This window comes from Empidonax traillii, unplaced genomic scaffold (assembly GCF_003031625.1).
Source record: "Empidonax traillii isolate 1590-97213 ecotype Southwest subspecies unplaced genomic scaffold, ASM303162v1 scaffold403:size524366, whole genome shotgun sequence".
Taxonomy (NCBI): domain Eukaryota; kingdom Metazoa; phylum Chordata; class Aves; order Passeriformes; family Tyrannidae; genus Empidonax; species Empidonax traillii.
The window spans coordinates 196230-268106 of NW_020955596.1; the positions used below are offsets into that span (position 1 = coordinate 196230).

General features: G+C 42.4%; 1 protein-coding gene across 1 annotated transcript; it reads left to right on the forward strand.

Annotated features, from left to right (window-relative positions):
• The first annotated feature begins 14722 nt into the window (after positions 1–14722).
• Positions 14723–37281, forward strand: PXDC1 (PX domain containing 1). Its single transcript, XM_027893708.1, has 5 exons — positions 14723–15099; positions 27994–28085; positions 28369–28486; positions 32215–32326; positions 36237–37281. Exons 1-5 carry the CDS (start codon positions 14844–14846, stop codon positions 36352–36354), a joined length of 696 nt encoding a protein of 231 aa, XP_027749509.1. The 5' UTR covers positions 14723–14843; the 3' UTR covers positions 36355–37281.
• The last annotated feature ends 34596 nt before the right edge of the window (positions 37282–71877 follow it).

Genomic DNA, 71877 nt, shown 5'->3' on the forward strand with positions numbered 1-71877 from the left:
TGCCTTCTTCCCCATTTTAAACACTAAATCTGTTTCTGGCACATCTTTCCCTGTCTAAAGGGATATGCTGGATACACACAGCACTCACCTGAAAAGCATGCAGTTCATACATATAATTAATTCTTCATTAGCCCCATTTGTAACTTTGGTTATACTGAATGACATTATATTTTCTATGAAGCAAAAAGTTAAATTATCCTTCTGTTTTGTAAACCTTTTGTAATTACAGGCTGCTAAATATTACCTAGCATTGAAATTTTTTATTCTTAGACATTAAAAAAATTGTTTTGTGTATATTGAAAATTCCTGAATTGTTTACTTAACTAAAGACTTGAATGTTTCTTTGAGTGAAGCACAGGAAAAGAAGAAATTTGCATACAGAGATTTTCCCTGTGAAATGTGGAAGTTGTGTATAATTGCACACCAAATTAGAAGTACAAGGCCAGGTTCAAGCCCATGGAGTAAAATTCTACGTGTGCAACCTTATGGTAGAGCCCTTGTCAACTCCAGCAAAGCTGGAATTTTATCCTGAGTTTACCATCTCCTTCATGGTCGTGACTATTTCAGCTCGAAGTTTTATGGAAACACATGCTTTTTATTCCCCCTTATTTTAAATGATTGAGTATAATTACAGTCCCTGTGCTCCACATTCAATTTTTCCTATTTTGCAAATGTGTTAGGATTTCAAAGCAGAGCAGATTCATGGGCAAGAGTTTCTACCATGGAACTGCTGAAGCAAAATGCCAGTTTTTGAAAGGCTGGTTTCTGAAAAGGCATTATAATACTTTAATATTTTATTCTGCATTTTGTAGTTAAAGCTCTAATACTCCTACAAATTCCCCAAAGCATTTTTCTTGCAGGGTGGAGGGGGTTCATTCTGGAATGCTTTTTAAAATACAGAAATGTCTATGAAGGAATATTTAAACTTACATTACCCAAGCAGGAATGGGAGTTAATTTGAAAACAGACTGTAGCATTTCAAAGCAGGGAATGAGGTAAATTTTCAGCATAGAGCTTACTCTTCACCCTGCAAATTGCCATATAGATGGTCTTTCCAGATCAAAAACCTTATAATACACTGAGGATCTAGTTAAAAACTCTTCTTCATGTGGAAGCTGGTCCTGCACGTCTTTCTCAAGTTGGTCTTCAATGGTCTAGGCTGTTATGAAAAAAAAAAAGCCAGACCCATGTTTTTTGATGTTAAAAGAGCTAATACAGCACTATGAACTGCAAGTTGTTTCTGACTCCTTTCATTTGGGTGAGAAGGCAGTACCATGTCTGGCTCTTTGAAGGGACATGCAATAAGCCCTCTGGATATTTAATGCCTTCCCCCTACACCTGAGAGGACTTTAAAAGTCCTTGTGCAGATGGTGGAGGGCAGCCTTCCCTGCTCAGGCTTCAAGGGCCCCTTTGGCCAGCTTATGGGGCAAATCAGTTTAGGAGCTGAGAGCGTTATGCAGCTTCCTACCTGTGCCAGCAGAGTGATATGCACTAGCTACTTCATTTTGATGGCTTTTCATTCTTTTAAGCAATACCTGACTTGATCGGGTTTTACCTTGTACAGTTGTTTATGCTGAGATTCAGCAGGGCATGCATTTCTCAATCTCTGTGGTGTAGATTGAGAGGAATGTCTGTTTTGGGGAGTTGTTCAGACTTGAGCCAGTGTAAACAGGATAAGAATCTCCCTGGATGACACTAGTGGATTTAGTCTGGTTTATGTTTGTAGAGCAGGGGAGCAGGGATTTTCTTGGAAGAAACAGGCAAAAGTCCTATTTCAAAAACTTCAACAGCAGTTAAGCTTTGATAATACACTCCCTTCTTTGCTTTGCTATGAATATCTGCCAGAAGAAAAGATTTCTTTCTTCTGAATCCCAAGTACATTAATCTCTTAAGCAAGTGGTCAGGACAAAGTTTAAGTGTCAGATAATGATATGTGGAGTAGATTTTAGTGTAATGGCTCAATATTACACGTTGTTGAAGAAGATGGGGAGGGTTGGTTTTGTTTTTATACATTGCATCTGAAAAATCCCACTTCCTAAAAATTTGGAGTTCTTCTGTGACAAGGGGTGGATCTTTTTTTTTTAACTTTTTTGGGTAGATATTTTGCAAATCTTATTGCTTTTTAATTTTTTACAAAAGAGCTTAGGTTAGAAAGGACCTCAGGAGGTCTCTACTTCACCCTCTTTTCCAAAGCAGGATTAGCAATGAGATCAGACCAGGTTGTTTAGGTCTTTATCCAGTCAGGTCCTGAAATCCTCCAAGGACTGAGGTTGCACAACCTCTCTCGGCAATCTAAGCCACTGCCTGACTGTCCCAATGGGGAGTTTTTCACCCTTCTATCCCTGTTCCTATTTGTGACCATTATCTATCTCTGCCAAGCACCTCCATCCTTATCTCTTCTCAAAGGTGTGGAATGTCTGTGTCAGGTCCCCAGAGTCATCCCTTTCTGAGGCTGAACAAGGTCCTTACAGACCCCTGGCCCTCCTCTCTGGACTTGTCCTAGTTACTCAGACTATTCCTCTCCTGTGCAGAAGCAAACCCTTGAGCTTTCTGAAGACCATCTCTTTAAGGAGTTAAAAGCTCGGGCATCTTTTGTGAGCACAAGCAACCTGTGAGCTAATAACTGTGATGAATTCCTTCAAGTGGTCTTCCCTCTCCTTGGGAACAGAAAGTTGGTGATTATGCCTCTGTTAAACATGTGCACCCTGGTAATGATCTCCGTGGGAGACTGATATGCACAACAGGGATTTCTACTACACCCTGTGTTTCTTGAATCCGATTAGGGAACGCGAAGCAAAAGCATTACTTCTATTTCTAAAATGATGATTAGTTGTTAAAGCCACTGTTTCTTTTCAGAAATACCATGGTGCTATTAATATGGCAAAAAGTACACCGAAAAATGTAGTTTAATTAGTTATGCAGAGATGAACTCTTAATTCTGTAACTGTTGTCTGTGGTTTATTTTGAAGGAGTGGGAAGGCTGCCTAAAAAGGAATAAAAAAGAATCAAAGTCTGAATTCTGACCTCAGTTATGCCAGCTAGTGCGTGCTGCAGCTTGGATCCAAATCTGTTTTAGGAAGGACTTTAAGATTTAGCTTGTTAAATCTGTACAAAATGAATTACTGTGACAAAGGAAGAATGCAAGCCTTGTGGTGATGGGACAATAAGGGTTTTATTCTTGTTTCTTCACAGAATTTCCTTGGTGATCTTGACATTTTTAGGCTGTGTGACTTGGTCAAGCTTGAGCGCCTGTGGGAAGGCACCAGACATGCATATGCAGGGATGCTTCTCGTAAGCAGACTGAGTTTGAGAGAGTTTGATCATCAAACCTCCCAGCTCTCAACAGGATAGAGGACATGCTCCGCTTGACCTCTTAGTTTATCTGGCGTGCTGCTATCTGACCGGATGTCCCCAAGTGAGCAGCTGACACTTACACAACCACATCTATGCTTCATACTTCCTTGCAGAAAAAAAGGACTAATTCAATATATGGTTCTGCCTTAAAGCCAGACAATCAGAATTTGGGCCTCCAGTTCGCTGCCTCCTGAAGTGGTTTTTCAAGTTTTTTAATCAGTGGGAACAGCTGATATCTTGGATGATCCCAGTATTGAGTGGGGGACTCAATCAAGTGTCAGCAATGTGAGAGAAAAATAAAAGATGACACTTCATTTTCTCAAAGAGGTCAGACTCAAATTGACTGATTTTTTTTATGTCCTCTGCTATCAGATGAAATCTGAGCATGATTTGAAGAGGAAGACCTTTATAGGGAAGATCTTATCACATGTATTGAAGCAATCTGGAAAGTATTATGTATTTTTGATAATTTTATACTGACAATGGTGGGAAGTAAGCTGGAGACAATAGCAACCTTACATGTTTTATGTATTCTGGTATTTGTTTCCCTCAGTCATGTGCTAGGGTCTCTTGTCTGGTAGTGGCAGAGGGAGCTACTCAGGCTCTGTCTCCCAACTCGTCTGAGTACCAAAGATGGCTTTGTAAAACTGCTACAGGACAAATAGGGTTTGGGCCTACACTGGAAGAAAGTTCTTATCAATTTTGAAGGTTGTGACATGGTATTGAGAAGGATGTGAAGAATAATGACTCTAGGGCCAGCCTGTTTTGACATCTCTGATGTTATGGCATCACCAATCCTTGGAACCAAAACAAGTATGAAAAAATACAGCATTGGAGAGAAGTGAGCTCTTCTGTTTTAAAACACACTGTACCATGTTTTTCGGTTGTACTGTGGTAAATCTCTTTATAGAACTTCCATCCATCTGGTTTCATTTTTAATGGGAGATAAATCCTGCTAGCAATTGTCAGAGAAGCTAAAAGATAAATTAGTGGGTGATTTTCAGCACTTAGCATTACTAATACTTTTCTGCTCTAACTGTTATGGGTGGCTGTTACATAGTGGCACTTCTCAGTAGAAGATGGCAATGCAAACGTATTTTAACAAGTCTCTGCTGCAACACCATTGATTGTAGCCAGCTATTGTTCTCCTGAGTCCTGCCTCAGAGAGGGAGCGAGAAGTTTCCTGGGATTTAGGTCCAGAACTTTTTGACAGGAAGCTGAGGAACAATTAGGAGGCAGCTGAATCTCTTCCCGCATACATATACACTTCTTAAAAATGAAAACTGTGCAGAAGAGGAAGTCAAAAGAGTTTTACTTGTTTTACCAGGCTGCTGTGCAAGGGGCTGGCTATATATAACATTGTTTTGTCCTTAACTACTTTGGAGGCAGGGTTTTTTCTGGCACGTGGTGGAATCAAGCCACTCTAAAGAGACAAGCTTCGCAGCTTCTCACTCAAAAGAAGGTGGCATTTGTGAGTTGAAACAAAGCAGGAACAAAAGCTTGCTGCTGTTCCACCTGCCAGAAGGGTGGGCTTGCATCCATCCATCACCTATTGGAAACCACATGACTGGCAGCCCCCCCCCAAGCAGATGGCTGATACGTAATGCTATTTTGCCTTTGTATTCCTTGCTTCCTTTCAGGATAGGAGGATACAAGGCCCTAGTACTGATTTTTCTGTGCAGCTAAAAAGACATGAAAGCTGCTGCACTTTTGAAGGTTTAGACTGTCAGTTTTCTTATTCCCTGTAGGTCTTCCCAAGGTCTCTAGTATCTTTTTTCATCTGTGCGGATGTCTCTGTCTCTTCTAGATCCTTCCTGGTGACTCCTTTTAGGAAGGAATAGAAAGTCCCACTGAAGCATTTTGATATAAAGCTCCAATTCTGTGCTTAATTCTGCATGGGCTTAATTGGCATGGGTGTTTAATTGTGCTGCCACATAGTTGTACACGGGAATGATCAGAGCTCCCTAGTGATTTGCAACACTGAAGCCATGTTTGTATAATTACATCACTCCAAAACCTTCAGAAAAACTTTCAAGTTTATGGGAAATACCTTTGAGGCTGAATGAGAAGGTGCTCCCCATTGTTAGTCCTCACAGAGACTCTTCCTCCTCTATTCCCATCCAGTCCTGCAAGATGAATTATTAGAAATGTCTTGTAGCAACTAATAAAATACTTCACATTTGGGACCCTGTCAACAGTCAGTATCCTTATAATATTCATAGTGCCTTTAATTCCAGATCTTTTTGTTCAGAAGGTTCACTGCACAAGCAGCATTGTGGGGGTTTGGTCACAAATGTTAAGAGAAAGCAATTGAAAAGTGAAAAAAACAGATACTGACAAAACCATTATGTTTTATTTTTTATAAATAGAACATGCACTGGGTATATAAACTGTCAATTGGGTTTTTAAAAGTAAACACAATTCAAAGAAAATTACACAAAATAGCGTTATGTACATCTCTTGAATAAGAAACATTTAGCTAACTATAAATACCTTTCATTTAATCTTAACTTTTTTTTAGTAGATCTAAGTGCAGTAGTTACCATGAAATAAGATAGAACTGGGATTAAGGTCCAGACCCTTTTGATAGGAAGCATAGGATCCCCATAACATAGGATGCTCAGTAAAGATTGGAGGAGAAAAAAATATGAATACGAGTTTAGCAGCTTCAGGTAACTATTCTGGGCAGAATGTCACCTCAGCTTGAGTTAGAGTAATGGGAAATGAAACAACTGAGAAAAACTTAAGTGGTAAGAGTGGAGAAACAAGCTTTCCTGTTTGGCAGGCAACAACTGCAGAGAAGTGGTTGATCAACAAATTAGCCAATAGGTGCACTTTTTACCATATATTTAAGATAAGATTATATCATCCTATCTCTTTGCCTTAAATCTTTTGATGTTAGCGATGACACAGTTAAATCTGGAAAAAAAGAAGAGTCTGGCACTAAGATGGTGTTCCTGCCACAGAGAACCTCCTGTTCATGCAGAGGTTCCCATCCACAGAGTTTCTGAAAATCTGTTAGACAGTTCAGCTCTGAATTGAAGTTAAGTAAGGTTTTCAACCCTCATTCGTAAATTCCCTATGAGAGTTCTTCAGAAGCCTTTTTCTTTTATATTTAGATACTTTGGATTTCTTCTTTTGTTAGCTTTTGGTTCCAGTTAGACAATATGCATTTTCCATAAGAAGACTGTATTAGATCATTCTTTGATTACTCATTATATTGCATCTTTAATTTATTTCAGTCGATTTGTTTTTAACTATTCCCAATAAAACCTAGTTCTTCTAGGGGAGGGTGCCTTGAACTCTCTAAATTTCCAGTTGTTTTCTGGGTTCACTGATTGTATGCACAACTGCCCACTTCTAATACACCTTATTTCTATTTGTATTAGTTTCTCAAATGCAGGAGAAGAGATGGTCTTGGACTAAGGGTATTTGTGACAACTAAGGGTAAATCTTTGCTAGGGAGGCCTAAAGAAAACATGCATTGCATTTCATGTAATCATGCAGTAGGATATTGCAGCAATTCCTGCTACACAGCCTCCACTTGCACCAGAAATTGAGGATTTGTAGTTTTAACATTGACTATAAAGACACTCCCACAAGAAGAGTTGGGTTGTTGCACCACATTGCAGTGTTTGTTGGCTCTGACCCATGGAACATGACAGCATTGTGTGCTGAAACCAGGAGGCTTCTGTAGATTTTTTTTTAGCTGATCTAATTTGGGCCTCACTGCACTTGAAAATTAAGCTGGTGTCCAGTGGAATTTGCAGTGGGATACAATGTGCTTTTACCTGCATGGTACAGAAACAAGAACCAGACACTGACTTTGCATCCCATCTTCTCCCAGATAAAACAATATATATCATTATATCTCATTGATTATATATATAATATATATTAATCATTGATTAATGTGTATCATTAATGCTGAACCTGACAGGGTTTTGCACTTGGTGCATCTATACAATCAACCCCAGAGGCTTTTTAACATGGGTAGAGGTGACTTCTCCAGCAATTTGTACTACAACCACTTTATGTCTTTTGCTTCATTCTTCATGTTCATCTGAGGCTTCGCAGTATGTTCAGCTGAGAGGTGACCCTTGGTTGATGTAACTGACTTATTTGCTTCAGGGAAAAGCTGTCACTGTCCTACGCAAACACAAAAATTTTGTAGGTTTATTATTAACCTCATTATATTGAAAGTGGCAAGAGCTGTCCATCAGATCTTCTCTTTATTTATGAGAAGAAGGTGCTATGTTACCTTTCGTGACCTTTTTTAGTGTGTAAGTGTACATGAACCAAACCGTATATATGTTAAGGTACTCTCGTCTCTATAATGTGACAAATAATAAAACGAATTTTAGGGAAAATTCTTATTATATGTCTGGTTGGAAGGGAAATAAGTAAAGGAGGCCAACATAGTAATTGAGTTAGAATGCTATAAAGGAAAATATCTTTTCTCATAGAGAAAAGAGGCTCGATTCACACATGAACTGCGCCGAGTAGAACTGATGAATATAGCACAATAGTCCTAACAGATTCACTACAAGGCCCGTCCTGAATAACAAGAAAAAGAAACAAAGAGGAAGGGGGCAGGGAACTGGTTACCTTCTTGCTGTCGAGAAGAGTTAAAAAAAATAGAGTGCTAAGCAATATAGGGGAAAAAGGAAAAATAGTCACACATTATTCATGCTTCACTTGTGTTTGGTACATTCACACAGGCATATTAGACATGAAAAGAACTCTGAAATGTAAATAGAGACATTCATTGTGTGGTTTTACTTTATTTTTTAAGGAGGAAGGGAATAGAACGAATGGACTCCCCACTCTGCTGTTTCTCAGGAGGAATCTCTTCTGAAGCCATTCTGATGAAAGCATAATTAACCTTGTTTTCATTAATGGGTCTTTCCTTTGTGGTTCAGATGACAAAAAATGGAGAGCATGGGCCACCCTTGGCGATCAAGGAAACATCATAAAAATTGAGGATGAGGTTATTGTGCACAAACTGAACTATCAAAGGTATGATGGGTCTGAATTCAATTCCCGTAATTATACTAATGATGCAGAACATAGCCAGGCCGAAATAACTCAGGTAATTACTTAGCATATTGCTCCAGTTTCTGCAATGGCAGTCATTGTTTACATCTCTAATTATGCCGTGTAGACACATCAAATCACTCACGCTTGTTTTGACTTGAAGTATTTGAAGCAGCAAACACCGATGAGCTGTATCTTACGGATGCTGGTGTGTGAATGAATGCAATTTGGTAATACTTGTTCATCAGGCTCAGGGTCCAATCCTGCATGTCTCTCATACTCAGCATTCCTATTGCTGTGACTCCCTTATGTATTTCTTTCATTGAGAACCTCTCCTTGCCTTAAGCAGATGTTGAAGAGCTCCATATTCACTTATTTAAGCACTTTGTGTGCTCTTAATTTTAAGAGCATGAATAGTCTACTATAGGTCAGCTGGACTGCTCATATGTTTTAAGGGAGAGTTACAACAGTTAGGATACAGCCAGAGTTTTCAGCATCTAAAACAAGGACTACTGCTTCTCCTGGGGTATTGTAGCAAGAGCAGAGAAAGAACCTGTCTGAATTACTAAAAACAGCAGCAAAAATATTCCCAGTTAAAAGTTGTTATGACGCCTACAATTTTTTTTAACTGAGTGATTTTTCTTCATAGTAATGAGGAAAAATAATGGAAGAACATTCAAGCAGCTTCATCCTCACTAAAAAAAAAAAAAAAAAAATTTCTTAGCAGTGCAAATGGCTCTGTTGAGCATTTACACCTCTACTGGCCATGTGCAATGTGATTGATTTTTCCCCCCTGCAAAACAGTATGTTCTCTAAGGGTTGTATACAAGTCCATGTGCCAAGTGCTACAAATATTTCAACCTTTAGAACAACCCGTTTCTGCAGTCCTAAGCAAGCTACTTTCTCTGCTTTGTGTCTCAGTCTCCCCTTCTGCAGACACAGAATAATAATGCTTATTTTTATGAACGCTTTACGCCTTTCTGTTTCAACGTGCACTACAAATGTGCAGTGTTAGGCCATTCAAGGGTCATTACAAACCATACTGAAGGCCAGTACTGTGGACCTTCTATTGCCCGACTGACTGATTGCACTAGGCTAAGAGTCTGAAAATGCAGATAAATTTTGTCTTGCGTATTTTTATGCCAATGTTTTTTTTTAGTCACCTGCAGGTATATTTCATTTATTTTGCTCTGCTGAAAACATAGCAAAGATATACTTTGTACAGTGTCTCCGGGAGAAAGGCTCATAAAGGGTAAATTGTTCCCCTAGAAATATTCTCCTATTAAATGAAGCTAGTTTACCCTTTGGCAGGAATATACCTTGCTTTCAACTGCAGTTACAGCTCCTTGAGCATTTATAATACACTTTTTAATGGAAAGAATTTCAGGCTCTTCTATTAAATCGAATTCAATGTCAAGTCTGAGGGAGAAGAAGGGGTCTTTCAAGCAGTTTTTTACCCAGAAAGCATGTTACAGATTCTAAAAATAGGCTGTGCATACATTAATGGCTATATTATGAGGTAGCCAAAACTCGAAGACTGTTGAGCACTTTTTTAAACTCCCATTGGCTCCAGGAGGGCTCAGTACTTCACAGAATCAGCCTGAGGGAGAGAGGAGGAGAACAAAGTGAGAATACACAGTCCCAGCAGTGCTCTGGCTGTGCATGCAAACCTTTTGCAGTCAAAATGCCCCACAGGAGCATGAAAGGATGTTTCAGTCTGTAGCTCATTTCATCAAGGTCTCCCTCTCTCCAGAGATGTTCAGAGGGAATGGTCTTGTTGTATGAACTAAGGACTAAAACAGGAGAGCCTGCTTTAACTTCAGACTGTACATTGAAAAAACCCTTTTAACAGAATAGGGCACATCGTGGGAGAATGGAAAAAAGCCCATGTTGTTTGCATGTATTACAGAGGAGAGGGCTGCTTTCTAAAGATCGCTATTTCTTTCCACTGCTTGAGTAAGTGTATAAAGTTTCAATCCCTCTTGTTTTAGAAATTACTTTGTTGTGCAATAGGTGAACATTTTAGTTATTCCAACACCACACTGGCAGTAGAGCTGAATGAGCTGATTGAGCTTCTTTGCAAAGACTCTGGTATACAAATCTGCTAGCTAAGGCTATAAATGTGACCCTGTTCTTCACTGTAACATTCAGGTCATCCCTGTTCTTAATGCAGGAATGATTTTAAAAAGTCATCAGGCAAGAGCTGACTGATGACTCCAGATTTGAGAGCTGTGATGGTCTTTTGACTTAAGTGACTTTGGGTATTGAGTTGTAAGGAGCAATGAAGTTGTAAGGAGCAATTATTAATGAAGCCAGGCACCTCGGATGCAGTTTTTGTTTATTTACAAGAATGTAGAAAGTCAGCTTCCTTCAGGAAAGGAAACCTTGAACAACCAGAGAACCTCTTAGTCCGTGGCAGGCATTGTCCCCCTTCTGCCCCTCTTGGGCTCCAGGGTGATGCACCAAAGCTATTCAGACTGGTTTCTAAGATCAGTGTTTTCCAACACCTGAGTTTTGCTGGCAGTACCAGCTAAGGGAAATACCTCCCCTTTCTGCCCCTCTCTGGTTATTCCTGCTCTGTACCCCAGTGCTGTGGTTTTAACCCAGATCTTCTGGCAGGGCTAATCACTGTGGTGCAGAAAACAGCTATGACAGTGCTGCCAAAGCCAGGCTGCCTTCAGATCACAGCCTGCCTCTGTCCTTGAGTTCTAACTTGGCTCCTCCATGACAGTCATCACCTTTAGGTGTTCCTGCCCAAGAGACTCACCGCTGTTTCAGCTGGAGATGTATTTTGGCTGATTGGTGGCTGCTGCTGTCTCAATAATCCATTTCCCTTAAAGAGGTTAATGATCTAAACTGAAGTAGTTAAACCTGCCAGCTTCGCTGGACATGCTCACAAAACATACAGTTCATTTTTTCCTTATGATGAAAACTCCTTGTTACTCAACATAAAGCCTATTGTGAAAAATTACAACTTTAATTCTGAATATAGTACAAAAGTAAAAAAGCCTCTTCCTCCCCTGCAAAGTACATAGTTCATGAATGTGGGAGTATCTGTCCTTCCTGCACATCCATTTTACATTCCATGAAGCAGATAATTTGTGAATTCCACCATTCTCCTCAGCACACCACTAGTCTAATGCAAACATTTCTTTTCTGTGTGTGAGCATTTTCCGGCATCTGGAGCCACACAGTAACCCAGCTTCCATGAATAACAGTTGTGCTCAGATTTAATGTCTGGTTGGCATTACACTGCTGTAATAGGGACACTCATGACCCAGGAGGAGGCAGGACATACATATGCATGTCCTGCAGCCTGAGCTGAGAATGAGATTAAATTGTGGTGGGCTACCAACTTGTCCACAGGCAATGGGTGCCAGAAGTGCTCATTGGCAGGATTTAAAGCTGTGCACAGTTATACTCTTCACTCCAAAAAGGGGATGTTGTACTTCCGGACTTACTGGATTAAGATTTTTCTGAAACAGGATCGTACTTACGGGGGAACAACAAACTGATCCTGTATATGCAGCATAAGGCATACTCTTCATACTTGTAAAATTCAGCAGGATATGGCATCAGGATGTCAGCTTCAAGCCCCTTAGGTAATGAATTTTCAGCATAGGCTCATTTTCCATAAGCAGGCAGTGACAGGCACACAGGGTTTTGTGTTATTTGACTATTTTAATTAAGCTGGAAGCATAGCACCACTTAGGATAAAAAACAGAACCAAACATTCAGTGCTTGAACCTACAGGATGGTACATGCCAACCTTAGCCCAGCAGAAGCTGACAACCCCCATCCAAGACCTTGCAGAATCCACTGAAGTCAGAACTCCTACAAGGTGCTGAGAGCCTCAGAGGTCTGTTGAGTGACACACAGGGTGTGGGCAGGCCAACAATGGCAAAAATCATTCTATTGCAAAGGCAGAAAATACCAGTCAGACTGAGCAGAACTCAAGTGCTTTCCCTGCTTAAACAGAAGCAATGCAAGGCTGACATCTTTAAAAAAAAGGGGTGTTTACTCTCGTGGTTCTCTTCCTAGAAGTTTCGCTTCCCTAGGATATGTGGATGTTTTGGGTTAGCACAGCAACTGCCCCAAGAGAAGGCATTTTATTTTCTTGTTTTGTTTTTATGCTGAAGAACAAGGAAGGCCACCATGTCCTGGAACAAGAGGAGGGATTACAAAAGCCTGCCCTAAACAAAAGGAGCTGCGTGGAGATCTTCCTACAGTACAAGGGTTCACAATAATTCCTTTACTGTGAGGCCACACTGAACATTCTGAACAACGAATATGGGATACTCGGGAGATGTCTAGTCCAGCAGTGATGTGAAAACCCTTTTTGTGGTGCTCCAAGGTGAAGTGAGTGGGCCTCTGCCACATACTTTGGTCTGGTCAGGGCTATGCAGCTCTCTGTGGGAAGTGCTTGCTTTCAGGTTGTTTTCTTTGTTTGGTTTTCTATCACAGTTATGGCACAGCACTGTTCTCAAGGAAGTCGGTTTGGTGGGCATAGGATCTGCTATGACATCTTGAGCATTGCCTGCCTGTTTCCAAAAATACAGATTTCTCTAAAGAAATGGCTGCAGGTGCTGTATAGTCAAGGCTGCAGCAAACAGGCATGCACCTTTCTATTGGGAGAGATGGGGCTCAGTTGTTTGCATTCTTTATGTATGACTGTGCTTCAGAGCAAACCAAAACCAGTTTTGTTCTATAGAAGCTAAATAGGTAAAATGTACAATTGTGACATCATTGCATTTGTTGGAGTTGGTTTAATATAGGGGCATGTGGCACCTGAATGATGCAGGCAGCTATTTACAACATTATCTATTGAAAAGAGTATGACTTAGTTATTTAATTATATATTTTACAGAAAGCTATTAAGTAACTTTCACCTCTGTGCCATTCAGTCATGCTTATTTGTGCTATCCCAAGCTGATACAGCTTCAATGCTCTCCAAGCACTGCTTTTTGGCTGATACCTGTAACAGTAGTCTTGTCTGTGGGCTCTGATGATTTTTCTGAGCAGTTAAACTGCACCTGAATTGTTACCATGTGAATTCCTGGCTTCCTGAACCACAGATGTCACTCTAGCAAAGAATGCCTTAAATTTTATAATACATAGTGTGAGTGTAATGACCTCTGACCTCCCTAGATTATACAAACAGGAAAGGTCTCTCCTGCCCCAGGCCATGGCATGACCCAGGGAAGTCAACCACCGCCTCCCTTGGCTCTGCCGAGCCCCTCTGCCACAAAAAGCCTGGTGCCGCAGGCCACTGCCTTCAAGTAGAATCCCATCCTGTATGATGCATCTCACATCACTGCGCTGTCATTTGCTTCACCTTCAGTATGTATATCTTAACCCCGCAGCTTCAAGGCATTTGCAGGCATCCAGGCATCTCCCACACACTTTCTTGCTCTACAAGTGCATCTCCGGTTTTGCCAGATGCCTACTGCTGGCTGCTGCAGCCCCTGCCAGCATTCCCAGTGCCCCGCTCTCTGGGCGTTAAGGCAGGGCATGGCATGGGGTCCCCGTGGGAATGAGGGACTGTATTTGTAGGCGCATCCCCATCTCCTCCCTGAATGCGATGCTGCTGGAGGCTCCCTCAGAGGTGGCGTCCCGCCAGGCTATTAAAAGGACAAAGCAGTCCCAGGCACCAGCCCCATACTCCCTTTCTCCTGCTTTCCCCCTCTATACTGGCTCCCCTCTTCCCGGTGGTGCAGTCACGGCTGCCGGGTTCTCCGTTGAGGTTTCCCAATGTATAGAAGAACGCTGGTCAATCCTGAGCGCCGCTGGCGGCTGACAGCCTGACAATCCCCCTCTTCCTCCTTCAGCTGGCCGGGATGGAGGTTTAAAAACAAAAAACAAAACAAAACAAAACTAAGAAACAGAAAACAAAACTTCTGGGGTCACTGGGAGGGGAAAAAAAAATTCCTCGTCATGTCTGTTACGTGCGCGAAACCGTCCCGAGAAGGAAGAGGAGGATCCCGCCCCGCGGGGACCGCAGCGTTTGGCGGAGGGGGTGAGCGCTGGCTGCGAAGCCGGGATTGGGGGGTCCCCCCCCCCGCCGTGAACGGGAGGGGCTCTGCCTTCCTGCGGCGCCGAGGAAGAAGGGGCCGAGCCATCCTGCTCCCCGCCCCGGGAGGGACTGAGAGCCGCCGGGGGCTCAGCGGGGCAGAAGCTGAGGTGCCCGGGCCGTCCCCTCGCCGCCGGCCGCCGTCTGTGAGGCACTAGCGAGCCCTCCCTCCAGCGCCGGGAGGCGGCACAGCCCCGGCGGGCAGAGCCGAGCCGGGCCGGGCCGGGCCGGGAAGGGGGGCCGTGCGGCGGGTGGCACCCCCCTTCTCTCTTCCTCCTCCTCCTCCTCTTCCTCCTCCTCCTCCTCTTAACTTGGCCACGGCGGCGCGGGGCGGTGCGCTTCGCCCTGCGCCGGCGACGGGGGATGTGCGGGCGGCGGCGGGATGGCTTCGGCCGTGTTTGAGGGCACTTCGCTGGTGAACATGTACGTGCGGGGCTGCTGGGTGAACGGGATCCGGCGGCTCATCATCAGCCGGCGGGGCGACGAGGAGGAGTTCTACGAGATCCGCACCGAGTGGTCGGACCGCAACATCCTCTACCTGCACCGCAGCTACTCTGACCTCGGCCGCCTCTTCAAGCGGCTCCTCGACTCCTTCCCCGAGGACCGGCCCGAGCTGTCCCGCTCCCCTTTGCTCCAAGGTTTGAGCAGCCTTCGCGGCCCTGGCTCTCACTTCTCGGCGGGCGGGCGGGCGGGTTCCCCGGGGGTGGCGGTGGCGGAGGAGGACGGGCTGGCGAGCGGGTCCCGCTGGACGGAGGGAAGCGGGGGTGAGGAGCTGGAGCCGCTGCGGGCCCGGACGGGGTGGAGGGCAGAAAACCTACGGAGGCGTTTTGCGGTCGGAAACTCCGCCCGGGATGTTGAGATGTTGATTTGTGTTTCCTTTTTTTTTTTTTATTATTTTATGAATATACGGTTGGGGGTCAAGGGCTGCCCCGCAGCCGGGGGATCCCGCAGGAGGAAGACCCCAGTCTCTGTCTCCCGCTGCGCGGCTCCGGGCTGGGCTGGGCTGTGGGAGCAGAAGGGTCCCAGTTCGCGCTGCCCCTCTCCGGTGCCTCCGTTCTCCCCGAGGAAGGGCTGGGGGTGGCTGGCGAGAGAAAGGGTGTAGCTGAAAAAAATCTCTGTGTCTTGGTATGTTGTTTGCCACAAGGAGAGGGGAAAAAAAAAAAAAAAAAAAAGAGGCTACGACGCTTACCAGTGGACAGAGCGAGTCTGGGAGCTGGCATAATTCCTCGCATAACTTCTGCAAAATGGGAATTGCACCAGTGGTCAGAGACTGTTCCCTTCCAGTTTCTGAAGTCGATTAACTCAACTCGGGGGATGTTGCCCATGCTCGGGTCTCTCTGTGCAGAAGGAGGATGTACCCGTTAAGCTGTCTTGGGGCTTGGTTTTAATTTGTTTAACGACTGAGGTATTTTTTAGATAGATCTACGCGTTTTGCTTCAACACATTGCAAGTGTGTAGAGTGGTGCAGAGCATCCGGTCATCTAAAAATGGATGTATGCGTAGCACTTCCAGTCTCTCCAGTTGTTGAACTACCACGTAGATGATTTGACTGAACAGTAACAGGGAGGAGCCGATATTCCATGCATGTTTTCCTCTGTGAGAGGATGGGGAAATTTTCCCCAGCTCTCACTTCTCCTCTCGCCTTGCTAATGTGACCCCCTTGCAGAGGGTCTGCGTTTTGCCATTCTCGGGGCTGGGTCTCCACCGCTCATACCGATGTTAACCACCGGACTTAGTTTCTGGGCCCTCCCTGTGTGACAGCGGGCTCTGTTCCCTGCGAGTGGGGATTGTCTCTCCCGGACTGACTCCCCGAGGATGTTTTCTGACGGGTGTTTAAAGTGAAACAGGTCTTTTTCCATCGTCCTGCCAGATCTCTAACCTCTGGTGGTGGAGTAAGTGTGGGGTTTTTTATGTGCCTCACATAAAGATGCTTGTACCTTTCCCTCTCCTTAGCTTCTTTCGATCTCGGGAGCCGCAGCCCACTTCGCGGCGTGTGTCCCCCGGCGCTGGGCTTTCCCGTTCCCGCTGCCAGGAGATGGCAGCTCGGCCCCGGGAGCTCCGCCGCCTCTCGCAGGCCCCGAGTGCCCTCTGCAGTCGGCGGGAATGGGCGCAAGGCAGCCAGGGCGCTGCCAGCCCCGCATCCGCCTTGCTGCCCGCTCCGGCGTGCGGTGCGGGATGGGAGATGCTTGCGGGGGCTGGGTGCCAGAGGGGGGCTGTCTCCCCCAGATTGGGTGCAGGCTGGGAATGGGGGGTCCTGCGGATCCCAGACCCCCATCTCTCAGCTCTGGTGTGTGCCTGGCACATACAGTGTCTTACGCAATTAGGTTGCTGACCACGGATCTAAAGTATTGTGAAAACTTACTACCCTTTGTGTGTGCCCTGCATAAAGTATTCAGAATGCGATTTTTTGTGGCACTGAACAGCAAATTCTAAGTAACAAGGCCTTCAAATGTATATGGCACCTGGGCCCTGGCTTTTGAGGATGCTGGACAGATCTGGAGCAAGCTTGTCTGTGGCCTGCAGGGTACAGCACCTGCTAGGCTCACTGTGACTAAAATTTGGCCTCCCAGGGTGCTGGCAGTCCTTCTTGTTGGCTTTATAGGGACTCTGAAGAGTAGCTTGGCAGCTGGGCTAGAGTGTGTGCTGGGTCTGGCTGCAAATGAACTCAACCCTTGCTGGCCCTGGCCTCTTGCCCCTCCCAGTGTGCTCCCTCCCCATCCATTATGCACAGGAGCCACTTCTTGTCCTAAAGCCATTCTCATTCCTCACCAGCTCTCTCAACCGAGCGTGGTTTCTCTCATGTCTCAAGGCCTGCCACAGCTTTTGCAAAATATTAAACTCTTTTCACATCTCTCTGAGGCATTATTTGTGCAGTTTGAGCCAGATGGGATTACAGTCCCTTGCACTGGCTTTATTTGACAGTCCCAGGTAGCATAAACCATTAGTGCGTGAACAGCTGGGAAAAATTAACCATCCCCTAACTGCATTGCTCAGTGCCTTCCGAAGACCTAGAGCCAGCAACCCTGACTTCCATTCTCTCAGGAAGAGACATACTGACTTCAGTAGAATTGGGAATGAGCGAAGCATCAGCTCAGGATTTGAAAAATCAAAACCCAGCATAAACACATGATCTATTCAGCTTGTTGAGGGGGTGGGGGTTAATTGCAACAGAGATAGAATAAAAATCGGGAGTAGTTTTTAAGCAGTCACAGCATGCATCACAATATCAGTAATACTCTGTTTAAAACTATGCTGCTCCTGCTCTAACGAAAATTACTTTGCAGAGTGTGCTTCTCTGCCTAGAGAAAATTTTGTCATACCAACATTTTAAATTGATTGGCCACAGCCTTGTGTAACTTGACGAAGTTGAAACATAAAAATCTCATTTAATTAAGTGACACTGATGCAAAGCTTCAGAGGTAAGAAGAGGTTGCATGGAGCATGTCCGATCTTTACAAAATTCATGGGGTAAGGATGGTTTCTTAATGTCCTGTTTAAAAGCCGACGTCCTTCTGCCTACAGTGAAGCTCAGTACACTTAATGCAACAAAAACACCTGACAAAAGCCCACTCTTGTGTGTATTAGCATTTAGTCATATACATTTGTGTGTGAGTATTTTTACATAGATAAAAATATATATGTATATGTATGTGAGTTTGTATATGTGTGTGTGTATTTATCTTGGGCTTTCTGAAAGAAGGTGAATATCAGCTGCGCCTTTTATCTGGGGGAAGGAAGTGGTGAAGTGTTGCAAACCAAATTTGCATTGCATTGAAGGACTCCAAAGTCCCTACAGATTTGCCTAAGGAGCGTTAAAAGGACTAGCATTATCCTACAGCTCAGTGAAGCTGCAGTATGTTACATTTAAGGGATATGGTTGTGGAGTGAAAGCTTGAGGTATTTGATGTTATTAGCTCTTTGAAAGACGGTGTTGTTTTTTTTTTTTTTTAAAAAGTCAGCAATATTAGAAAGAGTTGGTTGTTACCTTTATTGTTAGCTTCAGCAAACAGCTCATACTGAGCAGGAGTGTGCTTCTTTTCTTGCTCAGCAACAGCAAACCATCCTCTCCATTCCTTTCTTCACCCCTCATCCTTTTGGACTGACTTCCAAAATGCTCTCCCCTTCTGTACTTGTTGAAGCTGCTGAGTGCTTTGAGATTGCAGAGGAGAAGGTGGGAGGTATAGTTTTCTGCAGTGGCAGTTCATCTTACCCTTTCTTTGATATGAGAAGAGAGGAGGTCCTAGAGGGGAGTCTGGCATTCACACAATCTGGTCTTGTGTTTGATAGCTAATAAGAGCGCGTGGCAAAGTGCACTCTCTGCATCAGGAGCGTACTATGATGCTAAAGGCCAAGGACATTCAATAACACAAGGCATCTCACTAGTAAACAAGGTTATTTATGTGCATACCTGCAGGGTGACTAAATATGATTCACTGTGATGTTACCTATAACTTGCTTGTATTTTATTTGTCTTTGAAATGTGCCTGTCCCTTGCTCTAGGCAAACGTAGAAGAGAGGATCACAGAGAAACACAGGCTAGTTCACTCTTGCAGTGAACACAACCTAATGTTACTAAACTGTAAGTTTCTGTATGCAAAGTAAACAACTTTTGTATTTAAATCAGTTTGTATGAGAAAGGCAGAGCTATGGACTTAGAAGCTGACTTAAAATTGATGATTTAGAAATAGTTACAACAGACCCAATAAAAACAAAAAGTGAGGTATAAACCTGGAAAAGTACTCCTTTCCCCCCCCCCTCCTATTTTCTTTAAATATTTCTTATGAGGGGTTCTCATCTAAAATGATGGAGATTCAGTGCAGGTGGGCACCACTCTCGCCTTGACTTCAGTGTGAGCCAGAATCAACCTCTTAAATGCGGAACCAGAAGGCAAAAGAGCACCTCACCAGCCTGTCAAAGTTTGGAATTTTTTTGCCCATAAAGTTGCAGAGTGGTTTGTTACAATCCTCCTCTCTACTTGTTTGTTGCCCTTGTCATCAGAACAGAGGCTCAGATGCTCTTTCAGGGTCACTGTTTGTATTGCGCCTGGTCTTGCTCTGATACTCAGAGCTGCCAAATCAAAAATTCTCGGGCAGGTTTATTTTAATACTAGATGGGCCTCTCTTCCCAAAGTGCTCATTTTCTTCCTTTCCATGCCTCTTCTGACTCATTCTCCTCTGTTGTGGCCTTTTTTCCCCCTTGCTCTCCTTTCTGTTATTTCCTCTCTGCTCCTCCAAGTTGCTTTCCCTGAGCTGCTTTCTGTTCCTTTTCTTTGCCTCCTCACTGGCGTGCTGCCATCCATAGTTATCCGTGGCTCTCCAGAACTTTTCTGTTGCCTTCTGCCTTGCTGGTGCTGAACTTCTGTCCATCCATTGAAGCTTTCTGGTAGTGGTAGAGATTTCCTACAGAAATTTTGCACCTTTAATTTGCCTCATAGCATAGAGGTTGTCACTTAACCTGCAGTAGACCCGGAGCAGTTCCTCACAGATGACTCGTGCTGAGCTCTGAGCCTTGTGCCTGCCTCTGGTATGGCTGCCTCCTGTGGGAAGCAGATGATCAGCTGTTTTCTGTGTCCTGTCCAAGTGGCTGTGCACCAGGAAGCACATGGTGTGCTCCTGCAGGGCTGCTGCTGGATGTGCGCAAAGCAGAAGGCAGCTCCTAAGAAAACTTAGTTTTCTATATGCTGCATTATAGTGTTGTTGTTGTTGTTGTTGTTGTTTACAAGACCATCTGGGAGTGTGATTTATGAGAAGAGGGAGTTCTACAGAAGGAGCATAGTGGTTTCCACAGACAGCAGCTGTTCCTGTGCTGTGACAATAGATAAATACACTGCATCTATTGTGCTCTTTTCATTGTTGACATTGTCAACAGTTCATTAGTGGAGCTTGTTCAGAGCTTCTGTCTGGCAGACAAAGGATGCAGCTCTTGGTTTATCAGGCTCTAGCAGAAATGTGTAACCAAAATTGAGTTCGTGGCTTCTGGGTTTGTTTTTTTATTAGCTGAATTTCATGGTTCATTGGTAATGATGGAGATAAATGAAGCTGGCTGTGTTGTTATAAAGCTAGACAAAAGTTGCTTTTTTGTGGTGAACCAAGGCAATGTGTGGGGGAAGATTTTGGTGGAAAGGAATGGAAATGAGTTGTGTTTTTCATGACAGTTCTCACCTGATAATAAATCAGCAGTAAAAATTGTTGTAGGAGCTTGCATTGTTCATCAGGCTTTGACTGCTTTATTCATTTTATCTCATTCTTCCTTTACATCTTCTTTTTTGTGGCTCATCAGGCACCAAGACAGGGAGCTCTGTGGGAAAAGCCTGTCAGCTGAGTTCTGCCACCAAGAGGTGCCATCTCCCCTCCAGAGATCCTGGGACATCCCATAAGTAATAATACAATGTGCAGAAAACCCATCATCTTCAGAGCCTGGATTTCTCAGCATTTAATTTGCCTCCTTGCTTTATACAAGTATTCAAGTGTGCCAGGGTCCTCAGGCGGTCATGGTGACAACTTCTGTTCTGGGGGATTTCAGTCAGACAGTTATTTGGATAGGACTCCTCCCTATTCTACATCTGCTTCGTATGAACTGCAAAAGAAGAAATGGCCTGTGTTAGAGCTAGGTGTGGGCGGTGTTTTGAAACCTCTCTCTCTCTTTCTGCATCAAACAGATTTATCTCCTTATCTTCAATATGCTTGTTGCTACCTACTGGAACTTCTAAAAGTATGGAGTGACTTACATGCACTTTGTGCATTGATACCTCTTTAAAAAATTTTGTTCCTCAACATCAGGTTTAAGAAGGGCAGCACAACATGTGATAAATGTCAAAAGTCCATCTCCATACACCCCTCTTCTCAACTCCACCGTTTCCTTTTAGCTGCTCCCTCAGTAATGCCACGAAGATGGATCTTGTCAGTAATATTGCATAAATAGCAAACCCTTTGTAAAGACTGTAGCGATTTCAAGAGGCATCAAAGAGGAGTTGCTAGAGCTGCCAGACTTAGGTCAGACCAGTGCTGTAACTAGCTCCTGCCCCCAGTGATGAGAACCAGATGCTGCAGAAGGCAGCATAAATAACAGGCAGAGAACAGAAAATTGACAGTCCTGGTCTCTAGTAATTGAAGATCTGTTATCCCTGATTGCCTGTAATTATCTGCCCTTCTCTGGGTCTTATCAAATCTTTGGACGTCAGGGATTCCTGTGGTGTTATTTCTGCAGAGTTACTGAAGAATAGTGTGAAACAAGCTTTCCCATATGCTGCCTTTTTTTTTTTTTTTAATTTCCTGCCTTTACATACCCCTGAGTATTCTTTTGCCCTTCTAACAACCTTTTATCCTTTCCTCCTTCACCAGAGAGGAGTCAGCTGTTAGTGGAAGTTTTGACCTTTTCAGAATCCAGACTGAGGTGGCTAATGCCATAGTTCCCAGGTGGCAAGGTTGAGGGAACATGTGTTTTCAGGGAGGAGGGATGCTACTCGGGCAGCTGCTAAGAAGAGCGATGTATCATGGCCATGAAGCTGGGAAAAGTGACAGCTGAAGTGGTATTGAGAAGATCCCAGTTTAGCAGAAGAAGGAAATAAGAAGCAGTACAAAGGAGCACAGTAGCAGAAAACATTGGGCTGAGTTGCCACCTTTCAGCCCTGATCCATGTGTCAGCTGAGTAGCTTCAGTTTGTGTGGAATGTCTGTCTGTGGGTCTGTTCAGAAGTCAATGTGGTCCCTAGCAGCCTGATCTGACTTTGGACTCGGCCCTTCTTTGGATGAATCAAATCAGACTCTTTTACTGAACATTATTGAATATTATTTGGTGATTTTGTATATCTCCTCTTGTGTCTGGAACTTTAATCCTATTGCTCCATCCTGGATTGTGTGGGTACACACGGGTTACTACATATCTGAGGGAAAGAAGGAATGAGGGAAAAGAATAAAAAATACTGAACACTGCAATGTTAATGAATACTGTATCTGGGGAAAAGGGGCATATCTCCTGTTGAAGCAATAGTCTGGTCAGGAGAAAGAGCAGAGTAGCAATCTCCTGTGCAAGACAACTTATATGTGTTCCCTAAAGATTTGAAGTTCCTAACTGCTGCTTGCAGGTTTATGCAAAGAGAGGATAGACTCAAGGTCTAAATCTATAGGCCTTAAATCTTTTTTGCAGGGTAGATTAGCAGAACACACAGTAAGATCTCTCTCCAGATTTATTTGTTACTTCTTTTTTCCCTTTGATACCTAGTCTGGAGTCTTCCTATGGGAGATGGAAAGAGGATTAGATGAGAGGGGCTCAGTGTAGTACTTGCCTTCATGTACTTACTAAAATATAGAGCATTTAGGAGTATCAGCATTCCACCTTGCACACATGAGAAAATACACCTTGGCTTCTGCTCTTGCTCAGCCTCCCATACATATCGAATCAATTTTGAGAAAGCAGGGTATCTCTTGGACATTCTTTGTTCCTGTCCTGGCCACAGACATGAATTGTAGTCCTTCAAATTGGAGAAACAGGGTTTGCCCACAGTTTGAGATCATGCATACATAGAGACCTGTACGTAGCAACACATCTCCAGAAAAAACAAACTTTTGTGTATCATCACTGAAAGATGACATAGGAGACATAAGGGACTTAAGCATGACCTTACTCTTCCTCGGAAGGCGCTGTAGGATATTTGAGACAACGTGCTCATTGTGGACACTGATCATCAGGACTGCTCTGTGATTTCATTATGAGCCATGAAGCACGTGCTGCATTTCCTGTCCCGCTTCCTGTGGTAGAAGTATGGGGTGCATTATCTATGGTTTTCAGAATGTCATTAACTCCAGATTTGGTGGCTCACATGGCAGTAATAGGACAGCACTACCAAGGCTTGTGTGTTTACGTCAGAGGTTGGCTCTCAGTTTCTTCTCTGCTGCTGAGTTGTTTCCTGCCTGTTTACAGCTCTGGGCCCCTCTCCCGCACCGTGGGCCAGCATACCAGGTACGCAGCTGCTGGCCTGCCCCCCCAGCCTCCTGCAGCTGCTCCAGCACCAGGGTCCCAGAGCAGGAAGGATGCTGCAGGCCTCTGGTGCTGTTGGCACCGTGCTTTTCCAGACACGTGTTGCTCTGCGTAAAGTTGCCACCTACGCTTCGTCTGAAACTGCAAACAGATCCTTTTCACGGAGTCTTGAGGACTCTGCCTGGGGCTCTTGATCTGGAAAGCAGTAGAGAAGATGTCAGAGGGATTGAGTGAGGTCACTGACTATGGGGACCGTGCACACAGCGGGTGAGTGCCACCCTGGGTTAGGTTGTATGCCTGTGTCATCCCTCCTGGCATCCACCGTGCAGGGTGAAAGAATCCTAGAAGTTTGTGGTATTTGACAATAGGATTTGTGGTAAAAATAGGAGGCAGGGGGACCCCAGTTTACCTCAAGCTCTATAAACATAAGTGTTTATAGCATTTAAATCACTTGAAATAACAGCTAATTGTCCAAGCACAGACAAAGAGCAAAGTTTTCCTGGGAGGAGTTTGTGCATGTTTTCCATTATCAGTCAGACAAGGGCCAGGGCAGAGAAAAAGGCATGAGAACAGCCTTTCACCATGACCTCACTAGCAAATTTCCCAGCTCTGAGCTCAGTTCTGTTGCATGACTGAACAAGCGGAGAAAGCGCAACTGGTTCCAGGATACTGGTTGCTTTACCGGTATCTTATTTTTATTTTATAGCAAATGGAATAAGGGCTCTTGGGTTGTAAAAGCCCCAGATGGAAATATAGGCCAGGCACATATTTATGGTCTGTGGACAGAGACAACAGCCTGGGGGGGGGTGTTGTAGCTGCTGTACGGATGCTTCATATGTGGCCAGGGAGTCCCACGCACTCCAGATGCATCCAGCTTGTGGTGCATTTGTGTCAGGGTTAATGAATGATGGGGGTGCTGGGCTCTGTCTGCAGAGTCAGCTGGCATGTGTGTGTGTGTCTGACTGTTCAGGCATTTCCAGGGTCTGGAGATCCTACATCAGTCTCTGGCTTTTTTTATTTCTCTTCTCTTTCTGCCTCATCAAATCTTCCAAACAGGAGAAAGAAGGCAGGCAGGAGAGAAGCCCCCCCAAAGTGAAGAAACTTGGGTGCGGTTCTGTGACCCTTCTTTGCACAAATCCTGATTCCTGTTCAAACTTAGTATAGTGTCTGTGTAAGAAAGGAGCTTGAATGGGGCATCCTAGCCTGCAGTCTCTTGTTTCTTCTGTGAAGTCTGGGGTTTCCTGAGGTGAAGCCTTTGACAAGAGTGGTTTGAGGTATTCCCTGCTGCTCACCTAATTGTGCTGGCAAAGCAGAGGCAGCCCTGTGTTGTGGTGTGGGAGAGGAAGTGAGGTGCAGGGGAGGGTGAGAGCACCTTAAACCAGTGTTGACACCAGAGATTTTACCTTGCAAAACCACGGTGTTCCTCATGCACGTATGTGCCGTGGTTGATGACAGCAGCCAGTTAGTGAGTGCTGAGTGGGACTAAAAGGAGGGACTGGGACCTCCACTCCTCCTGGCTGCTTGGGCAGCCAGTGCCTCGCTCTGGTTTGCATGGCTGTGGGGTTGGGAGCAGTCCCTGGGGCTGTGAGATCACTGGCTATGACTAAGAGAAAACCACAAAAGCATCTGTTAACTCTTAAAAACAGAGACTTGCGGAATTAAGATAAATGACAGCCTTACAAACTTTGTGGCAATTGCAGAAGAAATTATGGGTTTCAATATATGTATATATAGCCAGGCAAGTGGTTTCTGTGTGTTTGGGTTGTAGATGTATGAAAAGGAAGGCTTTAGCCTGGCCAAACTGAATTCCCTGTGTGGGGAATTCATTTAAGGTCAGCAGCTTTATACCCCAAAGCTGTGCGTCTGCAATCATTAGGCACATATATAGGAAGCTGTCCAGGCAGATGTATCACTTACTCTCCTTCCTACGCTGTCTGCTTTTTGGTTTTGATATTACTAAAAGCTTCAGTAAGAAATGGTTTTTATTGTGTCAGATGTAACAAGCTGTCTGTGCCAGTTTCCAAGTTGCAGTGTGGGTTTGCATGGCTGGTGTCATTCCAAGAGCTGGAAGGAGGAAATATACCAGGGCTGGAAATTCCTGGTGAATGCAGGAAGCTGTGAAACCTCCCACGGGGTGATCTGTGACAGTGCAACAGGCTGACAGCCTTGTCTGACTTCTTGGTGAAGCATAAAAAGGCCGTGTGGAGCTGCAGATGCTTTCCCTGATTACTAATGAGAGAAAATCCTAACCGCTTGGCTGGTTTTCCTCTCAGGATGAATGCTCAGGGTTGTTGGCAAGGTTTTATTTTGTTTGGTGGTGTTTTTTTTCTTTTCTTTTTCTCCCCCTCCTGATCCAAGTATCTTCATTTGTTTGAAAGTATCCCTCTTCTTGATAAAATACCAGTTTCAACAGTAAATGTTTATCTGGGAAAGGGTCCAAGATCGAAGGCAGATTTGAGAGAGAGCAGTTGAATGCCGGAACCCAGGTGGGTCGACGATGAGATGTTCACCCACAAGGTGGGGGAGCCACAGTCAGGTAGTCTCTGCTCTGACTGTATCAGTTATTCATGCAGTGTGGATCATGACCAGCAGGGGAAGTGGAGGCACCCCACAGTATCTGGCATCAGGGTGGCTGGCCCTGTTTTCTGTAATGTGGGCTACAGCAGGGCAGCAGCATGTTTCTGACATCATAGGTGAGTGTCTGAGTCTTTTTTTAGGGAGGATAAAACCACTTGTATTGAAAGGTTTGAATGTCATTCAGATGTGGGATGGGAACATATTTACGGAGGGGCGAAGCAGATCCACCCAGGCCTGGTCACACCCAGTAGTTAGGAAGATGAAAGGTGCTGGTCTGCAATTCAGGTCTGTAATGTGAAGCACAACCCAGCTAAAAGGCAGCCTGTTGAGCCATGCAGATGAGTTTTTTCTCATTTGCAGCCTTTCAGAGAATTTCCATGCAAAGCTACTCGACCATAGTGTAACCATTCAAAGCAAAACACACACTGACTTCCTTATATGCCTGCAGGTATACGTTGCTCTGCTGTTAGAAGAGGCAGGGAGTTGTACTGGGATGAAGTGATAGTGATGCTGAAAAAAACAGGCAAAATGAAGGACTCGTTGAGCAAGAGAAGGTCTTATACAAACAGGCTACTTTTGTGGGGCATCCATCAAGTAAACCCGGTTGCTTTGGAAACAATCTCTGTTTTATTTAGAGCTGTAACTGGAGGAGAGCTGACAGCTTCAAAGTCATGCTTTTGTCTGGAAAGTTTGTACGGGATCATATCTCTTTGGTGGCAAACAACAGGGACTGATGCAGACTGAAACTGTGGATGTTCCCACGCTGTGCATATTTATGGTTCTTCATGTACATTTGTCCTTAGAATAGGGAGATGGAGATGCACTTAATTTAGCACAATTTTAGTATATTGAAGTGCTTTCTTAAAGACTGCTTTGCAGATTTGCAATTTTGATGGTTTTGATTTTTTGTGTCTTTTCCTGCTCCAGCTTTTTGTTGTTGGGGTTTTTTTGTTTTGTTTTTGTTTTTGTTTGGTTGGTTAGTTGGTTTGGTTTGTTGTTGTTTGTTTGGTGTGGCTTGTTAAATTTAATAATTTGTCTCAGGTATTTAATTTTCACGTGTGTATCCTGCTCCTTGGAAAAGATGCACAAATGTAGGGCTAAATGATGGTTGAATTTGAAAAAGTAGGTGCAAATATCAGAAATAAAAGGGCCGTTAGAGGAATGTGAGATTTTGGAGTTTATTTCTCCTCGTATTCCCTGTACATGCATAAAACCTGTGCTAGGTTTCTCTCAGCCTGCTAGAGGAGGGGGAAGTTACAGATGTCCTGCAGGTTATACATACAAAATATACTTTTACAGTTGAAGATCACCATACTGAGCAATTCAAAATTGCTTTGTAGTCCGTCCTTCTGGACACTGGACAGTAAAATTCCCATTTTAATTCCCTCAGCAGCACTGCGGTAATTCAGTGATTATATGAAAAAAAAAAGAAATCCGAACAGTGGTCTTGCACTTGAAGAACATGATACTGAGAAATTTTCCTTGAGGCGCTCACTGGGGCTTACAGTCAGAGAAATACAAAACTGTCCTCAAAGTCTTTTGTTTAGCTTGTGTTTATTTTTGTCTTCTTATCTGTGGGTTGTATTTTTTTGTTTTCTTGGGTTTTCTTTTACTTTTTATTGACAGGGGAAAAAAAAGATGAATAATGGTTCTTGGAAGCAGAAAACAGGCTGTTTGATTATCACTGCTGGGAATGCTGTGTAGCAAAACTGTGGGTGAGGGAGTAGGTGGTTCTACTTCTGCTTGTCTTGCAGTTCCTAAATATGATCACAAACAGCTGAGTTTGTGTCAGGCCTGCAACTCTGCTTGTAACTGCACGCACTTCGGTTTGGGGTGCACTCTTTATCATCAGTTGGTTTAAAAGACATTTCTGGGAGGCATATTTGAGGTTGTTCACATCTTGAGTGGCTGCTTCTGGCTACTGAAATGTGTGTAAGTGTGCTTTTGTGTATGCTTATGATCTGTTTACCTTGTTTCTAGGGCTCATCACAATAAAAGAAGCCCAAGATATAGAAGCCAGACTTAATGAAGTGGAAAAGCTTCTGAAGACTATTATAAACATGCCCTGGAAGGTGAGTGAGCCAAGTTCCAATTTAGCCCAGCTTAACGACTCCTTATGGTGACATGCACTCTCATGCAGATTAGAAAGTGGTGGGCTTTGCCAAACTCTGAAAGAAGCAGCAATTTATTGAGTATCTTGGAGAAATGCTGAGGGCCAGAACTGTGTACGATGCCTCCAAGCTGTTGCTTGTAATGAGTCTTTCTGTCATACTAGAAAGGGGCGGAGAGGGGGAAGGGGGACAAAGCAAACCACTGGTAAAAAATGATGTCTGTTTTTTTCTCTCTCTTTTTAAGTATTCAAGATCTGAAGTTGTCCTCACGTTCTTTGAGAGATCTCCTTTGGACCAAGTTCTGAAAAATGACAATGTCCATAAAATTCAGCCAAATTTTCAAAGTCCAGTTAAAATATCAGGTAAGAGTTATTAGCTTCCTGCAGTTGACACAAGAGTTACAGAATGAAAATTACTTTATTTGCTGTTCCCTTATTCTTTTTCTATCAGCAATTCAAAAGATAGTTCTCAGAACATGTAATTAGCCTCGAGATACTATGCAACATGTATTCAGGCAATAGAGTGGCAGGTGAAATGGAGGGTGATGAATGCAAAGAAGTGGATGTGAGGAAAATGCAGTCCTTGCTGCATATTTTTTTTTACCACTTAAGATTTTGAGGCTATTGATACAGTTCTATGAAAATGTAAGCTTAGTGCCAAGCGGTGAACAAAGCCAGCAGTGAGAATATTAGATATTGTTAAGAAAGGAGGTGAAAACAGAGGAGAGGAGCACAACCCCATCTTGAATACACTGTGCACAATTTTGGTCTCTCCATCTCAGAAAGGATATAATAGAATTTAAAATTACACAAATAAAGGACAAGGACTCAAGCGGTTGAACAGCTTCTCTAAGGAAGAGGTTAAATAAAGAAAAACACTTCACTTATGAGAAGAGGCGAGAGCGGGGGTGTGATGGAAATCTATAAAGCCCTGAAAAGGAGGCAGTCAGTACCCTGCACTTCTCTTGAAACAAGAGGTATAGGTTATCCAATATCGTTTGACAGACAACAGGGTTTAAGCAAACAAAAGAAAGGTTATAATATTGTTTTGTTTCTGTACAGAACATAGTTGAGGAGTGCAACTCATTGTCATGGGATATGGAGGAACTGAAAGCATAAGTGACTTCAAAAAAGGAATTAGACAAGCAAGTGGAGGAAAAGTACATTGAAACCTGTCACAGGTGGAGACATAGAAAGTTCCCAAACCAAAGATTGCTAGTGGGGATAGTGGAGAGCAGTATTATTCTATCCTTGCCTATTCTTTTAACTTTTCCCCTCTTCATCTGCTACTGACCATTGTTAAAAGGTTTGTGAACTTCTAGTGTGCTTGGTTTTGTATTTCCATACTGAAACATTTTGTTTGAGCCTAATGTCAACTGCTGTGTCACAAGAAGAGCTTATTCAGAGAGTTAATTGAAGTGAAATACTACATAGTGTAGTATTTCAAAATGCATAAACTGTTTAGCAAGAAACTGGTATCAGTTTTCTTTGGTAGTAATGACATATCTGTTAATGGCCAGTCAGCATGTCAACATGCTAAAGATGTAAACACTGTATCTTAAAGGTTGTTCTTATACGCAGGGTAAACTATTTGTAATTGATCCTTAGCTCTGGTTCTAAGTGAACTAGTCCCTGTTAAATAAATATTTTTTTTTTTATTAAATGGAAGATGGTTTAAAACCCCACCAATAACTCTTTAGAAGCGTAGTGTGTAATACAGAGACTCAGTGAGAAGCGTGGTCTTGCCAGCCAGTTTAGTCTCGTGCTTTCTCGCAGAGCCACCCAAGCCCAGGCTGTGGGACAGCTCAGGGATTGTAAAGAGCAGCCCCCAGGGACACACTGCAAAGTGGGGTGATGCAGGTCTGGCTTCCTGGGAGCAAGAAACAAGAGCCAACATGCTTATCTTGCTTGACACTTGTGTCTAGAGAGGTTTGGATGATGTCTTGAGTTGATGTGGAAACCTGACATAAAATTCCTCATGCGTATGTTCTTCCAAAGGCTGACATGGTTACTGGCTTTGCTCCTGAACGCCAGGTCATGTTCTCAGCACTGACCCTTGAGAGCATATTAACAGGTTTTGTCTGAGGTATGTTGCTACTCTGTGAGACCAGAGCTGCAAAGTGGGTCCTAGATCCTACCGATTATGTGAAGTGAGGGAATGCCAAACTAAATGCTATAAAAGTGTTTCGAGGGTGGCTGCTGTCAATAATGTCTTGCTCTTGTTGCAAATAGCAAATATCAAGAATAAATGTATTTGGAATTTCATAGGTTAGAGGCTGAAGCATTTCTCTAGTTTGAGCTTTTTGCTGTTTGGAAGGGTTTCATATACTTTTTGGAAAGGCATGCACCCCCCCAGGGCATATGTACTCTGTGTGTGCTTGACTGAATATGGCACATGGTGGGTACAACACAGAGACGACAGTCAAGATGAAGCTAAATTCAGAGCAAGGGGGCCTGTCTGATGGGCAGAGGCTAACAGCAAAGGGAGCCCTCCTGCCAACCTGTATGTAGAGGAGCTGTGGAAACTGTGTTAGCCGAATAATAACAGGTTTTGTTTCAATTCTTAATTAGTTTTCGTAGAGATGAGTCATACCTAATTAATTAGAATAAAATTTTCCTACCTATGCAGCTATCCAAAAAGCATCTTGTGTTTATTAGTTTTGGAGTGATTGCTGCAAATAATGTAAAAATGTTGGTGGAAGTTTGATGTTAACTGGTATTTCCCTCGTCTGTAAGTTGCACACTGGAAATGGTTCAGTGTCTGGCAGCATTGTCAGTAGATGGCAGTAAATGATAATGTGAAAAGCTGTGAAGTGCTGTAACTCTTAGGTCATGTCAAGGACACCAGGAAAACACTGGCATTTGTGTTAATCATAGCGCAGCAGCTTTCTACGTGGCTTGCAGTCTTAGAAAAGCAGGCAAAAATGTATTCTCTGAAAAACACAAATTGTCCCCCACATGGTCCTGATCACAGTGGTAGGTGATGGGAAAGAGAGAAGGGGCTGCCCTCTTAGATGAAAGATGAATTTGAATCTATGGTATAAATCTTATTCTGCAGTTCAATGTTTGCTCAAGATAAGTAATGTGAAGTGTGATTCTGCTGGGACTCACTGTTTTTACAACCCTCAAGCATATTCTGCTGAAGTGAGTTGCAGTAAAATATGGACTGAATGTCAAAGATGATTCTCAAGAAAAATATGGAAGTCAGTTCTGACTTTACCTTAGGACCATATAAATGTTTAAAAACTGCCTTCTTTCTCCTATCTCATCTCCTGTTCACTACTTGAACTGTATGTATAACTGAAATTTGTTTGTGTGTTTTCTGCCCACCATATTTTCCGCCACAGGCTATTTTCCTTTTGTTGTGCTCAGAATGAAAGGTTCATTCACAGGGCCACTGTACCTTGAGGCAGATCAGGAGTCATCCTATTTAAGTCAGTGCTGATTTTTTAAAAGATGTATATTTGTTTTGTGACATTTCTAGCTTAATCTGAGATTGTGTGGCCAAAAGACATCCTTGTGACTTGCCTAGTTTGACTTTCCATACAGCGCAGATGTGGATTAACTTCTCATTCACATCAAATACTATTCTAATTATCAATTCTCCCCATGGTAGTAAGTTGGTGGAATCAGGTGTAAATTTCAGATATTCTGTATTGGAGGCTTCTTAAACAGTGAGAAAAATAAGCAGGGCTAAAGGCAGTGTAAAACATGATATTGCTTTACGTGACTTGAAATTGGTGGGTGAATTAACTTGGAAGGCCACTTTTTATTTCCCTTTTTCTGTCTTTTTATTTTTCCTTAAGTGGCTTAAGCCTGGGACTGACTAGGAAAAATACAATTGTATTTTGGTAGTGCTAGTTGCTTCAGATGCTCTGTGTCATGAATTGATTAGGTGAATAAAATTGCTTGAGCACTGGCAGTTTGCAGAGGTAAGAAGCTATGAAACCAACTCTTCATTCCTGCTTTCATGTGCAATTTTCAGTGTCATGCACACATCTCAGTTCATAGCCATGTCAATTAAATATGATATGCAGTTATTTTCCAGCTTTTTTTTTTTTTTCATTATGCTTTCTTTCTTCTCCCAACAGAAATCATGCGATCAAATGGATTTTGTTTAGCCAACACTGAAACAATAGTCATTGACCACAGTATACCAAATGGAAAAGAGAAGCACCTGGATGTAGATTCAGCAGAACATTTGTAAGTGGGGTTTGAGCATGAGCAATGCCATCACCTTCGGGTAAACTGTAGCTTTCCCACCACCCTAGCAAAATGTTATTGTCTGTCTCAGAGCAAGATCGGTACAGCTGTCATTCTGATGGGCTAAAGATTACTGGGCCTGATTGTTAACATTTCACAGCAATTTCTTGTTAAAAGGGATAAAATGGTAGAATGATTGATGCCAAGGAGCTCAATCCTCCGTATGAAAAAAGAACTGTGGTTGTCATAGGGATCCTGCCAGGTGAGAATAGAGTTTTTTCTTTCTCTCATGACTGTGATGAGAGCTGCTTTGAGCCCAAATGTGGAAACTCAAACATCCTTAGAAACGGCATATCCTACTACAAAGAGTAGTAGGATATGCCATTTCTAAGGATGTTTGAGACTGGAGACATTCCAAACCTACCTGGACTCATTCCTGTGTCACCTGCTCTTGGTTGACCCCACCTTGGTAGGGAGTTGACCTAGATGATCTCCAGAGTTACCTTCCAACCCTAACAATTCTGTGATTCATGGCAGTCTTAAGTCAGTGACTTAATGGGTATTGATGGAAATTTGCACAGATTTCTGTCATAGCAGGTGATTTATATTTTAAAAGAACTTCAGGTAGTGAAGCACTTAAATATTTTTGATGAGAAACATTACCTGCTTTTTCATTAGACCAGTCAAAATGATGGAAACAGAACACTAAAAGCCTTATGGATCCTTTGTCTTTCAAAGCAGTGATCTGTCTTGCCACATTTTAGATGTGGTAAATGACAGTCTGTAGCAAGGTTTAGAGCTTGACAAGATTTTATCAGAAGCTGGAGTGTATCTCTGGCTCCAGTGTCACTTCTTCAAGTCTTTTTATTAACTTATCACTTAGTGTTTTGAACCTTGACCTTGCTAACAGCACTTAAGCTTATAAGCTTGTATTAATGAGGCTGAAATGGCACACTAGAGGTAATTTTGTAAGGCCATTGTCTGGAAATTAAAGTTGATATGCGTCTCAGTGGATCACTCTTTAAAACTGAGAGTGACAAATAATAAGAGCAAATGACCAAAGAAAGCCTTTTCCTTTCTTATTTTGATTATTTAAAAAATTTCTTTTAAAAAAATGCTTATAAACTGGTTTTGATTTGAAAAATATGCTGCAGCCCAAGCAAAACTTACTAGCCTGAGGTCAGAAACTGCCATCATCTACTGTCATCTCATTGAAGTAGAGACAATTAAGGCCAGAAAATACTAGTATGATAAAAGCTGTGTTGTGGGCATGGTTTCCCAGAAACTGCAGTGGAAGCAGTAAATGTAGAGTAACAGCCTGACTTTGTGTTAGCCAAGAGGTAATAGCCAGAAGATAATGGCACCAGTGTAGCACAGCTATTGTGTAGAAAATTGAACTTTTTTTTTTAAAGCAGAAATTTTCTATAGTAATAGGACAAAGGGAAATGGCCTTAAGCTGAAGGGGGGTAGGTTTAGATTAGATATTAGGAAAAAATTCTTTACTATAAGGGTAGTGAGGCACTGGAACAGATTGCCCAGCTTGTGGACTCCCCATACAGGTAGAGGAGGGAATTCAGCACCAGACTGGATGAGGCTCTGCATAACCTTGTCTACTGGAACATGTCCCTGCCCATGGCAGGCAGCTTTCCAGGCGTTCTTTCTCTACTGCATTAACAAAGGTCAAAATAGTAAAGAAGTCTGTCTTAGCAGCACAAGAAGTAGGCTCTTGCAAAAGACAGTATGTGTGTCAAGGTACTTTGTGGAAAAAGTAGCAAGAGCAGCAGTTTGGGCATTTAGGAGTCTGCAGGTCCATAGTAGCTTGCAGGGTTTATTTTGAGAACAGACTTGCTGGTAACAGCACAAAAGTATTTTGACTGCTGGGTGCCCTGTACACTGCTAACTGTAGTAAACAGTCCTGGCTCATTGGTTTTGGTTTTGTATGAGCACTCTAGAGTGCTGCTTTGCAGACTTCTGTGCACACACTTCCTTTTTGGTGGCAAGGAAAGCTTTCTGCTTAACCACAGCATCTGAACGCCACTGCTTTGTACCTCACATTCTGGTTGTAGTAACCTATCAGTGATCCTGAAGAACCACAAAATCTGTGGGACCTTTCAGTTGTAATAATCTTGTTTTATATTATTGACAAGAGAAAAAGAGCAGAATCTGAGTAACCTTCTTGACTCCTCTTATGCTTTCTTCATTCTGTCTGCCCCACTGGTATTTCATAATCTGTTGTTTCTGGATCACTAGCAGTGCATAAGATAGCACAACGTGATCTGTGAAGTATTTGCAAGATACCAAGTCAACTCCCCTCTGCACATGTTCCCACACATGCAGGGAAGCAAATAGCCTGAAGGGAGTGGAGGAATGAGGGTAATAAACATTCAAAGTTCAGTCTCATTTCTGTTTCATTTAAAGCGAAGAGCATAGCAACAGCACTGCAGGAGAAAATCTACAAATTTCTGCTCAAAAAAATGTTGTGGTTCTCATAGTTAAAAAAAGAGATGAGAAGGATCAGGCAAGAGTACAGAAAAGACAGAACTACAGTCATACATCCCAGGATGTGTAGACCAGGCTATCCAGTAACCAGTGATGCTTCTAAATAGTTTCGGGAAGAGATGGGAGTGGGAGATTTATCTCTTTATTTATCCTACCACTCTTCTTCAGGTCCTCTGAAATACCTGACTCTTAGGCCACTCTCTAGGGTGAGTTTAGAAGGATGTCTGCAGTTGCTTCACTTACCTAAGCAACTCTTAGGTAAGAGTCTTAACTAGTTCATATGCTAGTGAGATGCAGTTTTAAATATTAATTCTTTTAAAGCTCATCTGTTTATCTGCCATTCAGAGAGCTGAAGTAGAACAGCCTAATAAGGTGTTAAAAACACATGCTATAGTCAGAGCTAGGTTAGGATTTCTTTTTCCATCTTTTTCCAAATTTTTCAGTTTCTATTTTATTTTATTTCTCACTCTATCAGAGTAAATGAAAGTTCTTTCAAAATATTAAAGAGAGTGTGAGAAAAAGAAACTTGACAGTTCTTCAAATCCCTTTCTAAAACTGAGATGAAATTTAATCCTTGGTCTGGAGTGACTACCTTTAACTGCTAGGCTATCGAGGAAGAAGATAATGTCTGTTATTGCAGAAATTCAAGCCTCATTGGAATGGAAATGTGTATAATTGAGGAAGGTGTAGGTTTTAGCAAGCGCTGATGCCTTCTGGTTGAGAGTAGGTGTGAGACAGTGGGTAATCCTTGCAGAAGTTCAGGTTATAACACAGGATTTGGGAAGTGGGAGGGAAAATACCAAAACAAGTAGAACTAAATTTGAAACCTCTTTACATTTAGGATTTCTTTGCTTGCCAAAATTAAAATTTTGTGCCATAGGGAGGACAGCAAGGCTCTAGAAAAAGGACACTGTAGTCATAGCTTCCTACTTGTGTTAGACATTTGGCCTCTTACAAAAAACAAAAGAAGGTACATGTGAAGTAAAAGGGTGAGAGTCCAAATTCAGATGGGAAACAAAGGCAGTTCCCTTTTCACTTTTGCGTGAGAACTGAGACATTTCATGTTGTTGCTACATGCTGGGGGAAAAAAATAGAAGGATGTGGACTTCAGCTGCATGATTCACTTTTCCAAGGCTCACTTGCTGCTTCCTTCCTTCCTCACTAGTAGCTTTGAAAGTCAGGGGTCACAAGATTTATTTGCTTGCATGTACCATGGTTCTCACTGGCCTATGGTTTACTCATATACACATGAGTATAAGAAGGAGGAAGAGGAGGTGTGGATTAAATCAGCTCCAAGTATGTCTCCCTCTCCCTTAGTACTGTTCTTCCAATTCCTTTGACTCTGATTTTCTGAATGAACACTAATCATTTAATGCCTTTTGGTATTTGTTTTTCTTTCATTTCTCCTTAGGTTCGAAAGTGTTAGTGACTTTACCTCAGAGCTAGAAGACAGTGATGATCCAACAGCATATGTCACCAATTTGACGTACTACCACCTGGTTCCATTTGAGACTGACATTCTGGACTGAGGCTGCTCAGGGATGCAGTCAGCCAGCATCCAGCCAACCTCTTCATCTACAGGCTCTGCTATCTCTGGCATTGCATCTCTGTGAATAAGGCTGTGCAGACAAGACCAACAGAAGAGAAGCTGCAGCAAGTACGCCACAAAGCTGATTTTGTAGTGTGGTCCTCCGTTGTGTGTTATGGAGACATCTTGTAAGGAGGTAACTGCTTTGCCGTTGACAACAGACTTGTTTTCTGTGAAAGCAAGGCAGCAGAGGCCTCTTGGGGCTCAAGGAAATCTCTGCCGTGTCTGTGGGAACTGCCACTGTGATGCAGCCATCAGAAACTTGTGCTGTAGTATGTTGTCATCCGTGCTCCTCGGCTTGCAGTGCAAGTTGAGGCTTCCTCTTTTGGGATACCAACAGAAACTTCCCCAGATGGCGTGACCACGCTTTTTATGCTGTGTAAGCAAGAAGACAAGCAAAGCAGCTGAATTTTGTCAGTTCCCTCTGTGGTTGCTTAATGGAGGTCTTGTGGGTCGCTTCTTGCTCAGCTACTGGATGATTGGTGCCTTACACGAGATGTCAGAAATACCATTGAGTGCCTCCAGGAAACAGAACACATGAGCTGATGGCTTTACTCCTTTTAATCATGGGCTTTTATATAATCACTGAAAGGGCGACTGCTCTTTCCTGGAATAGTAAAGCAGGCAGCAGCTGGCATTGCAATGGACTGTGGATGATGTTTGGGTACCCATATGATTTCAGAAGTCTGGAAAGCTGATGGGAGAGCTGAGCTGCTCTGCTAAGAAGGGTCAAGGCTATGGCAGGCACTTTGATATATTTTTTTTTTTTTTTTAATGTGGACCAGCATATGTGAATGGTGCTTACAGTTGTTTACATCAGAGAGATAATTCCCTATGCATATTTCTTCCCAGGGGTTGGGAAGGAAGATTTATGTTATATTTGGACTGAAAAAGACTGATAAGCTGTAGTGTGTCTAGGGTGGTAGGAAAAACACTCTCCACTGCCAACCAGTCTCAAGGAGTCTGTCTAGCTTTCCAAGATCTGACTGGAGGGGTAGTGTAATGCCATGGATTTCAGCAGAGATAGGAGGACAGTGGGAGCAAGAGTGGGATTGGACTATGCAGCCTCATGACTAGTGTGATGTTAAAGTCTCCTCAGAGTCTCTCTTGCACTCTGAAGTTCTTGCTCTCGCTATGAGTGCTTAACACTTGCCAACATGACCTCTCATTGAGCTTTTTGTGATCTGTTTGCAAATCTGAATTCGAAGGGATTGAAATGGGAAGGAATGTGTTTTGGATGGGTTTTTTGGAAAAGAGGCTTGCTTGGTCCCGAAGAAGCTGATACAACTCCCTTCTGCAGACTTTTCATTTCTATCTATAGAATAACAGTCAAACAGAATTTGTTAATGTAAATAATAAATTATTGAGCATCCTAATTCTTTTACACAGTATGTTTTTAAAATATATTTTAATGAAATAAAATAAAGTATAACTCACCTTCAGTACACTTCTGCTGCTTAAAACAGTGGCTTCTTTTGTTGTTGTTGTTTTTTTTTTTCCTTTTCATTTGAGGGCACTTTCCCAGACATGCCTAATCCTCTCTCTTTTTCTTGCAGTTTTGGAAACAGGATGAGTTTTGGCAATTTCTGTGCTCCATGTGCTACTCATACTGTAGACATGGTGTGTATCCATATGAAAACTCTCTGCCTAGCTGTTGGTCTCGTGTCTAGGTGTGTGTGGTTTAATGCCACTCAGTTTAGTGGAGGAATTCTGCATTTTGAAGACCGTCGGTGAAATCAAATCTGGCAATTATTTTTTGGAAAATAAAGCAGATTGTATAGGTAAATTTTAAAGGTAAATTTCTCAAATAGAGATACGTTATCACTCGTGCAAAGGGTTTCTGAGCAACCTCTTGAATTAGAATCGGGAATGGTTTTATTTGTTTATTTGTTTTACTCCCATTTGTTTTAACTCTTCTGTCAGTGCTTCTAGTTAACCATGGTGAAGTAGAAATAGCATCTAGTAGACATGTGCATTGCACTGGGTGTTGGACTATTTTATTTCAATTTCTGACTTTGCTGTCAGCCTACCATGTTTCTTTGGGTAATTCTACTTCATCTCCCTATCACTGACTTTTCCTTGAGTAATATTTTGAAAAGCAGCGTCATTGGCTTGTGATGCAATATTGTCCTCTGATTCATTTGAATTTTTCCATGAATTATTAACCACATGATAACTACTTATCTTTTAAAGCACTTTAAAATGCACGTATTAAAAAAATAAATAGATAAGCATTGCCAATTTTTAAAATGTACAACCAAATTGCTCATATGAAAACCAGCTAATCTGCGTGCATTTCTCAAGCTGAATTCCAGGGCCCCATGAGGGCCAGTGGAAGCAGGGGCTCCCATGGGGCTGTCAGGGCAGAGCTGGGCAGCCAGGGCCTGTCCCACCACCCCGCCAGGAGCAGGGAACCAGGGCAGCCTCAGGCATGAGGGACCTTCCTGAGGATGGGAATGGGCCAAGGACAAGCTAGGACGTGGGTCTGCTCTAGGGAGTGTGAGACCAGCCTTGCTGCAGTGTTACTGGGGCAGAGGCTGATGGGCTGGAGGGGGCTCACATGGTGACCATGGGCAGGTGTGGGAAACCCAGGGGCCAATAGGGACAGCCAGACCTGTGGGTGCCCTTGGAGCCCAGATGCTGAATGCTAAGGATTTTTGTCCTGCATGTTTTGGAAGTACATTTATTTTTGCCAGGTACTCTTATATTCTAGGGACCTGAAATATGGAGCAGAATTCAGTACTTGCTGTGTTATTGCATCCAAAAAAACCATTCAAACAAACATCAGTCTTTCATCCTTTAAGAAGAATGTAGCTGAAATAAAATTTCATGGTTTAGATTTCTAAACAAGACCTCTGCCCTGTTGAGGCATTGGAGCAGGCAAAATCCCCCATGCCCAGACCCGCACAGATGCATCTTGGGGGATGCCAAGTGCTGCCATCCGACTGGGTGATGGGGCTGTGGTTCATCAGAAACATAACAATTAACATGTGCTTTTTAGAATTACTTATTTGTTAACCTATTGATTAATGGAAACAAGTGGCACAAGAATTTTATCCCCATGCTCCTCTCCACAATGCAAAGATGCTTCCTATATAAGAGCTGTGTTGTTGAAGAGCTGGTCTGTATTGTCTCTACAGCTTTGGCTGCTCCCTTTGGCACGCTGCGTGGGGATCACATGTACCAGTCCTGGCTATTAGCTTCATGAGCAGAGCAGAGATGAAGTATGCTGGTTTCTAGTGAAGGAGCGGGAGGTATGTGTCTCTTGGCAGGAGCAATGATGACAAAATAATTTGTTTTTTATTTTTCGAGTCATGAAATATGCTGGCATTATAATGTTGCCAAGTCTTATGAGAGCTAGGGAAGAGAGAGCGTATCACACTATGCTATGTTTTGTCCACCAGTCTGTTATTTTTTTTTTGTTACAACAACTACTTTTTAAAAGCTTAGTCTTCAGTTCCAAGGCCATTCTTTATAACAGCAATAATCTGTAGCTCAGCAACAAACTCTAAAAAAAAAAAAAGAAAAAAGGAAGAACATTTTCTAATGGTTTATTATAATAATATCCATTCCTGTTCCAGTCAACTAACTATCTCTGAACTCCCTTCCCCACACATACACAAATTTTCAGGCTATTTTACCTATCATCTTTCATCAATGCAATTGCTTTCTTATGGAAATGTTGACATCCTGAAGTGCAGTTCCCAAGTTTTATAGCACACAGAGCATTCCCATTTTCAGTGCTGTCAGGTAATTTTTTCTAGTTCTAAAACCATTCTCATTCTAATTACTTTGTTAGTAATACCTACTTTGGAGGATTCAGGTAAGGGCAAAATACCAATGTAATATACATAATATATCTAGATTCAACAAATGGAGAATTTGCATTTGCCTAAACGTCCAAAGCAGTAGTGAAGATATGGAAATTGCTGGGATACATTTACTATTGAACTGTATGAATTCAAACTTTCTGGGCTTTCTCAATCCCTGTTATTGTGCCTATATTTCTTACAATTAATATATATAACCCCACCATGCCCTGTTGAGAGAAAGAACAACTTGAACTTTGGTGTCACAGAATAAGTAATGGAACTCTAAGAGGTGGCTGAGACAGAATTTTTCAGGGATTAGTTTTCGTCCTAGGAAAACATCTAGTAGTCAGATGCCTTGCACCATAGGACAGGAGTTGCTACAGACTTGGTGGTTGTTCTTCGCTTGAAAGGCTGCTGTTAATACAACCTGCGCAGGTAAGGATTTAGAGAAAAGCTTCTTGTTCTCTAAAGATACCTCGTCTAACTTTGCAGAGTAGTAAAATTAATTTTCTGTTGTCTTGTGAGGCTACCTACACGTCTGAACTGGAGATTTGGCTGGTATGAGATTGTCTCTCAACTGCACAAGGGCCCACTACCTCCAGAAAGTCCTTGATTAGACCCCAGCCCCAGCCTGGGCTACGTAGATGCCTTCAGCACCCATCTTCTGGTCCTTAAATTACGTTAAACAATTTTGAGAAACTTTTTGATAGAAATGACAGCTGATATAATGGCAAGAAGAAAATCCAAATGTGAACACTGAATCTTGATTAAAAACATCCCAGCATCAGCTCTGTGTGTGTTTTTTCAAGTGAACTTCAAAAAAATAAAAGATGATTAACTAAAATCTTCTACAGCGTATGTTGGTGCTCTGTGTAAAACCTTGCATGTCCCTCTGGTACAGCTGTTTCTGACACAACATGGCAAAAACAAATACTTGGAAACAGTTGCAAAGTGTGTGTTTATAAGGCCCTGTGAACCACTGAGACTCCTTTGGCTGCCCTCGCATCTCACAGGAGGCTCTCAACTCCTTGGAGGAACGTGGTCCTCTCTACAAATCTCTGTGCAGTAACCTTAAAATGCCTCCAGTGTTCTGGGGGGCTACAAGAAGCTTTAGTACTTTCCATTAGTAAGTTACTTCATTTAGCATTGTAGTTTAGTCTGGAAACCATCTGCAAGTAATCTTGTTTAGCTGTATCACCTTGTACCGGGCAGGCTGGAAATAGAAATAATTACATGTACCAGAAGCCAACTTTGTTATGTAAAATGAAAAAAAACCAAAACGTCAGCACCACCACCAGCAAAACAACTATTGTCCATTATTTTCCCTTGTAGCCATTAAAATTAAGTTGAACAGGTTCCATGACTTTTGAATGAACATGCACTCATTTCAAAAGAGAAATTTCCTGAATTTTGCCAAGTTCCTTTTGTCTCATGGGAGCTGGCTTCAGCAGTTTAGCACAGTGACACGTGCTGCATCCAACCACCTTGAAGTGACCTTCAGATAGAAAAACAACCAGTGGGGGTGTGTGGAAGGGAGGGTCAGGAAGCGTCAGGATGGCTTGGAAGGAGAGGGACTGAGAAATAAGGAAAGGATTGTAATGCAAACAGAGGAGATCTGCAGGAATAGTTTCAGTCTTCAAGCTGCAGTAATTCATCTTTGTCAGAGTGGGGGCAGGCTCGTGTGCTCTAGTACTGGCAGTGTCCAGGTGCTGAATCATGCAGTTCCTCACCCACTATTCTGCAAGGAACAGTATTAGCCCTGGCTGGTTTTGTTGAAAGGAGAAGATGTCTGTGTCTGAGCAGGTGCCTTTGCATAAGGTGAATGTGCTGAACTTTTTGGAAACAGACGTTCTGCAACAACAAAATTTATTGTGCTTGGTTCTTTAAACCACCACTCGGATCACGTAGAGGGTTTAGTAATTCTGTTTCACTTTAGTTCCCCATGCACCTTATCGTGCATAAGTCACGTCCATGTGTGTAGGATTAAAAATGCAGGTGGCTGCAGGTGAGGGCGCTCACAGCTTGGATTGCCTTGACCACTCACACCTGGGACCACACCCAGGACCTCAAGGATACCCTCTCAGCAGGGGCGGTGCTTCAGCTCCGCCCAGGGCCTTTAGCATTCTGAAGATGGACTACAAGAGCTGCTGACCCTAGACCTGCTCCTGAGTTGTTGTGGAGATTTCCTGGGCTGCCCTCTGACGTGATGAGTGTGGTGCCTGATGCTCACTGGATGACTCTTGAGAGGTACTGTTGGGAAGTGGTGTTGTCACCACCCTGCTTTGTTCACAGCAAGTTTCACTGTTTTGCTTATTGTGATAAACCTCATCTTTACAAGCATTCCTTATGTAAGCATGACTTTTCCTATTATAGGGACGCACTTCCCAGAGATGTCTACAGAGGCTGCGTGTGTGGGAACATGTACTCTTTGTGCAACATGGGAGTTAATAGTATAGTTAGCTTGTTCTGGAGAGTATGGCTGCTTGATGACTCAGCTGCTAGAAAACACTGATGTGACATTGATATTTATGATAAATGTTGCCCTGGTTTTTAGAATAAAATGACAACTTCTGTTCACATGTAGCTTCCAAAAATTATCAATTTACAGGCTTTGATGACTGGGAGATTGGCTTGTGTTCCTTTCTGATTCCAGCCTGTATTGGTAGAAATTTTATCAATGGGCAGTTCACTTGAAACAGCTTGTTGGTATCCTCTCTCTGTACACTTTGTGAATATCTAATCCAGCAAACAAGCTGACATTATAGTAATCACAAACTTCAACCCATATTAGCATTATAACCTGTGGCTCCAGGTAGTAAATATGATCATTGCTGGAGAGAGAGAGTGGAGGTATTCCCTGGAAGGAGGTCCGTAAAAGTCAGGGCTTTGATAGCTGGGACAATACTATGGAGCCTGCACAGTCACTGATGCTAGTCATGAAAAATGTACAAGCAATACATTTCTCAGAACAATTTCGATCCCCCTTCTCCTTAATCACTACTAAAGTGCAGATGGCAAAATATCAAAATACCCTGGGGTTTACTTGTGAACCAGTTAAGAGGGCTGGGAGTACCACTCCTCAAGCTGAGGAGACAACAAGAACATTTAACCAGTCTGCACTGAAACATGTAGAACTGCAGTTTCTGAGCTGTGAGAAGACTCATGATTAAATTTGCCTCCTTTGTGCTTAACAACTTGAGAAATGATAACGGTGGCAAGCCAGCTGTGGAGGATGGGTGATTAGATGCATGACTGAGGGGAGAAAAAGCTGGCTGCTAATGCCTATAAGTGGATGTTACTGAAACAGGGGCAAGAATGCCAGTCGAGGGATACAGTAACAAGTACTATAGCAATATAAAATGAACCTACAGGACTTCAGCTTAGGGTGTCTGAAGCATTTGCATGTAGAACAGACCTTATTTTCCATAAAGGTACAATGCCAGACAGGATTTTTAAGAAGCAAGCAACAGAGCAAAGAATTATACATCTGAGTGAGTCAGAAGAGAGTTGCAGAGCAGTTGCAAGATTCACTAATAGCTGTGAAGGAAGATGGATATTTTCCAGTTTATATCCAGTTACATTCTCTCACTTGGAAACCTCCCCTAACACGTTCAATTTGTCTGAAGAGGGAAATTATGCTTCTTGTACATGGTACTGTTATCATTCTGGTCACTGAAGCAGCCTACAACAGAACACACATCAAATGGGACTCCAGGCTGCTGTGCTAAAAATAGCTGTCCACAGCTTATGACTGCAGTGGAGGGCACAGCTACAGATTAGAAACATAGACACCCACAGCACTCACGAATGTTGAATTCTTGGTTAAAGGAGATGTTTGTGGCACACACTTGGAAGAACTGTTACTCTGGGAAATTAAAGCCTGTAGGGAGCTTTCTAGAGCATAGGAATGATTTCCCCAGGTGGGAAATGCAGCTTCCACCTGGCTGTTTCCACACCTCAGAAAGCGGTGAAATTGAATTCCTGCTTAGATCAGGACTCAAGATGTTTCTGCTCTGCACAGTCCTATATGGTATTTATATACCAAGCTATTCCCAAATAACTCACCTCTAAATTGGTGTCAGCACAGGGCTTGTAGCAGGGTCTGCTGCTCAGTTAGCCAGTGTAGATGCACCACCTTAAATCTACAGTGTGGTGTATGAAATGTAAGGCTTGTTTATGTCTCTCTTTAGATCTGGCACAACAATTTAAACCTTTAGAATTGCAAGAACCTGAGAGAAAGGATACGACATACAGTGAAAAATACTGATTCCTTAGAACCTCTTCCTTTGACTATGACGTGTTGTCCAGTTTTATGTAGTAAATATTAAGCCCTTTCTGGGAAGACTTTTGGACCAGAATTCCAAGTCCTTATTCCATTTAATCTGCAGAGCTGAGGACCATCTTGTAATCCACTTAAATTATTATTATCAATAACCTTTCCCATATTCTGGGTAGATACAGTATGAAATTCCCTTTTCAGAAGCCAAGTCAGAACAGTCAAATGCAGGACTAATGCTAAAATTTAAAAGTGGCAAAATCACCGTGCTTGTTCTCATTTTACTCTGTTAGTGCCAGTGCTGCTTAATCTTAGAGATGACACTGGAATCTGATTTAAGATAAATATTTTAGGCAGCTGAACTAAACATTAATAGACATGAATGTGGGTATGCCAGCTTTTTTTAAGGGGCAAATGTTGCAGGGAATTGTGTTTTATTAAGTACAACTGACGTGAAAGGGCTGGGGGGAGAAAACATGAAACTTTCAGGTACAGACTTCCCTCATAAGTTTTACCATATTCCTAAAATCACTACCAACAATATCAGTTTAAAAAAAATCAACCCACAAATAGTGTTTCAGCCTCCAGGCCTGGCTTTCCATATATTTCTACACATGCCATTATGGCAGGACTTTTCTTAAGACAATTTTCACCCTGAACAGTTTAATTATAAGAAGATATATTCCAGTTTTTCTTTTTCTCCCCCCTGATATTTGTATCACTGTTTTTCTCCCTGCTGCTCTCTTGTCACTTTACCACTAAGAAAGGTGCAACAAAAGAGAGAGGAAAGGAGAGAAGATGGAAAAACACGCATCTTGAAATGCAGAGCACTGTAAAACTGCAATAGTTTTCTTACGTAGAATCAGGAAAAATGGTATCTTAATATCATAGGTGGAGTTTACATCAATAAAACCTGGTGTTTTGATAACCTGTCTTTCCGAGGTGCTCTCCCTGCTTCTGCGGCCCTTGCAGAAGTTTACTTACAGCTTGCTGAAATGTGACTATAGAGCTTAGACTGGCTTTTATTTTTAACTTTTTGTGCCTCTATGTGTACCTCAAAACGCAGTTATCAAAACTGCATTAGAATTCTTTTTGAAGACCATTTGATAATTAGTACCGTAGGAGACAATTTTCTAAAGCATAGTCGGTGGAAGACTACAGGGCATCTCCTTTGTAGCTTGGCGTAGTAAAATTGTTGCCAAACTACAGATTTTGGTGTTGTTTTTTTTTTAAAGGAAAACCTGCTTGCTGAGGCTACAAGCTGGCTACATTGACACAAGCCTTTTAATGTATTATAGTCACTAGTAAATTTTTAGTGCTTCAGAATGAAAAGCTGTTTTCTGCAAGTTTTTAAGTGTATCTTAACAAGGCTTAGGGATGATATCTGTTGCCCAACCATGTGCTAGTGTATTTATACATGTTGAACATGGAGAGGGACTATAATCTTTTCTCTAGAAGATTTTCTACAGAAAAGCTCATGTTGTTTCTGGCCTGTAAATGAAGCCTCTTTCTTAACTTGCTGAAGTTAATGGCAAACTTCCAATTTTTCCCAGCTCCAGTCAGGGCTGTTGCTGTTGACATTTGTTACAGGCAGGGCAGGAGGAAGGAAGGAAGGAGCGTTCTTTTGTTCTCAGGAGAAAAGTTTAATCCCTTTTTAGAGCAAGAGAGGCTGACAGGGAGCAGTTAAGCAACCAGATCAAGGTCAAGCACGGGGAACGTGTGGTGTACACAGACACAGAGCCTCCTCTGCTAACACCAGAATTAACTGGAGGTCCCCTTTTTCCTCCTCTCTACGTCTCACTCCAAAACCATTCCTCAGGTTTAGTCATCATGAGTTTGAAACCTATAATATAATATAAATATGAAAATCAGATAGGAAAATGAACTGGTCCTCCTTCCACCCTGTCTGCCACGTAGCAATGAGCCTGAGGCTGCTCCACAGGGCTCAGGAAGCCAGGAGAGAAGGTGAAGTAAAGCCGGTAGGACAGTGCCCTCACTGTGGGTCACGGGCAGAGAGGGCAGAGTCAGTTGAGTGATGATGACCAGGAGCAGCCTGGAGTCCAGCTTGCTGGATCAGTCCCTCATGACAAGGCTGGGAAGTTCTGTTACTGGGTCAGGGTTCAGATTTGCAAGGGGCAAGGGTGGACACAGGGCCTTCTAGAGCAAAGCTTGGGCAGGGACCAAGAACAAGGGCTTGAGCTTAAGACACTGGAAGGAGTAGAGGCTCCCCGTAAGGCTTCTGCCAGCTCTGCTCCCAGCAGTCGGCTTCAAAGTCACACAGTATCACCATCTCAGAACTGGCCTTGGACAGTGGGTGTCAGGGCCCTGGGAGGTGAAGGAGAGTCTGCAGGGCCTAACACCAAGAATAAAAAGCTCACCAGAGGGCTGGTGGAGCCAGCTGTTAGCCCTGTGTACAAGACTGTTGCAGACATGATTATTTGTGTTTGCTCACTGTAGAAAAAGTTAGGGAGACTCCCTCTGCCATTATTTTTAGCAGTGATTCAGCAAATGATCAACCTAAAATTTGAATTAATTATGGAATAGGTTGAGGTACAAATAAAGAAAATGAAAATTAACTGATTGCCAGAGCTGGTACTAATTACCCAAGTGCTCTGGAAGAGTTCAAAGGTAGACTGAAAAGTGATCTGCTGAATGTGAGAGAGGGATATTAAGATAAGAGGTGAAATTCAGAGCAGACAAATGTAAAAGTAATCTTGACTTCACATATAGTATTCTGAGCTAAGACTTTGTTATTATTACATAAGAGTGAAATTGTGAGTTTATAGTAGTTCCATGAAACCATCAGTTTAGTGCTCAGTAGCAATGGAATAAAAGATTAAATACTATTACTATTGCTTTGTGGAAAAACAACAGAGGTAAAAAAGCTACTGCTTGTTTCAAGCTACTGCAAGTTTCACTCCCTGCAAGCAATTCTGATCCTCTCCTTTCAAGATGTATTACACAGCAGAAGAAATTCTGAAGAAAGGTAATGCGTGTGAGCAAAGGTATGAGATGATCTCTTTCAAGGAACAGTTAAGTAGGCTGAGCTTTACATTGTCCTTTTCCAAGGGTAGATACATGATTTTATAGAGATGTGAAAAACCATGAGTGACATAGGAGGGAGGGGAATAGAGATTGATTGATTGTTATTTCTTCTCACGTGAGAACAGGGGCCCATCAGTGACAGTACTAGGAGGTAGGCTCAATGCAAACAGAAGGTGGTTGTTCATGTGGAGTGAATGAGGCTTGTTGTACTGCCTGCCAGAGGATGGTTTGGAAAGGAGCCTGGAAAAGTGTTTGGGATAGAGCTCTTTGAGCTTCTTTGAGCTCTACTGTCTAGATAAACCAGGGAATCCTCTAAAGCTAGGGAGAGTATTAAGGTGAAAGTGCCTTCCAGTGATACGTGGTTTTTACCTCATTTACAGATACTTTTGGAGGCAGAAAACTGAACTGGCTGGACCAAGGTCTGCTCAGTTATGACTCTACCTTTGTTATGATTTTACTCAGGAGCATACCTTTATTTTTTATTTCTGAAGGCAAAAAGCTAAGTTACTTTTTTGAATTCAAAGTACATCTGTCCTAGGCATGAGGCAAGGTTGTAATTAACTCATAAAACAGAGGACTTTGTCTAATGCTACCTGTCCAGTGAGGAAGGTAACCAGCCTGAGAGTTAAACTTCCAGCACGAAAATACTGTGGTTTTCTCCTGTCTCGCATTTATGAAGATACGATGCTGTCTTTCTCTTTGCATACAACCTTCTTAAAATGTTTATTCCTTTACATCCTTCTGCTTTTGTGTTTTGAGGGAATTTGCCATGAGTGGTTTCCATGGTTACAGCAATCCGGCTGCTCTTGGAGTGGGAAATCTGCAGAGAGGAAATACAAAACCCAGTGCATCTGGGACAGGGTAAATGTGCTTTGTATCCATAATGGCCATTCCACCCTAGGTGGAAGCCAGTATGAAATTGGAAAAATAGAGGTTATTCTTAACCCCCTTGTCTTACTGTGAAATGTCACGCTCTCCTTTACCATTAGGTCTTTTTAGATTGCTGAAAGCACTCTGATTTCTGTGGTCTCTTGAGTATTAAAGGGCAGGAAAAAGGCTATGTTGCAAAATATGCGGCTGAACCAAGTTGTGCAGTTTTCTTGTGCAAGAAAGAAAAGGGCTCTCTCTCTCCTCTTCAGAATTGTACACTTCGATTTTGATTTTTCCCCCAAATGAAATGGAGGAAAAGGCTGGAGTTTTGGCAGAGATGCAGTGCTTCTCTCCTTGTCTTTGCACTCCTTGGTAGCATTGGCAAATACATGAGACTGACCAGCTCTTTAGAGCATTTGTTTCATTGAACCCAGGAATAATGCTGGGTGTATCTACAGAGGTGCAGGGCATGTACAAAAATCTTCTTATGAGCAAGCTGTATTGAAACACAGAGTTTGTTGTAAACCTGAAGCAAGCCTTGGTTGCATGGCTGTCACTGAAGAACCCACTGCCTCTGCTGCAAAATTTGAGGAAGCCTTCACCACAAATGCAGAGAGTGAGTTAGCATGTCTTTCTGAAAAGGTCACACATCTGCACACATTTGTAGACTGGAGAGAGGAGCTAGTGGATAACTAATCCTCGCTTTACAAAAACTTTTTATTCTGTAGTGGTAATTTCCAATCAGGTAACTTTGGTCAACATTCTCCTGCAAGTCCTGACTCTAGTTAAGACAAAGGAGAAAGAAAAAGCAATAAAGGAAGCAAAATCCTACATTAAAAAAGTAAACTTGGTGCCTTCTCTTGTTGTCTTCCTCCACAGAGTTTAACTGTAGTTCTTTACCACTTTAACACAGAACTGATTATCTGAGCAAGCATCAACACAAATTTCAAGGTGAGTGCAGCTGCGTCTCACAGATGTTGATAAAAACACTCAGGGGACAAACTGATGTTCCAGGCAAGACTATTAAAGGATTTATTCTAATTTGCTTTATTGTCATTAGTTATAATAAGTCCTTCATTTAACTACAATCAGATGTGAGCCTTTTGGCTAAATACGTACAAAAATCCATCCTATTTCTAAAACATTTTTTTCTTATAAAGCCCAAGTTGCAGCTGTCTTTGTGTTTGCAACTTCTGCAATACAGCTCTGCAGTGCTTGAGAAAAATAAAATGAGTTTTTGATGGAAGAAGCGGCCAACCATTTAGGGGAGCTTACCGAGCAGTAGAACATCGCAAATGGCCATAAATATTCAAATCCCAAAGCAAGATATTTCCCGGCTTCTATATTCCAATAAAATGATTTAAATGAATACCTCACTATTTATAGAGGGTGGCAGCTTAACACCATAAGATATTCATATTTAATAGAGTGCTCTTGTAATGCTGCCAGTGCTTAAGAGTTAAGGAACAACTTGCGGTGATTGATGGGTTTCAGCCGGGCACAGCTGGCTGCTGGTGCTGGTCCACAACAACCACCTGCCAGCCGTGAGGTTCTCCTGACAAGGCAGCTACCCCTTGATGGGAAGACTTTTTGACAGATATTTATTGGTGTTCTTAATCACCTGACAGACATGTCTGTGGTGGTCACTTAGTAATGCTGCCAGCAGCCATAGGGCACAGCTGTAGTCTAACACAACTTGGGGAGAATTGGGCCTGCTCCGAGATATGCTGTAGTAATTGTGTGTGTGTGCCTCTGTCAGCTTTGGCTGTCTCTGTGGGGGTTTATCCGTTTTACTTCACAAAATAACTGCTTACAGCTTTGCCTTTACCTTTTATAGTCATTCAGCAGCCCTGGAAAAATGTGAGGCTGTTCTAGCTCCACAGAAATCTCGGTTGGCCTCTGGGAATCAGTGGTGGAGGGTACAAAACAAAAAAACCAAATTAAACCAAAACAGGTCAACTAGAAGCCTAGAAATGCTTCTGCAAAGGACAGTTTAGGTCCAAGCAGTATTTGTGGTTGGTTCTTTTTCACCATAATCATCTGCTGTGAGGGAAAGCTCTGTCAGCTGCATGTTAAGTGAGATGACTAACATCTGCCACTTGCTCACTAGACATCACACATATATGATATGGAACCCTCTGCTGCATCTAGTGGTAATTAGGATCTGTAATGTTATTCTGCTTTCAATTAATATAAGCAGGGTAGACTTTTTCAGGACTAAGTGACTGAGGAACTTACATCTGCTTTTCCAAAAGCAGCTTAGAGACAGAGAAGCATTTCACTAGATTGAAATGTCACACAAACAGCAGTAGCAGTGGCTACTTTTTTAAACTGGGACACAGGCCTGGCTGCTTTGGAACTGTTGACTGGCTTAAGTCTGTTAATTCTTTAATAGTGAGTTTGGTTATCAGTGGGGTAATGTGATAGGATTTCTTTGGCTTTCAGTCCTTTATTCTGGCTTGCTCTCTCCCCCAAAATACAGATGACTATTCTGAAAAAGTACTACACCTGAATACTGAGTCACTGTTCCAGAACCAAAGCTCTCTCCTCTCAAGAATATCCACCCAAATGAACCTGCAGTACTTGAGTTTCTCACTGATCAGCTGCACTCCAAGATCCCTGTGATACAGGGCATTCATTCTGTGTTGTTAGAAGGTCTTTTGGTTGCCTAAAGAAAAATCTGCAAAACATAGTAAGGCTGGGTTTATTTTTTTTCCATTCCTTCATTTGTCATTCCTTTCTACCCTTGGTCCTCTTCGCTGCTAGTTTTTGAATTGTGCTCTAGGATGACCGTGCTTGAGCAGGTAGATTGGGTTAGAATTTTTGTTCTAGGCCAGCTGGAAAAGGTGCAATTCTTTCTTGTTTGTACAAGGCAGAGTTCATGTTTTCTAATGCAGCATTGTGCTCAAAATCACAATTGTACATGCTATAGTACCTTTTTTCCATGGATCTTAAAAAAAAATGTTTTCTGTAAAATGAAAATAGACAGCTTTTAACTCTTTCCACATCATTTCCAGTGCAGGCTGTACCACAGCTTGAAGCCTTGAAGAATTTGATGCAATGGGTTTGCCATACATCTGCGTACATCCATTACAATCTTGATCTTCTAGTGCTTCAGGGACTGCCTTTCAAATTAATTATAAGGGCCCTCATATTCAGAAAATCACAGAATGGACCAGGTTGGAAGGAACCTCAGTGGATCATTAGAAGGGACTCTTGGCCTACAGCAAATGATTTTAATGAAACCTTTTTTAGTAGTGAGGTTTTGCCCTAATTTCTTTGTCTATGTAATAACTTTGTCTTCTAATATGTGCAGTTCACAGGCTAACAGCAATGCCCTTTTTGGGGTGACATGGAAGACATATTTTTAAAATCAATCCAAATATGTAGTGATCGATCCCATAAAAAACAGTCTTTATGAGAAGTAGTGGAGACAGGGCTTCTAAAAGCACAGGCCACACACAAGCTCAAGGAGAAGTTTTTAAATAATGAGAAACAATGCTCCATTAAAGCCATTAAGGATCAATACCATCTGTGTTGGTATGGACAAGAACGCAGCTCAGCAGTGGGAGACACGAATGTTTGACTTTGCCAGACAGAAACTTGCCCCTGCTCCCCTGCCAAAACCCATCCCAGATCTCCCTTTTTAATGCACAGCCTCCCTGTTATGGGAGCCAGGGAGAATGCATGTGTTCTGGAAGTCAAGGGATCCAATCCCCACATGGTGGGACTTAGACCATTTAAGCTGGAGTCAGTGAAATGAAGGCAAGCTCTAAGTACAGTTGAGAGGTAAGATTGCGTTTCTTGCAAGAAGTTGGCTTCAGTGGGAAGAAAGATCCTAGCTCCTGCTGAACCCCTGCAAGTGGACATCCTGTTTGTTGCGTTATGCTGCTGTAAGCTGCTTCCAGGACCCTGCCACTGCTATGGATCAGGCTGCCTCCTCTGCAAATCGCTGTTCTAGTCAGCAGCACCTTGTCCCTGGGCAGAATGGTTGGTACCTGCCGAGCTCCTGCAGCTCCCATGTGAGTGTTTAGCACAGTGAGGGGGACCACAGCGTATGGTTTTCGGATCAGAGTGCTCTGCTGGCATTATCTGGTGAAAATAGCTTCTGGTCATCCCAGGATACAAACTGAGTTGAATACACAGTGAGTAGGCTATGGGCTGCTGCTGGGCCATGAAGGTAAATACTCTTTTGCCATGTGTGGAAGGGTAGAAAAACTTTGAGCTGAAACCGAGCGTTGAAGCAGAGCTGGACATGTCTTGTGCTGAGCTGATAGTAGGAAGAATCACAAAGGTGTTTCCTCCCTCTGGCTTCAGCTTTACCATTTAAGTTAATACATTTCACTAGGCTTCAGAAGCAGCAAGCAAACCCACAGAGGTAGAGCAAGGGGACACATGTATCAAAAATCAGATCAGCAGAGCTAAACCCATCTGAATTTCATTGGGTATTGTGGAACACGTGGCTATTGTGTAAAAGATAGCAACTGAGTTACTTGTAGAGGTATTTCAGCCTGTTTTGAGGAAAATGAGCTTTGGTTGCTGTAATCCAAAAAGACTTTGGATAATAAGGATCACTGAGTCTCAGTTTAAGCCAGGCATCCCATCAGATCTAATGTTTCCAGTTAGAAATAAATACCAGAAAAACCCTGATATTGCAAATGCAAATGACATATCTCTGTTCAAAGGAAGCACAGCTACAGTTTTGATTTGATCTACCAATGTTAGCTGAGTATATGTTCTCTAGAAAATAGGTCACAACAAGAAAAGCAGTTAAATTTAAAAAAAAAGGAATACAAGCAGTAGTGACTGGAGAGATTAAGGTGTTCAGTAGATGAATGGCAATTAGTGACAAGCAGCCCTCTTTCAGTTGGGCATAAATATTAATGCCTTCCACATTCATGCTAGACAGCCTTTTATTAAAACCTACTAAATAAGAAAATTACAATCTTCATTTCCTACGTTTAAGGGCTTCAAACCTACTGTGGCTACCTAGTAGGAAATATGTAAAGTTGCTCTTGTAAATGGTCACTCTTCAGTCACTCATGAGAATGAGGAAGTCACTGATCTATGATCTCACTTCCAAAATTTGACACATCACTTTTCAGGACAGTAGCTTATTAAATAAATATAAAATAAATGCTACCTTCACTTCCTTGCTGCAAATATTCGTATATGCAGTCGCTGTATTCCACTTTCTGGCTTTAAGTCTCCCAACTCTCTTTCTGTACCCATTCTGTGAGAAAAGCCAGAACTCTTGCTTGAGTTCTCCCCTTTCCTCCTGTAGTGCTAGCAACAATCTCACACCCTCATCTGCCCTAAAGCTCCTCATCCTGGCAGAAGTACAAGTACCCAGATGGATCACTGCCTCCAAGTAGGATGTGGTGGGCTGCCATATTTGGGTTAGGAAGATGCTGTGAGACTTCAATCCTCCTGTGTCCCTTTGGGTTTTGTGCAAAATACAGCTGTCTGTGTCTTAGAAGCATCCCTTAAAATATTCTGTTCATCTTCCCAAAATGTGTTAGACATGCTTTGGGCGTAGCAAATGCTTCTAGCTGTGAAAGATGGCAACTACTGTTGAGAAAGGAAAGCTCTGATTTTACCTGAGGTGAGGGTCTAGGTCCTCAGGGGAAGGTCTGTGGACTGTGGCATACAGGAAACAAGTGGATGTGATTTAAATTCATCTGTGTCATGATGTGATTCCAGGGAGCTGATTTTTATGGTCTCAGTAGTTAGAATCATTGAATCACAAAATCACAGAATATTCTGAGTTGGAAGGGACCCACAAGGACCATGGCCAGTGTTTCTGGTGGCTCTTCTTTGGTTTTCTGCTTAGCTCTTAACTACTTGAAATGGATACTTACGTGTTGCCAAACCTGAATGGGACTGAAAAAAGAGACTTGTTTTTTTCAAGGATGTGGTTCCTGTGGAGTGGGGTGGTGTTACTGAGCCCTTCAGGCAGCTCTGTTAAAAAGAGTCAGTGAAGATACCTCCACTGAGTGCCAGAGGAGCGTGTTACAACATATTATGTGTGCCTGGCATCTCTCTTGCACTGGGTGCCTTCCCACTGTCCTTGGCAATTCAACCTGTCCCCAGTATACCTGCTTGTCTGATGTCCTGAAATAAGGTGGTAGCTGTTACATGGTAAGAGACTCGTCCTACTCACTGCAGTTGTATTTGTGTTCTGTGCCTTCGGTACTTCTGTTTTCTCATTTTTATTATACCTGTCAGATAATCTTCCCTGTAATTAGAAAGGACTTCTGTGATATTGAGTTACTTCCTAACTAATACATTATCTCGGCTGTTTACACAATATAGTTTTAAATGTTTAGGTGATATACCAAATATTGTGATAACACGTTGTTCCTGTTTGCAGTTATACCCTAACAGTTACAATATGGCAATCTGGAAAGAGTCCACCATGTCATTTTTATCAGTAACAGCAGTGCTGTTACTAGGGAAAATTTGAGTTTTGGATTGCCCTTTTTTAGTCTGATTAAAAGAATTAAATTATTCAGAGTCAAATATAAATATTTGAGTTAAATATATGTACAGAGGCATACGTGTATATTTGTGTTTCTATATGTACATGTATATTTGAATATTCACCAACATTTCCATATGCCGAAGAAGCTTTACACTTTAAAGGAAGATTCTTAAAATTTGGATGTAAGTACTGGGCCAGAATTAAAATCAGTTCATTTCATTAACTGTGTCCCAACCATTGCATTTTCTTGGATGCTTCTCGCTTTGCATTTATCTCTGTGGAAGGGAAAATAAGACTCAACCAATATACCTAACATGTTATTTGAAATACAAGGTGTATCGAGCCATGGGCTTGATGGAATTTCTCAAAGGTTTTACTGTTACTGACAGTTTGTGCTCTCACAGGAAGCGACCACGGTATGAAGGAAGGCACTTCATGGAGGAGCTGGCCTGTATTTACTCAGACAAAGCTCTTCTGGCTGAGTTCAGAACCACAAAGGCCTGTCAGTAGAATTAAGAAATCTGTAACATAACTTACCTCTGAGAATGGACTACAAGACCCTGTGGCTCGAACCAGCTGTTATCAGTGGATTCTCTGCCCTTCCTGTGGCCCTTAATGAAGGGGATAGATGGTACTTTAGTGCATGCATTTCTATATGACCTTCCAAAATCAAAATGTATGGGCTAATTCAATCTCACTTGTTTACTGTGGGCTTCTGTAAGTGTGCTGTGTCTCAGAGAAGTGATTTTCTTTACCGCTGTGTTGCATTACCTGGCTGTTGTTGCTGCTGCTGCCTCATCATGTAACTGTGCAGGTACCCTGGGCAGTGGTGGGAACACAGCTGCAAATGGGGCAGTGGTGAATCATGCTCAGTCTCACAGGAGGAAAACTATCTTGTCCTCTGTGTCTATGCATTGGAGTTTGCTTAGAAACCCCAGGTAAATCAGTGCAATAGTTCTAGCTGTTTTCATGTTGCTTCCTGCCTATCTTGTATCTCAGTAGACTGGGGTTTAACAGATAAATTTATAGGAAAATTGTAACCTCTCATCAAGAAACAAGCTTGTTTCTATAGCTCTCTGCTGGCTGATGGCTCTTTATTAGTTTAGACTGGTATGAAAGGAATTGGCCTTCGTGATAGCTTTAGGAGACTGTGAATGTAGTGGGAGTGGTAAGAGGAAAGGCAATCATCTCACTGATTGAAGTAATCAGTGAAATCATTCTTTTCATTCCAGCTATTTCAGTCATAAATATGACATCATTCTCTCCACGGTCTACCGGAAAGAGGTATTTTTGTGAGCATTATTCAGTCAGAGGTTTTGCAGTAGGTCATGCTTCTGTGCTGATTACTGGTGCAGTCCAAAGGTTGATGTGTCAAGGCAACAGCTGATTTGGGGTGGCAGGTTATAGCCATGAGGAAATACTTGCAGAAAGTGTGGTTTTACACTGATCAGAACTAGAGCTTTGGTACTAAAAGTAATTTGAATAACAATAAAGATCAGTGTCAAACTGAATGATGAAAAGAGGTTTACAACAATAAGATGGCCACAAGATGATGCAAAAGGGAGCAAAAAAGGAAATATGTCCTGGGAAGTCTACTTCCACTTCTTCAGGCAGAGAAGTCAGTGGCAGTCTCTGTATAGTAGAATCTGTGACCTATTTGCTTGTTCCCAAAGCAATTGGCCCGAAAGTGGGGAAGACAGGCATAGGAATGGATCTTGTATCCTGGGTTTGCATCCAGTGGACAAGCACTTTATAGAGAAGACATAGGAGTGCTACAAGATAAAAATCCCACCTTCTTTCCCCTGAAGTGCAATGAAATGTCCCTAGATTCTGGAGATAAGTGACCCTCCTCTAGTCATTGGACCAAGCTAGAACAACTCTTCTTTAGGAATAGTTTTCTTTCTTAGTTCTTGCCAGCAATTTTACTTCATGAAGGTAAAAGGCTATTTGCTATTAATGATGATGATTAATGTTGAGTAGATGTTTCTCATTTATTGCACTGATTGTCAAAGGCAAAACCCAGTCCCTTTCCCTGTGGTTTAGGGTTTTTCTGTTGTTGTGGAGTGTTTTTTTGGTCATCTGTTTCTTCAATAATTTAATGACTCATCGAGCATCTTGGAGGCAGAAACCATCATACTGTACTAAAGCTAATACAAGGCAGTCCTTCCTCTTGGCCAGGACATATAATAACTGCAAAATACTGATGTATCCTTTGGAATACAAGTTTCCAAAGAATAACTGACATTTTCTACATCTTCAGAATTACTTTTTTGTGCTAAACCAAATATTACAAATAAACACTGAAACTCTCATTTCCTGATACCTCACTTCTGAATTTTATAAGTCCCTTCACAGCTGTCTCTTCCACTTAGCTGTTCTTGTTTGCAATTCCCTACTGACTGGCAGGTTAACAATAGAAGAAAAAATACACAAATTGTCATAAACTGTTTTTGAACAAAGCTCCATTCAAAATTTTCCTCATATATCATGTCCACAGCTACAGAAGCTGTGTCCAGCAGCTGGCCTCCACGAGGGCTCCTGCTGTTGCTGTAGTCTCTGAAGCAGGCCAGTTGGATGTTTTGGACATAGGCAAAGTTGAAAAGCACCTTTCTTTCAAACCTTCTCTGCCTATGAGGAAGATGAATTCTTAATGGAGTTATTAAACTGCCTATTTTAGATGTTTAACAAGACAGTGGAGAAGACCAAAGCTAGATACTTCAAAGCCTTATCTAATCAGTGGGAAAGAGTGGGTGTTCTCAGTGGGATGGAGAAAGTTAAATACCTGCAGTATCTTCCTTTTTGACAAAATTAAGATATATTTACTCTGTGTGTGTTGTTTTGCTGCTTTGTTGCTTTAAAATAGATTTCATTAATGCATTTAACAGTATTATCTATAACTCTCATTCAAAGATCAATGCATAGAGTTAGTGTTAGAAACAAAGCTGAACCATACACTAATATTCTTGAGCAGTCTTATGCCATTTCTAGTATGTTTCTAGATCGTGAGGGGGGAAAAGTCTTGAAAATAAAAGCTTCTATCTAACTTTTATGGGTGTAAAAAAACCATACACTTAGGATCTGAGTAGGATGAAAAGGTGACTAATGTTTTAGAAAATAGCATGTATTTGTGGATAAGAACCTCCTAAGATGAGCTTGACCTGCATCATGCTAATATGGCAGACACAGAACAAAAATAAGGATGCAGTAGTGCCGTATAGCTGAAGTTTCTGATTGACAGCAGTCTGGGGAGAACTATAATTGCCTGAGTAGCTTTATTTAAACTAAATTCTAGCTGTTATAGGAAATCATTTTGGAAGCTCCACCCTTCTTTTAATAACTAACCTTGAATTTTGTTGGTTTGGAATGGCTGTGATTGAAAGACCCTCAACAAGCACCAAGCTAAAGGGCTCATCAGGATCCAGGTGTAAAGAGGAAGATAGGTTGAGGGGTGGGGAGGGTCCCTGAGGCCACATAGTGTATTCTTCTTGATGCATAAAGCAGACCAGACTGTAAGGCCTGAAATGAAAACCCTTGAAGTGGGTTGCACCAACCTAACCCTGGCCAGCAGCCTGGGGGTAGAGAAGGGAGTTATCTTGAAGTTTCTTGATCCCTCAGTTTTGGTTTATGAATAAGTAACTGTAACAATAGTTAGAGCAGCTGCAGCAGCAACTCTTTCCAGAAACACCAAGGTAAACAGGAGGTATCCCTCTGTGTTGAAGAGGTTTGATAGCATGGGTTTGTTGGGCCAAGTGAAACACATCCTCACGTAGGGAAGTGTACTTGTGCGAGGAGGCCCTGCTTTGCTGAGGGGGGCTGACTAACCTTGGCATCAGCTCCTCTCTGCATCACTTTTTAACACACATTGACAGCCAGTCTGTGCATGTGCCTTCAGTGGGGTAGTACCTTATTAAACAAGTAAATATGGTTTATTTTTTGGGATAGTTGTAAAGTGCCTCCTTGGAATAACTAGGAACATCACTCTGACACCTCCGCTTTGAAGAACAGCAAGGCTGCTTTTCTGTCCTATTTTTTACCAGAGAATGGAGAGGTCAAACATCCCAGGAATGTCAGGACAATATTGATTTCATGTGTAAAGCTTAAAAAACTACATGTGACTGTATCAATGCACTTTGGACACAGGTGTGTATAAAGGCCATTCCATGGACTCAGGTAGGAATTGCAGATGGAAGGGCAATTGGATACCCAAAGAGGCACATTCCCAAGGGAGAGACAGGTGGCACTACATACATACAGTCTGCTGTGACTATCCAGTCAGAGCATGATGGTGTCTTGCCTATCAAGGCCTGTTTAGAGGGAAAATAAGCCCATCAGCCCATTTATGTGTTTTATATGGCTCCAGATTGAAGGTTGGTGGCAATATAGCAGCCTGTGTGCCTGGTCATGGTGTCTATCATGACCTGATTGGCTGGCAGAGTACATTCTTTGGATTTATTTTAATGTGCAACCAGAGTGACAGATTAAATAACAAAGTTAAAGTGGTAAATAAAGTTTCTATTTACATAATTTCCTTTCCCCCCCCCTTTTTTTCACCCCACGCTGCTGAATTTTGGGGCTTTCATGGAATTGCTCTGCTCAGACTTGTCCGTTCCTAGATCTGGCTGCAGGAGGCTGCCTGGGTTTCAGAAACATGGCTCATTCTCTTCAACTTGCTAATCGTCATCATTTGATGATTGATCAATGAAATCAGGCTGCCTCTGATTTGCACCAGCTGTGGTTTTGATGCAGTGGTGCATGAGGTTAAGTAGATAATACCAAGGGAGGTTTGTTGCTGCTGCTGCAAACTCCATCCAGGAATTTATTTTTTTATGGAACCTATTTTAAAATTCTTTCACACAGCACTAGAAAGTGTCTTGTCTTCCACAGGTAGATGAAAAGTTAAGTAGGTCATTTTTTGTCTCTAAGGTACAAAGCTTGAAAATGCTTCTGAAATAGTATGCACTTGGTAAATCTAGCAAGGGGCATTTTCGTCACTGCTTGATGATGCCATCAAATAGAGATAACGCTACTGCAATCTGGGATTACTTGGTGGCATTGGGTCACTATTGGCTCTTGGTTTGAAGTAGGCTTTCAGAGATGTGAGCTTTCAGTAGTAAAATGAAAATATTGCCAAACCACCATGGGTCTTCAATGACCTTGGTGAGCAATTGAACACATGTATTCACCTTCTGCTCAGTGTTTGCTGCACCTTTACTTTTAAAAGGAGTAAAGGCACAGCAAATTAGAAAGTGAGCTGAAATGTAAGACTCTTATTTGACCAGGAATAGCTCAAATTGCTGGCTGCTGAGCAGTCTCTTCTGAATTCCTTCAATCCCAATGGTCACTTCTTTGTGTTATGCATCACATAGATCTAGAGGCTTTGGAGATGTGCTTTTCAAATCCAGGTATTTAAGGAGGAAGATATAAGCTCATAGAAAAAAAAAGTTCTTTTTCTTCTTACTGATGATGATCTTTTGCTGGGTGTTGTTCAGGAGCATAGCAGAAGGCACAAAGCATTCCTCTTAAAAAAACTTAAAAATATATATATGCGCAACTGTATGCATGTACACACACTGCCTTTAGAAATAAACATCACCTCTTTCTGCCAGTACCTCTTTCTAAGGGTCTTCCATCCATCCTAGTGCATGGCATTTACCAGATCTTGTCCCTGCTAGAACAGAGCTGCAGCTCAGAGCTATGTGAGTGCGTAGGATGGGGAAGAAATATTCCAACTATTTCTAATTTTCTTTCACTGAAAAGGCTCATAGAGGCTTTTAACATTATGTTAATTGTGGGTAGACAGAGGAGGGATTGTTGGGTATCAGGGCTCCCAGAAGACCTGATAGGTATGTCATGTTCCCATTGCATGGAAGGTGGACATAGCCTAAAGCAAGGACATTTTCTATCTGCATTTTTGTTAGGGCTGTGACTACCTCTGTGCAGCACTTTCTCTTCACTCATGGGACCTCTAGCTTTCTGGCTGCCTGCTTATTGCCAGGAGCTGCTCTACCAACTGTACAGACAGCTCTGTGTCTTTGCCCTCTACATCCTACCATATGTCAAGGTCTTTCTTGCAGTAATGGAAGCATGCTCTTCTAGAGTGAAAAATAACTGGTGACAGCTTGAAAAATCCCTGCAGGCATCTCTTAAACCAGATTGCTTGCTCATTTTAGTTGTAAGCAAACACAGAAAAACACAAAGAGGAGGAAATGGGTTATCCAGGTTAAAAGTGACGGGCTTAATCCCACCTCCAGCCCCCACTGTGTTTTTGTCTCTTCCCCCTGCTTGGCACTGTCTCCCCTGCTTCAAATCATGAAACCATAGGATCTTGTTTGGATCAGCAGCCAACCATGTTTAGACATCCATCATGAAGAGATGTGGTCTGTCCCCAGCTCTGCTTCTGGCCTGCAGTGTGACCGGGCAAATCTCTCGGCTGCTGTGCCTCAGTTTCTCTTGTGAGAAATGAAAATTGTGATATTTCTCTGAAGTGCTACATGAATCTACGGGCAGGAAGTACTGCAGACAAATCACATCTTACTGTTGGTCGCTAAAATCTTGTAGACAAGAGTGATGAGGCAGCAGTAGGAGCCACTGGTGTAATGCAGAGATTTATAATTCCACTGGGTGGCAGCTGAGACTGAGTTTAGGTGAGGAATAATGCTTTCTCTTTGGGTTAAAGGCAGCAACTTCTTTGCTAGAAGAAAACAGATCCAGAACCCAGCCTACTTCAAGGTCACAAGGCTGTAACCATCTAAGACAGCAATTTTTCTATTGTTTACATTATTTGAATCCTTTTATCTAATACAGACAATAAAATACAATCTCTTGAACCAAAACCTGCATCAAACCTTCTGATTTTGGATTGACACTCATTTACAACACTTTTAAAGGCTAATAAACGAAAGTCATCTTGGCAGAAGTCCCCCCAGTTTTCATTTGATGTATTTCCTATTGCAGTTGGTTTGAAAACCAGGACAAGAGAAATCATGTCTCAAAACTATGTTGGTTGAGGAGGCAGATAACTAAACAAACACCTCCTGTTGTAGATGCACAGAGTGGATTGTATTGCCTAAGGCCTCCTTCCCCCAGCTGTGTCAGGCCCTGGCAGAAACCAACCATTGCATAAAGAGCCACTAGGCCTGAAACTAGCAATCCTCTTGTGCTGCTAATGGAGTGCTGTGGTGGGCATTACCCTGAGGGCACAGTTCAAAGCACTGTGCTTTAAGGGAAGGCACTATGCTCTGTTCTGTGTCCTGTCTGGCTCAGTAAAGCACTATCTACATCCTCCACCCCTTCTGCCCCCCAGTGTGAAATAACCCTTCAGTGGTACCTACCACTCTCCTTCTCTGTTCTGGTACCTTAGGAAGTGGTTCCCTGATGGCTGTTTCTTCCTTGATGCTTTGTACTGTTTGGACCTAACAGATGGATACCAAGCAGCCCTTTAGGATACTGAACAATTTAGTGGTTGGCTCTTGATTTTTGGTTCAAGCAATAAAGAAAAGCTTCCTGTAAATCATGGCAGTCTTACAAATTAAGCTGCAAAGCACTGGCAAGAATTGCCCAGAGATGATCAGGTGCTGTACTGGTGCTTCAGGAAGAACTTGTGTCTTTATCTCCAGTGGAAAATGACAGTCTTGGCTTGGTGGTTTTCCTCTTGTTTCTTGAGCACCCTGTCCTTTTAAGGAATTCTTCCACAAACTCAAGATCTCTTCTCATTTACATGGAGGAAAAATAGCCCTTTCTTTCTCTTTGTTCTCCCTTAAAGCAAATCTCACCATAAAATTTGCTAGAGAGCTTTTCATTTTTTACTGCAAGTGCTTCACTCAAGGATTGCTTATTCTGTCTTTTGTTCTTATCCCTCCAGTTAATTCAGGGTATGCTGTTCAAGGGGTGCAATGGGTAGAAGGGGGCTGCAGAGCCTATTTAGGAAGGATGCCTGTTTCAGAAAAGCTAGCACAACTGTGCAAGGCTGGCAAAGGCAGCTTTCATAGGAATTGTCCTCAGGATGGACAGAGGGCATGAAAGGAACAGCAAGGCTGACGTTCATCTGCCCCCGGTGTGTTAGTTATTTGTTCTCCTGCCATAAAGGCACCATTCTTAGCCTAGAGAGATCTGACACCTGGATTCTTCCTTGTCCAGCAGATCTTGGCTGCAGAGGAGAAGCAGGCTGCCCTCAACATGGGTCTCTGCAAAGCTGTATAAGTTTGGCCTGGGTGTCAGCATATTTGCTTAACAACATGGGAGGGTTTGGAGGTGAGAGGAAATGCCACGTGTAATTAGAGGGTGAGAGAGCACGGATGCTCATTCTCAGGGATTGAGTGTTAATAGCTCTGACAGGAGTCACACGTGAAAGAAGAAATGGTTGCAAAGCTAAATCAAGGCTGGCTTCAGCCTGGAGACGTCTTGCATGTTCCTGCAGAAGACATGCCAAATGAACGTGCAAAATGATGGCCCCCCTTGTTTGTGTCTGAATTGATTTTTGAAAGGCACTTGATGGCCAGTATGGTTGGGCATGGGACCATCCATCAGGCCTTCAGCATTACAGCAAACAGGGCTCTGTGGAGATGATGAGTGCTGTGCAGGAACAGGTGCCCCGAGAAAGGAGCAGGTTTAGCTTTAACAGCGCTTTCTTTACTGCCATAGATTAGATGAGTAAGAAGTAACAGAGGCTTCAGCAATGCAGGCTGACATTTTATAGGTAGACGATGAGGAACTTTCTACACTTAATCTTTAAAGACTACTTACTGCTGCTAAGTGCCACACTAAAAGCTAAAGAACAATAAAAGCACAGTACTTGGATTCACATCAGTTGCCCTCATGAAACTGCCATGTCAAACAGTATTAATACACTGGAAGGCAAACAGTAGTAATGAAGCTGTGTTCTCTGCTTGGATAGCATAGACTGTCCAAAGAGAACGCCAGGAAAAAAAATCAGTCCAGGAAAAACTGAAGCTAACTTCAATTCTGTAAAGAAATCTAGCTGAAACAAAAGAAAAATTCAACATAACTGGGTATATAGATGTGATACCTGGTGCCCTCCCAGAGTAGTACAGGACTTTAAAAGCTTTTGTTCATGAAATGGAAAAAAATCCTCCACTGCTGATGAAATTGAGAAAGAACCTTCCACCTGATCACTGAGCTGAAACACAACAGAAGTGCAGCATGCAGACTCCCTCCAAGAAGCTGTCAAACCCAGTTTATGAGGTGCAGAAAAAGCCCTAGAAACCCTTATAGGGAGAAGTAGAGCGGGTGGCAGTGGACAGCATGAAGAGGAAAGCCTTAACCCTGCACAGCATTGCTGGCCTTGGGCAGGTGCAATTGAAGTGTGATGCAAAGGGTGTGACTGGAGCTATTCACCTGTTGTAAAGCTATTTTGTTTTCTTGTGAACATCAGCCCCTCCTGAGACTGCAGACCGTACACTTCATGGTGCAGCACAATGCTTTGCAACACTTATGTGCCCTGGCTTAGCCTACTTCAACCACCTCGTCCTCACTTTTTCCCTCTGCTAGCAAAGAACAGAACTGTAAAGGGAAGCAGCTCCAAAAGCTCTCTGGCTCCCTGCCCCAATCCTGGTGAGCAGCTGTGCAGTGGCAGCAGCCTGAGGTGTGCCAGCAGCAAACTCTGCCCTGCCACCCTGGCAGCACAAGCTTACCTGTCCCATGCATTCCAGCCTGACCTGAGAGTGTCCTCCTCTCCAAACTGCTTTGCCTGTGAATCCCAGGCCACTTGCTGCTGAGTTGGGAAGCAGATGAGGGTTTAATTAAACAAGCCCAGCTTGGTGATCACAGGGGTTTGATACCACTTACTTTTGCACAGGCAGCACCATCAGTTAAGAGTATAGGAACTGTCTTCCCTGCTGCTCCTCTCCCATCCAAAAAATGAGGAGGAATCTTGTTCCATTAATGTTATTCAATTTTATTAAAATTAATTCTATTGACTTAATTTTAAGTTTTATAGCTAAGTAATATGAAGCTGCTGGTTAGAAGTAAAACTGGTTTAGGGTGACTACCGTACCAGCAGCACCTGCTTTTAGCTAAAAATCTGTGCCTCAAATTCTTCACTGCTATCGTTTCACTCTGATTCCTCAACACATTTTCTGTGTGTTGAGCTGTTGTTTTAAAAACAGGATTGATTACTGCCTGCCTTACCCTTTTGTTTACCACAGGGACAGATGGATCATTCACTTGTGCATTGCTCAACATTTGAAACCAAAGACCATGTAATTGGAGCAGGGGATTTTTGGCTGATCTGTACAAATAGTTGAACTGATTTAACTGTAATCAGTTATGGAAAACATTACTTGGAAAGACAATATTTTGGCTGATAGAAATTATATCTTAGCTTGGTAGTTTATGAACCTGAAAGGAAGTTTTAAATTGATATGACAGCTCACCAACTGAAAGGTAAATTGCTCTAAGCCATAACTGTTATAAATTAATACAACAGTGTCCCCAGAGGAGTTTCTGAAGGATTAACTGAATCAGTTTAATAGCTGATTGTAGTTAAACTGGTGGGAACTATTTTTGTAAACCAGTCCTTGGGGCCGGGAAGTTTCGCAGTGAATCAGCTGAAGAGTTACGCAGCAGCAGCTGGGGAGAAACATCAACAACTGTTTGGAGTTTAACATAGATCTGATTTGCAAAGAGATCTGGGTGTGTCAGCAGAGCATAATTTCTTTTGCTGTTATTGAGAAGACACAAAGATCTTCCTAAAACCAGATCAAAAATGCTTACAACCAAGTGACGCAAATGGCTAGTACAGCAGAGTTATATTCTTGTTGCTTCCAGTTTCCTAAAAACATATCAGCGTAACACCTAATTTTTTGGCAGGCTCTGGTAGATCAATTATTGCTTATCTATGTCATCAAAAGATGCTTCTGGATCTAGTGATGCAGTTATCCTGTGCAGTGTATAAATTCTGCATTATGTGCATCAGCTCCTTCTGGCAGAGGTGTGTTTGTGTGAGCATGTCTAATCTATATCAGATTTATTCTGGATATGGATTCAGTATTAGTGGCTTTTAGATCCTAGCCTAAGAAATAGCAACCAAGGTGTGCATTATACTAGTCTATGTCCCCTGGCTGAGATCGTGTAGGTTGTGGCACACACATACTGGTATCACTTCCTTGGAAAGATAATGGTGTTTCAAAGAAAGCTTTGACAGTGGTGAAGAAGAAGAAAATGTCCTTAATTATCCTGTTGTGTATGGGCAGAAAAGGTAAGCAAATGTTTTAAGGCAGTGACAGTGAGAGCACAGGTCGCAAAACTTGTAGCTTCTTTGGAGAGTATAGCTCATATAGCATTTCCTTAGGCATCCAGATGGACAGGGTTCAAAACTTCATCTTGAATATCGATAGTAATGGGAACAGCTGTTCACTAGCATGTTCAAGTGTAAACAAGGTGTGGTTTAATGGGCACAAAATCATCTGTTTGCAAAGAGCAACCCAACCTCCCCCACCAAATTCAAGCTCCTAGGGCAGGCTCTGGCTGAGCTTGGCCTCTGTACCAGATCCAGGCTCACTTTGCCCCTGCACTCAGTGCTGTATATGGGAGGACCCAAAATGTGGCTCCGTGGGCCTGGGTCCTGCACCTCAGTCTTGGGCTCTACAGCACCGCCTGTGCACCTGAAGCTGAGTTTGCAATCGCCTCAGCTATCACAAAATGCCATGAGCTCTTTTAGGTCATGAGATATCTATATTATATCTTAATGAGTGCTATCTGGCACCTTTGAGAGCCCTCTGGGAAGAGAGCTTGGGGATGGATTGAGCATAAAGATGAATTTCTGTTGGGTCAGGGAAGGAGTTAGTGAGAATCTCAACTCCATTCTGTCTACGTTACAAGGGGTTGGGGTCTTCTTATCTTTCTTTGGGTTTTTGGTTTGTTTTTTTTTGTTTCAGTGGTTGGTTGGGGTTTCTTTTACACTTAAACCATAACCATGAGCAGGATTCACTTCACTACAATAAGTAAAAGATACTATACCCTTAATCAGGATTTGTTGGCCTGGATCTTTTTCCTAAATTAACAGATGACAGGGTGGGCATCAGTTTCTGAGGAGTTAGTAATAGAGGGTGGGAAAGTATGATGTACTCCCAGCTCACCCTCAGTAAATTCACTGAGCTGTGTACACATTGCACAGACAGAGACTGTTTGTTCAAGAAAGGCATTGGGCTCCACTAACTCACCACAGGAACAAGCTCATTAGGAAGTTGCAAGCATCAAAGGATAGTCCTTTATCTTCTTTGTATTTTAATTATGAAATCCACAAGAAATATGAAACAATCTGTGACTACAGAACACTGTCAGCATCTTGTGTTTTAAGTGAAAATGCCCTTGGTTTTTCTCCACTTTTTTTTACCACTGGTGGTACTGCAGAGTTAATAATTTGAAGTGGTGTGTTTATCATTGAGTGTAACAAAGAATTTTAATGGCATCCTCTTTATATCCAAAAAGACTCTGTGCATGTGTCACTCTTGTGTTTTGATGGAGCTGTCTCTCAAATATTTCTGGGAGTCATTGCAAGGCAGTTGGAGTAAAATCTGCTAGGACATTTACCACAATACCGAGTACCTTGACTTGACTTGTATTCCTGGCTGTGTAGTGCTCCAAACTGTACTTCACTAATCAGGTTTGGGAGGGTTTTTCCTTGCCAAGAAAGGGTGTGCTGCTGTAAGGTTCTTATAGTTGTCCGTTATCACATGTTGTGAAACTGCTCCGAGACACACAACCACAGATAGAGTACCAGCATTTGCAGTCTGCTTGGACCAGACACAACAAAGAAATACTAAAAATATGAGGGAGGACTGGGGCAGAAGGACAAGGGTAAGTGTGATAAGGGGAAGGGGTGCACGGCTGTAAACCCCTGCAGGTATGTACGCTGCATGAGTCATCTCATGCAGTCCATTGGCTAATCTCATTGCTCCCACCATGACTCAGGGTTTGGGAATGAGGATGCAAATGAAGACAGCCAGTACAGGCTAGTGAGCAGCTGTGTTTTCCAATCATCAAGACATAAGTCTGTGGGCAAGGACCTAACCCTGCCCGAAGTCCTCTGTCCCAGCTTCTCACTCAAATGTAAAGGAGGACAGGAGCCAATTGTTTTCAGCAGATCCCACAAAACTGGGAAAGAAGCAGATGAAACAGCTGCACTGATATCCAGCATCTAAAAGATAATTCCTGTCACAGCAATTTTTAGGAAGGCCACGCTTTCTTCTTTCATATTTTGAGGTTTCCTTTCAGTGACATCTCTCACAGTATGAAAGGCATTCTGGTGGATAAAGACAATAATTTAGTTTGCAGATGCTGTAAATAATGATATATTATCTTTATGCTGAAACTTCCATCTCAAAATGGAAGTGACCTCGTTGTGATACATTGTACTCACAATAACCATCACACAGATGGGGAAATGACAGCTAACCCAATGTCACACACAATCTCTCTGTCACAGCTGGGAAGAAAATAACAATCTGTTGGTCCTTGGTTCCCAAAACAAGATCCTCCTCAACAAGAAATTTTTTCTTTAACTGTGACATGGTTAACAACCTTTGTACAGTTTTATGCCTTAGTAGCTGTGTGTTCTATATAGTCTTTTTTTATAGATGAGTTTGCCTCAAGTACTTGAGAAGTTATGACTGTGTATCAGGTACACTGTACTCTGACAGAGGTTTTGTTGCTAGTCCTTTATTTCTATCGCACTTTGGGTTTTTTAGGTTTTATAAGAATAAATGTGATCTTTGCTGAGATGAAAAGAAACAAGTGAAAGCAAATCTCCACAGAGTATATAATCTAAAATATCCTACACAGTGTCCAAGAATGATCACTTTAAAGAAAGGTGTCTGGCTTGTCCCAACCCCTTTTTCTTTTTTTTTTTTTTTTTTCCCAATGGCTGTTAAGGCTAACAGTCTTTATTTTACATCTCTGTGTAGCCATTTAGAGCTGTGCAAAGTGAGTATATTAAAAAAGAAAAAAGAGAAATCCTTCCATTTCACCCTGATAAAAATGACTGCACAAAGTATGGAGTGATACAGAATTTTTTTTCTTCTCCAAGCTGACTAGGTCTATCAGTGTGGAAGACTGAACACGCTGGCATTCAGCTCTGTCAAAAGCAGAACTCCATGATGTGCTCTGTTTCAGCAAATACTGATGTCCTTTGTTGCAAGTCTTTCTGTATGCATCATCAGTCACTTGACATTCTGTGTACCCTAGAAACCCAAAAACAACAGCATCAATGCTTATTTGTTCATATATTTTAAGAAACTTCATTTGTGGCTTGACTTCAGTCACATTATTTCACAAATTAATTTTCAAGTGCCTATCTGAACAGAGAATAACTGGAGACCAGCCAACCTGCCCGTGGCCTTACCATTTTTATTATTTATTCCTCATTCCAGTCATTCAGCTCACCCACAACACTAGGACCTCCATAGTACTCATGACCTCCCTGAGGCTTGCTAAAACTATTCATAGTTAGAATTCACACACTGACTGGCACAGAGGGCCATATTCACCATAGATGGGTAGAGCTAAGCTGCTTTAACTGTAGGACTTAATCCAGCAGATGGAGCAGCTGCCTGACACTGTGGAAATACCCTGTATCTTTGTCCTGTGCCGTGTGACCTCGTGGCCTGGTGCCCCTGGTAATTATTAACTAAAGTGTGGTAATTATTATTTGCTAGCATCCACAGGAAGGAGAGAGCGAGCTCTGTTCCATTGGAAGCTTTGGAAAATTTTTTGCTACTTCCCGTGTTCTTGTACTTCCGTTAAAATAGCTCCTAATTTCAGAGTTCGTCACTAGGCTCTTAGAGCTGGCAAGGCAAATGGGGATCTCTGCCACAGGTGTCAATCTGGTATGTCATCTGACACTGGCATGACTGATGGAAACTGAGCAGAGATCCAGCCCACTGTGGGGCCTAAAAGAGACAGGTGGTACCTGCTCATGTTCTGTAATTATCAGTGACTTTCTTTGTAGTCAAAGATAGCCTGATGCACCTTGTAAATTTGAGGACCTCAAACTAATGATGCCAAAACATGTGGATGCCCTTTACCTTGCATATAAGCTGTTTCACATCATCCTGTGGGAACGGGGACACAAGACAAACTTAGCATTCCCAAAGTTTTGTGTGCTGCTGCTACATTTCCCCTAGTCTATCCTGGATCACTTTTCTGTCTTATCTACATTTTCTGTCAACCTTCTTAGATGGTGCCCTTTCCTGTTGATGGGGTAAAGTGCTGCTAAATTTATTTCCATCTTGATGTTGTGATATCTGCTGTAGAGATAATGGCAAATTTGGAGAAACCACGGCATGATAGGCCCTCATCCTAATACTGCCTAGAAGTGTACTTCTTCAGGAAACCAAAGAGAAGTAGATAATGATGCCATCTGTATCTTGACTATGAATCTGGCTCTGTGAATGCAAAACCTGTAGCTGCCCTGAACACAGGAGCTACTTTTTGTCATGTCAGGGCTCCAGGCAGGGGGACTGGACCCTCACACCGAGCACAAGGGCAGTATCTTTGCATCCTCTCAAGCCCTGCTCATTGAGCCCACACAGAGCTCATGGGGCAGTTCAGGTGTTACAAAGGCAACGTGCTGCCTCTCTTGACAGAGGCAAACTGAGACTGCCCACTAAAGTTTTGTGCACTCACGGTATTTAAAGGTGTTCCATAGACATGTAGAGTTGTTGCCAGGGTAGTAACACCTTGCAAGGAGGCAAAATTACTCTTTGTTTTTCTTTTTTATGACATTTTAATATGAGCAAAAGTCCTTCGAGTGAGTCATCCCTATCTGCCAGTTTGGCAGGGAAGTTCTACCAGCAAAATCATTCTGTTGTGGCATCTTTTCTACAAGCACCTGTTCCGCATGTAGACCATGGACTAGTTTTCATTTATAAGTGACTGGTTACAAGTCTTAGCTCTTGCTAAGCTGAAACTACTTCTGGTAAAATCCTAGACCTGTTTCCCACTTGTTTTCTTTCTGAGAGTTAGTGAATACTGTGGGCTTGGCTGATCACCTGCCAACAGTATCCTTGCAGGAGTTTAGGCTAATGTCATAATTGAGAGCACTCCCTGGACTGCTTCTGCTTTTTCCATGCTTGTACTGAGATTTACAATGCATCTTGAGGTGATATCCATTTCCTCTTACACTGAGCAGAGCTCTGCTTCCAGAGGCAGTCTGGCCCTTTGTGATTAATTCTTTGGTTAAAGCTTAGATGTCTTTGCTTTAGTTTTTTTGCTTCTAAGGCATCTTCTCATGTTGCAATATTAAATATCTAAACCCCTCAGAGATTAATTAGCAATAAGTGATACAGGATGTGGTCTGAAAGCTGGGAAGGAGATCTTTCTTGACAATATGCAGAGACCATGTTTCAGGCAAGAGGCCGGTGTTTGATGGCGATCAGGCACCTACTTTGCATTCTTGAATGCTAACTTCTTCTTAAAATACATCCTCCTTTCTGATTTTCTGTGTTGCGGCTTAACTGGCCAAAACTGAGCGGTCTACTTTAAATACTTATTTTCAAATCTCTTTTTAGTCTTCATATAATAATAATAACATAGAAAAGTACAACTGAAGGCTGTGTTCAAATCAAGTACTTCGCCTTGGCTGTGTAGCTTCCTGTAGCTTCAGGAATCTCAAAAAAACCCCAACATAAGAGATCTAATTTCTTGATTTTCTAATTAGCTGCATTCCTGACACTTCACAAAGGAAATATATCCCTTGTGGATAAGTCAGTGGTATTTCTCTCTGATGCTCTGAAAGTTAAGCTTGAGTATGATCTCAGTACAGGCAGTACCAACATCCAGTCTCTGCATTTTCTATCAAGTATTGTCTAAGATGCAGAATCAAACTAAATTCAGTGGACTGGACTTCCCAGGGGGAGCCTGTCCTGCCTCTTCACATCTTTATTTGCTTCTCTTTTCTGACCAGCCAAGGTGCCAAGTAGTGCCAACTGTGGTTTGATGTTATGGAAACTTATCCAAGCA

What these genes read in the sequence shown, in the direction of transcription:
- PXDC1 (XM_027893708.1), top strand. Translation starts at nt 14,844, where the DNA reads ATGGCTTCGGCCGTGTTTGAGGGCACTTCGCTGGTGAACATGTACGTG. An exon ending in TTATAAACATGCCCTGGAAG is followed by an intron (nt 28,086 to 28,368) that starts GTGAGTGAGCCA and finishes TCTCTTTTTAAG; the next exon opens with TATTCAAGATCTGAAGTTGT. An exon ending in AAGTCCAGTTAAAATATCAG is followed by an intron (nt 28,487 to 32,214) that starts GTAAGAGTTATT and finishes TTCTCCCAACAG; the next exon opens with AAATCATGCGATCAAATGGA.